Source organism: Anoplophora glabripennis, unplaced genomic scaffold, assembly GCF_000390285.2.
Source record: "Anoplophora glabripennis isolate ALB-LARVAE unplaced genomic scaffold, Agla_2.0 scaffold18, whole genome shotgun sequence".
In the NCBI taxonomy this organism is placed as follows: Eukaryota; Metazoa; Arthropoda; class Insecta; order Coleoptera; family Cerambycidae; genus Anoplophora; species Anoplophora glabripennis.
Genome location: NW_019416221.1, coordinates 523,465 through 594,858, shown reverse-complemented (window position 1 = coordinate 594,858; position 71,394 = coordinate 523,465). Strand labels below are relative to the sequence as shown.

Sequence of the window (71,394 nt, the reverse complement as noted above, 5' to 3'; positions counted from 1 at the left end):
AAAACGAGAGAACAGTAAATGATTATATACAAATAAATAGCGAGTAAATAATGCATGGGAATATTTTCTGTAACTTTTAGACGCTCCAGAGTTGAGATCTCTTTAAAGTAGAATATCACAATCTTTGTAAAGATTTGCAAAATTTTACTCCTATTTTTATTATTTAGCGGGTCTTTTACAAGGTTCCTTCGAGGACGGGCAAAGCTCCTTTTCCGGTTCACACGAGCCCCCTTCCAAAATGAGTATATATAATAATTAATTGATAAAAATTGTATTTGTATATTTAGCTTCTTACAGTTACTACAACTATTAATTGTTTACTAAACTTTACACTTTTCTCGATACAAAAATTAAATCGTTAAATATATATTATAAAAGGCCAGTATGTATACAGTATTAAATAAATGATATAACGATACCATTGTGTGCCACTTTTCTCTAATTAAATAATTTACCTACTTTTGCTAGTACTCGGAGTGCTATTTCTGGAATTGTTTGACCCTGTAGAAGAGGGGCTGCCTTCCTTGCTAGCCCCGTTAGTGGATTTCGCCGGCTGGGGAATTATTGTGATTTCGTCATTTATTTTAAGCGGTTTCATCTGATCACTTTTATTGGCCGCCGCTGGCGACGACGAGGCACTCTTTTTATCCATCACGCGCTTGGCCACCACGCTGTGGGCCGAGTAGACGTGGTTCTCGAACTGCTTGTACATTCCAAACGTCGCGGTGCACACCGTACATTTATAGGACAGATGGGCGGGCTTCAACGTCATGTTGTGGTCCCGAGCCACATGGTTCAGCAGTTTCCACTGATATACCTGAAATCGAGTATTTCTTTATCGTACTGATTTCGCTCTAAAGCTGTTTGAGAAAATAATATTTCCAGGGCACTTTTTTTATATAAAATGTTTCTAAATATACAGGGTCGCAACTTTTAAATTGTCCGATACAGGTATCTTTCTTATTTTAAGAGACACAGAAATGGTCAAATCAGCGAAAATGTCACAGAAAATTCCGAAGGTATGCAAAGGGAACTGATGCTATTTCTCTTTTCAGTCAAATTTCACCCATTTAAAAAAATTTTAGGACAAAAATGATATCTGATATAAAATAATGTGACGCCATATTGAATTTTTGCCTCATTACAAGAGATAGATCAGGGTTGATCTGTCAAAATATCCCACTTCTTGGATATAAGAGGTGGCAAGCTAATTTTTGTTGGAATACCTTCAGTAGAACTCACATAATGAAAGTGTAGATCCCTAGATCTGAGCGAGGACCGGAACATTTTCAAAATTGCAAATGTTTAAAAAATTTTAAAAAATACCTATTTTCTTTGAGTCTTTTACTTATATCTTGGAACCTATGCATTTTGGAAGAATATTGAAGAGGAAAAAAGTTTTAGAATTGAATTTTGCACAATTTACTGTATGTTAAAAATGTTTAATTTATTACCGATGTTATAAAATAGCAGTAATTGACAAAAAAAAGGCAAAATAATCAAGTTTTTTGGATATTTTTTTAAATAATTTTAATTGCTCTGAGGGCATTCTAATTTTGGTAAAAAAAAAACTTTAGAGAGTATAATGAAACAACACACCAAATTTCATTAATATCGTTTCGATAGTTTTCGCAAAATAATTTTCTAATTTTGAAAATATATTTTCAAATTTTCAAATTGTTACACAGCCTCAAATAAAGCAACTAGATACTTGAAAATTTTTTCACATAGAAAAGACCACTCAACCTTTCCACAGTAAATTTTTAAAGTTAACTCTTTTTTTATTTTAAACAATTAGATTACATTTATCAATTTGCAATTTAGTTTTCTCAAAAATTATAGTTTTAAAGTACTCTGAAAGACGCTTATTTTTTTAAAAAAATGTTAAATTCCGATTATTGGTTCTCAAGATATAAGCGGTCAAAGTTTATCGGCATTTACCGTTCATCTATAAACAATTTAGCAATAATCTTTGATCCAGTGGCTTCATTTTTCCGAGTTCTAAGCTGCAAAAATTTTCATATCTATAAGTTATCAGCAACATAGATAAATCAGCATAAAAGCTGTCGCTCGCACAAGCGAAAAATGACTCAAAACACGAAAAGTGGGGGAGGGGGTTTTTCGTTCCGAGACTGAATTGGGAGATTCAAAATGTGAAGGTACGAAAAAAATTGCATTATCTCCGCTTCTAATGGACCAATTTCGATCTTTTGTTTTTAATCCGATGTCTCGGGAACCAAGGAATTCGAATATCGTTAATGACAACTGTCTAATTTGCACATATTTTGTTATAAACAAAGTTTATTATTTATGCATTAAATATACTGTATATTTTACCATATGCTATTGCATTTTTTTCAATGAAAAAATTTGTTTATGTATATATTTCAACACTCTGAATATGAATATATTTAGTTATAATTATTACATTTAAATAATTTTTGTTTAAACAAATTAAATTTTTTTTTAATTTGGAAATTTATTTTTTTGTTAAATACAGATAAAATTAAGAAAAAATAGTACTTTAAAATTATAATTTTTGAAAAAACTAAATTACAAATTGATAAATGTAATCTAATTATTTAAAAACAAAAAAAGTGTAAACTAAAATTTACTGTGGTCGTCCTAATCAACCAATTTCAATTTTTCAAAAACAATATGAAAGGTTGAGCGGTCTTTTCTATGTGAAAAAATTTTCAAGTATCTAGATGCTTTATCTGAGGCTCTGCAACATTTTGAAAATTCAAAAATTTTTTATAAAAACTTATTTTGTGAAAACTATTGTACCGATTTTAATGAAATTTGGTGTGTTGCTTTATTATACTCTAAAGCAGGGGTCGGCAAGCAATTTTAGGTGGGGTCCGGATACTTTTAAAAATTTTTAACGAGGTCCAGAAAAAAAATTAATATTTCTTACAGATTTTCATTCGGACTCAAATTTAATCTGCTTACTAACCATTAAGAACTCAAAACACTCACACAATTGTAAAATACTAGAAAAAATGATAAGGTTGGCACTCAAACGTAAAAAAACATTTTTTAAATAATTTATTTGAGTAATTTATGGCGGTCCAGTATTTTACCTTCCGTGGTCCGGACCTGGACCGCAGTCCGCCAGTTGCCGACCCTTGCTCTAAAGTTTCTTTTATCAAAATTAGAATGCACTCGGAGCAATTAAAATATTTTTAAAAAATTATCCACAAAACTTGATTATTTTGCCTTTTTTTTCATCAATTATTGCTATTTTGCAACAATAAATTTAAACATTTTTAACGTACGTATCGTACGTACGTAACGTATTGTGCAAAATTCAATTCTAATACTTTTTTCCTCTTCAATATTCTTCTAAAATGCATAGGTTCCAAGATATAAGTAAAAAACTCAAATAAAATAGGCATTTTTTATATTTTTTTAAACATTTTTGCAATTTTGAAAATGTTCCGGACCTCGCCCAGATCTAAGAATATACACTTTTATTATGCGAGTTGTGCTGAATGTAATGCAGAAAAAATTTTTATTGCCTCCTCTCCACTTAGATCCGCCCTAGTCTAAGAAGGGAAATTCTCTTTATAACGATGTATAATTTATGGAGTTTTCGTAAATAAATAAATTAATTTAATATTTCTCTGGACATTTTTCTGTAATAAAGGCATACCACTTTGAAGCCTGAAAAAAGAACTGTTCGGGAGAAAATAATACTTAGATTAAAAAAAAAATTGTGGAGCATAACAAAAAAACCTTTTGTTGTTGTCGTTCTTCCTTTGAAATCTAGAGAAAAATTAAAATATTACAAAGTTCCAAAAGTCACCATATCACTTGACGTTTTTCATCAATTTCCGTATATCAGACTATTTTAAAATAAAAAGTACCTTTTTTTTATTTCAACGTGCCAGTACTTTTAGACTTTTGGCCTGAAATGATACCTCTGGAATTATTTATCTCCCTTTCAAAATCATATTAATTGAATATGGACGTATATCGCTTACCCTTCCGCAAACAGGACACCGCCCAGAGTCCTTGCTCTTATTCGCCGCATCTTGCATACTAGAAGTGACAAGTCCGTGTGACCCTAATAAATGCCTCTCCAAACCTTGATCAGTAAAGAACCTAAACTGACACTTCTGGCAATTAAGAGGTGGTCTATTATATATCATCTTTGGATGAATTTTAATCTTGTGTATCCACTGCATGTGATTCCGTAATTGTTCCAGATCCTTGATGTATCCGTCGCAAATTTCACAAATAACGAAAGAGTTCTTTGAGGTAGTGTCGCCGGGCTTGGCGGGAGCCACAGGAGATGCGGTAGCTGTCGTTACCCGGGGCAAGGGCGTAATAGAGATGCTCGGCTGTTGGGTAGGTTTCTTACCCTGGTTGGCAGTCTGTAAGATATAAGCCGTTTTTGAAACAATTACAAAACGATTTAATCCAAAAACTACGTATTTTGCACATAAATATTAACACTGGAATGTTTCAGGGTAACATACCATCAATTCTAGGTACAATGAAATTTTTTTTATAAACTACAGGTCCTGTTTTCAAGATGCCGGGTGTTAAAGTTTCAAAAAAAATTTGAGTATACGTTTTGAGGGGCCATAAGACCAATCGATCAAAAGAAATTTGACTATAATTCCATTGAATCGAATTTGGTTGCTAAAGTGTAGGACATTCGATTGACAATTACTAAAGGATGTGGTTAAAAATCCTCTTTAAACTTCCTTTGATAAACCGTCAACTATTCACAAATTTGTATGTATTATTCAATCAATTATCAGTTAACAATAAACAAAGAATAATACCTAATACAACAGAGGTTCAAAATGATTATCATTTTCGCCAATGCATAAATTAATTTCGAAATTAAAAATAAATAAAACATTGTTTCCATTAGCGGTGGAAAATCTTTTAAGTTCGTTAAAAATGCTACCTATTCCTTCTCCTGAGCCTTCCGCAGTATTTACTTCATGTATATTGAATTAATAAGTACATTGCAATTAGAAACATTGACAAATATCATTAAAAAAAATAAATAATAACTTTAACTCTCCTGAAAATAAATGATGATGCCCTTATAATATGAATAATCTGAGCCAATTTTTTTTAATATTTCTATTACCCTTAGAATTTATGGTACGCTATTCGGAAACACCCTGCATACATATTGTTAAAAATACGTAGTTTTTAATAACTTTGTAAAGAAATTAGCAAGGTTAAACCTTAAGGCTTCTAAGTTTGCGTCCTCCATATGGCCAAAGAAAAAATTGCTATGGAAAATGGTTAAATAATACATAATACAGCGACTAGAGTTAATGTAAATATTCAAACTATTAAAAAAAAGCGTAATGTAGTAAAACTGCTTCACAAAAGTTACAGACACATTTACGGGATATTTGAAATATTTGCAAAATCACGAAGAACTGTGAAACCGACATTCAAGTACACCAACCTCAAGATTTTATCATAGCGGTTCTAATATAAAAATGTGTTTGAGAAATTTATAAGGCTAAATTGTTTTGCAACACTGGCGAAAGTTTCACCTAGCGTTTATTGTCTAACTGTTGTGGAGCAATTTAACGAGTTTAGGGACACTGAAAGAAAAGTGGATACACAGGCAAATCTGTCGTACCTGTATGGCCATAGTGCTAGAGGCGGAAGGCATGTTGGGGAGAAACATGTGGCCAGGATTACCAAGCCGGCCGCTTATATCTTGTCCTCCCACCACCTAACACATATCCTACTTTACTTTTCACTCTCGACACTAGCAATAAACTTATAAGGCATGTACTAAAAACTCGCAAGTACCGTGAAAAGTATAAACTGGTACCAAAGAAAAGATCACAAGGTATCGGAAAATGTTCAATTCGCCCATTTGAAATTAATAGGGAAGTATTAAGGTGATTCAAACGTATTCTGACAACTTTCCTAAAATTTTCACTAAATGAAGAGTATTTTGCTCTGTAATACCAATATTTAAGTATCCGAAGAAAAAAATCCGGTGTCAGAATTGAGCTATTACATCACAGGAATTTCCTAACCTTACAAAACAAGTCAAAAATTTACGAAAAAGTGCTAGGAAAAATACAAAAAAGTTTTTTTCTATATTCAAATGTTCATTTATTTTGTTATTAAGACCCCGCCCAACGTGAATCCGCTGTCAGAATTGATGGTTCTTTTTCTAACCTCAAAAAAACAGGTCAATTAAGGTCAAGATGGCCGAACAAATTTTCAAAAAATAACATTCGCGTCAAATTTGGTATGCGAGGGTTTTAGGGGTCAGTGAACACAGATCCAAGGTAAATTTTGCAAAATTCAAGATGGCGGATCCAAGATGGCCGCCCAAATTTTCAAAAAATGAGTACCCAATCATGTTTTAACCTTCTTTATGGCTATATCTTGTTCCTTTTTTTTTGTAAAAGATCTATTAACGAGTTTTCCCCCTAATCTCAGGTAATAAAGTACATAGGTAATTGATTAAATTTTTAAAAACGAATTTAGTAAAACTGACCTAGAATCTGTGATCAGCGACCCCGAAAACCTCCATATACCAAATTTGGCGTGAATGTGTTATTCTTTTTGGAAATTCCTGATATCTGACCCATATTTTTGAGGTTAGAAAAAGAACCATCAATTCTGACTGCAGATTCAGGTTCGGAGAGGTCCTAACCATATAAATGAACATTACAATATAGAAAAAAAAAAATTGTATTTTTCCTACCACTTTTTTATTAATTTTTGCTATTTTTGACCTGTTTTTTGAGGTTAGGAAATTCCTGTGATGTGATAGCTCAATCTGACGCCGGATTCGTGATCAGGAGGCAAAAATACTGCGGATAACATAGGTCGCATGAAAAGTACCAACTACTTTTTTTTTGTGTGGCTGTGGAGTAATTTTTTTGATACACCCAGATATTAGTATTACAAGACATCATTTGATAAAAATTTAAAAACGATATTTAAAGTTATTTAAATTAGCTTGATACCTTTTAAAGTAAAGGAAAAAGCACAAGAGCTAACACAAAAGTGTATAATCAGAGATAAATTATTGCTTTTTTTTAAATTTAGAAAACTAGAAACACTTTTTAGTGACAAATAAGTACGTACAGAGAATAATCTGAAACAATTTAAAATAATAGTATATTATTACCTGAAACACTTGATTTCCGCTAAGTTGATAATTTGTGGGCACCAAAACAGAGCCCCCGGCCATCGCTTGTTGCTTAAATACCATGCCCGATGGTCTAAGTACAGTCTGAGGTTTAACGTTTCCTAGCGATGGCCGTCCCCTACCCCTCTGCATCGCCTGTTGCGTGCTCTGCAACTGCATCTTCGATAGGAACTGGTACTGAGACGTCTTCGACATTGCCTGATATGCCGCCGCCGTAGCATTAAGGCCTTGCTGTCTCATCTTAGGCACTCTTGGTATTTTCGCGGGGGGTTCCCAGTCCACTGGGGGCTCGAGATTCCGTTCGGGCTTAAATTTCCGCATACAAGCCACCAAGTGTCGAGACAATTTACCCTTCTGATTGTCTTCGAATGGACAGTTGGGACACTGATGGAATGCGGGCGCCCTTTCGAGGTGACCTCTGACGGCGTGTTCCGCCTCCATGTGGAATAATATGTCGTGAGGACTTCGCACCTCGTACGGGCAAAAGTTGCACTTGTATACGAAGTTCTTCATGTGTGGCGTCTCCAAGTGATATGCCATCGCCAATGCAGATTCAGTTTTGAAGTTACAGAATTCACATTTTTTAATAGGATTTTTGAACGGTTCATTATTTTCCTTACTGTATTCTAAATTCTTAGCTAATGATTTTATTGTTTTTTCTGTCTCAGGGTTGGTTCCTCCTTCCCTGTCGCGTTTCCGTTTCTGTTGCTTTAATAAATCAGACTGTACGAACTCCTGAACCATATTAAAACCTATGTTGATAAAGAATTTCCCAAGAGGGCTCTCGAAATACGAGTAAGGTTTTTTACTGTCATCAAATTCTTTCTTTGGTTCCTCTTTCTTGGTGTCTTCCTTATCTACTGCATCTTGCTTTTCATCATCATCTTTTTTGGATTTGCTTCCATCCTCACTTTTGGATTTGCTTCCATCCTCACTTTTCTCTCCATCTCCATCTTCGTTTTCCGCATCCTCTGATTTTTTTTGGTTAACCTTTACAGCCTCAAGTCCCTTTATAAAATCCCTCAAGTCTTTAACGGGAGGTTTCTCGTAAACATAAGGTACGATAAACGATGGCGCTTCAACCACAAACATATCGTCGGTGAGTGTGGGAAGTAACGGTGTGGCCAATGTTGGTGTAATAGTAGCGGGAGAAGTTTTCGGAGGAGGAGTCGATGTAATGTTTGGAGTGTTCATAGGAATAGGTGTTATAGTAGCTCTCATGTTGGGAGGGTACATTCCTTGGGCAGGAAGAGCCATGGGGAGCATGGAGGGATAAGTGGAGGTAGATATTGCCGAGGAAGGAGTCTTGTTGCTTACGGGAACAGGACCTCGGCCTGATAATATTGAATTAGTATCGATAATTACGAGGGTAGGTTCTTTCTTACCCTGAGAAGTGTTATTTGACTTTGAAGCTATTTCTACCAATCTTTTAGTGTCTTTTACAACTATCGTTGAAGGCTTTGCCACTGATTTTGATTTGTCAGCAGGTACTTTCTCCACGGTTATAGCATCGCTGCAAGCAAGGGGATCTTGAGGAAGAACTTCCTCAATGTCGGATTCTTCAGAGGAATGAGCCGATGCCTCTTCCTCTTCTTTATCACTTTCTGCATAACTTCTATTTTTGTTTAAGTTTCTCGTACTCCGCCTAGGAGTTATTGATTCCAACAAAGACTTTATTTTCTTTTCGGGGGTTGCATCTAAATCTATAACTTCACCATTTTCTTTAGGCGGGTCAACAATCATAACATCGCCGTCACCCTCACCACCCGAATCATTTAATTCTATTGGTTCATCAGTACAATTAATTTTATTACCTTTACTATTATCATCATCGTCAGATTCTATCTCGTGAACTTCATCTTCTTCATTAATTTCTACAATTTTATTTTCACAGTCCACATCTTTTTCTATTTCATCATGTTTCTCATCTTGCTTCTCAGAAGTTGCTATGGAATCACAAGTTTCATCTTTACTGTCTTGGTCTTCGATTGGAGATGCTGAATTTTCATTATTTTCTCTTTGTGGTTCCTCATCCGGGTGCTCAACACACTCTTCAATCTCTTCTGGACCTTCTTCAATTTGATCTTCACTCATTTTTGTTTCTTGGCTACTTTCATCTTCATTAATATCTGATAAATTTTCGGTGGCCACAGAACTTTCTTCTGCGGTGTTTTCTTCAGTGCTCTCTTCAGTTGTGCTCACAGCTTCGTGCGTCGTCTCTTTCGCTTCGATATTCTCATTTTCACTCTCATCAACTTCCATTGAATCTGGCAGGCTGCTTTTCTTAATACTATCTTGACTATCTTGATTGTCCATATCAACATCATTTGATAACTCGCCATTCACAACACTACCTAGAAAAGCAAAAAAAAATTATACCAAGGATTTTACTATTTAAATGTACATACCTTCTTCCTTAGAATGCACTTCATCAACCTCCCCCATGTCAGCAACAGCTGCCATAGCCAGTATAAGTCAATTCTGTCAAAGGAAAAAACAAACCATAAACAAATACAAATAGCAGGCTCTGAATTAGGTATATATTTTTATAATAGTAGGCTTTTATTTAGGTATTCACGTTTGTAAAAAGATTAAATAGTATTGGTAAGCCCAAAGTAAATTTACATTCCATCACTTGAATATAAATTAAATCTAGCAAAATATGTGAGTATACTTTTATTATTTATATCTACGAGTAAGTATTTCTTGAAATTAAAACAAAATCAAGTTAAAAAATTAGTAAACATATCTTTAAAGTTCATAGGACATATTTCATTTTAATAAATTAGAGAAGAGGAAGTTTAAAAATCAGTTCTTTTCAGTATAAAAAAAGGGTTTACAAATTACCATAGGATGAGAATAATTTTTCTCAATTAAATCTCTAGCATAAAATTTCAGTAAAATATTTCTGAAAAATTCCCTTAATTGCAAATTGAATTTGCATGATTCATACAGTGTTTTGTTTTGCTCACATAGGTATGAGACTACCTATTTCCAAATTCAGCAAATAAATTAAAAACTTCTAACACTTTTGATGACAGACTTTTAGAAAGTCGTCATGTTACTAGTAAAGTTTTCTTATAAAATTTACTCAAAAGAAACTAAATCAAGTTACAGAATTTTCCGATCTATGTGTATCTTTCGGAAATAAAACAAATTGTTTTCCATTTAATAAATAAAAGAACTTTATATACATTTTCTTTACTATCTATAAAATTACATGATATATGTATTTATCAAATCTAACGTGTTTATTCTCCTAAAGTTTCTACTAAAATATTTACAATTACATATATGTATATTTATGTTTTATAGTAATCCACAATTATTTTCACTAATATCTTATGTTCTTATTAAAATTTTCTACAGCTAAAATTTTGGTTTCACCTAAAAAAAACTGTTGCAAGTGAAACTTAAGCTAAAGAAAATTATACATTGTTTATCAACATTCATTGTCGTTATGGCAACATAAACTTATAAAGAAAAAATAGTGTTTCATAAAAATAGCACAGTATTTTATTCGACTTTAACCAGTAACTTATTTTAATTTCTTTAAAAAACAAAGCAAGAAATTTACTTCAATAATTTTGTACACTCCAGTTTAGTCGTTATACTTCATAAAGTAAACGTGGAAACAATGTGCAATGCATATGTATAAAAAAAAATATTTATTAACTAATATACCACAAAGCAACAATTTTGAAAGGTAAAATTTAAACCCCACTCTAAAGAAAATGATAACACATTCAGTGTTGCCAACGACGGTGCGGGACAGAAAACTTTTGTTTAGCTTTTACAATTTTTTATATGTCGCACACTCTCCAATTTTTCACAAAATTTTACACTGCACGAGATATTTACCATAAACGCTTTAATTCATCTTTATTCCCGCCATAGCACATGGGATTTCACTTGAAAGAAACAGAGAACATCTGCACCGCCAATAGAACTCTGTGACAATTGTCGTAAATACCCGAACTAATGCTTAACCCGCGATATTCAAAACTGTTGACACTTGAACTCTACATAACAACATAAATACCGATCTTCAATAAACGTCTTATTGATAATTATTATTTTTAATAATTAGAAAACCTTTAAGAAACGCCAACACACGTCGCTAACCCCTCGTATCGCACTAAACTGCCAATATGGCGTCTAACGGTACGTCACGTGATCAAAAATAGTGACGTAGCTCTCCATCCCGAGATGTCTTAAAATTTTTTCATTACGTAAGCACGGGCACAAATTTACAACAATTGAGAAAATATATTGATTAAATATCACATATCTAGCTCATTTTCATCCAGAGAGTGCCTAAGAGTCTAAATATAAATCAATGAATACCGGGCGAATATTATTTTTTTACATTTTCATCTTACACTTTTGTAAACTGAAGATGTTAAGATACAGACGTTTTCTTTAAATTTATTAATGAAAGGCAACTTGGATTTACCGATTTCACAAGCTCGGGAAAAATATTTATCCTCAAATAAACCTGATTATATCTCAATGATAAAAGAAATAAACCGGCAATTGTAATTTAAATTTAGCGCGACATATTTCTTACAATTAATTTTCTAAATAAGTAATTCATTAGGAAGTAATGGTCGCAAAAATGAATGTAGGGCGTCATTCCTACTAAAGCAACGTGTATAATTTCTTTAGGAAGATTACCGCACCCGGCAAAAAAGCATAGCGGACACCCCTCATACGAGGAATGGTTGCGCCCAAACCTCATTTTGTTCATGTATACTGTGTATCTAATAACTTTTTCTCAACGCCTACCAGAGGTCTTCGTCATATACCGCTTTCCAATAAATTATTATAACAAATTTATTTTTAGCCAAAAAAGTTTATAACTTCTTTTGGATACTTGATTTTGGTAAAAAAAGACTCAATAGTTGAGATGGGCTTGATTTGTTTGCCAAGTTTATCTGATTTGAAAGTAATTGTATATACCTCTATCTAGGTAGTTGTACTAATTTTGTTTTGCTTCTGTGTTTGTCTGGAGTTAGTTGTTTTTAAAAGGTCCCCAAATCAACCCGTTAGATTTGCTAAAAATACCTACTTTAGGTACCTCCTCTTTTACCCAACTGAAAATTAAAATGTACTTATTCCTCAAATTAAAAACTACTTTCGTATAGTTCTAAACGAGTTACAAATTCATTATCTTATTTTTAGTCTCAAGCAATATCAGTTTTGGAGCAGATATAATATAATAGATGCACTAATTTTCTTTCCATACTGTAAACAGAGGCACCTTACCAACATTTATTAAATTACCAATTAAAAATCTGGACCAAAGTAATATGTTAATAAGAAACAAAAATAATCGATATACTTAAAAACTATCTGCCACCTACATAAATTAATTAAAAAACAAACAGGAAATTTGGTTTAAATTAACTATAAAGACTAATTCTACCCACTTTTTAATTATTTGTATATGTAATTATTAATTCAAGCTAAAAATAAATGACTGATTAAGCGCTTGTAATTTATTTTTGTAAATAGTCTACGAAAAAAATTACGACTAACTTATTTAAATCACAGACAGTAAGTTTAAAAAAAAAACTCACTGTATAATTTTTCAAATCGTATGTACATAAGTTAAATATAGAAAACCTAATAATAATTATTTTATAAATATTAATTACGAAAGCTTATTAGTTTTCATTATACCTACTATATTTTGAAGTATTTAAAATGATAAGACTGATAAGTTTTTCGAGCATTAAATATTCTACTTACGAATTTCGCGTACATTACATTGTACTGGGTACTACAGCAGATATCGATTTTTGTTGCTAACTAGAGAACAAATCATGTCACTTACCACAGATCTCCCAGGAAAAAAATTAATAGTCCTCGTCCTCTTCTTCGTCAAATGACAACAATTTCTTGTTTTTTAATTTTTTTGAATCTTTATCCTTCGAATCCTTTTTTCTCTTGGAGGATTTTTCTTCGGGCTTTTCTAAAGATTTGGATTTACCAGGGGCTTTAAACACTATTCGGGAACTTAGATCAGCCGGGGCTTCCTCTGTTTCTATTTAATATACCAGAAAAAATAATAAAATTAAGGAAACAGACCAATATAAAGCCCCAACTTTTAAGGCATACTTATTCCATGCAAACCGTAATATCTAAACTGTGTTTCTTTCATTTTCTTGTCAAATTGAATTCTTTAATTAAAATACAATAATTACGTATATAGTAATATTCTTTATCTTTATAGGAATAACTCCGATCTACGAAAATTCAAAAATTAAAATACAAATTCCAGGTTTATATCACTGCAATTTTTTTTTCATTTGCACGGTATTAAATTTTTGAGATTTGAATTGTAACATTTTACAAGAGATGAAAATGCCAATTTTTTACGTGGTGCACAAACTTGAGTTGAAAATTTTTTCCCATATTTAATTTTATATTCAATTTAATTAAATTTGACATTTTCATTTTCGTCTTATGACAATTGTATTTTTCGCATGTGTGTGTAAAAAAATATTAATTTCTTTATAAAACCAAATAAAACTATGTATTATACTCGTAATATAATGAGTATAGTACCTACTCTGGCGATTTCAATTCCACAATTCGAGGCAATATGAAAGTACCTACCTATATTTATTTAAAATTTAACTGTAACGTTAACCAGGTTTTGTTACGATTTACGTTTTAAACATTAAGAAAATAATAATAATAACCAGGAAAATAATAGTTCAGTTTTCAGAACTATTATTTTCCTGGTTATTAACAAATGCTGGGCATATTTGGAGATCCGACAAGTTTGTCAAAGAATGGATCCACATTTTTGTAAGATCACATCTCGTATCACATACATTACAGATTAAATTTGATAAAAAAAACATGTTAATGGGTAAACCTTGATATTTTCAAACATTTCATATATATCAGATACCTAGGTACTTATACAAATTGGATTTGTATCCATTTTTTATATAGAAATGAGAAATCTTCATCATTAAAATATATTATTTTGTTTTTCAATTATTTTAGTTAGAAAAATGTATAAAAATTAAAAAGATTCCAAAACGATTTAAAAAAATTCGTACATTTTCTTCTATAAAATTATACCAATTAACATTTATCATTATTTTGCTTTACTGCAACATTTATTGTTATTACCTACACGTGTGTTAGGAATAAATATTTTTAATATCTGATGAATATATTAAAACATGACGAAATGTCTATGATTTCTATTGCGCCATGCACGTATTTGGTAAAATAAAAATAAGTACATTATTATTTTCATAGTCCTATACTGTAATTTATAGATTACAATATGTGAGCTGCCCCTAATTATCATATAAAAAGGGAAAATTCTTCTGGACTTAACTTAAAAACACCCAGTATATACATTTTAAAAGTGATTATTGAATAATATGAGTAGAAAGCCCATTATTTACAGGACAAACGAAAAGAAGGAGGTACAATCGTTATTCATTTAAAATATTACACTATCTAGGTAATTTAATTTGCATAATGCAAAAGTTGTTAAAAAGTCTAGTTTACAAACAACCGCCAAAAATATTTTCAGTAAATTTGGTGGTTAATAAAGATGATAGCCCAGTATTTCTAACAGGAAGGTGTCATAATTAAATTTAATTCATAACGGTTTCTCAATTTTTTTGTGAAAGAAACCGGAAGAAATAGTGGGCCCGCCAAATCAAATTGCGAAAAAGCGCCCGAGATAGTTTTATTAATAATGGCCGACCAAGAAAATTTTATCTGGTAGTCAGGCTGGAGCAAAATACCGTTTCGTATAATAGACCAAACCATTTTCGTGAAAAGGGGAGTAAGCAACCTTTCCAAAGTCTTAATACGAGCTAAAATGATCACGTGTCCAGAAAATTATGTTCTTCTCTGTCGCACAGTAGCTAGCATAAGTGCGGCTCTGTCTAAATAGCACAATAACGTGGTGAAAAATAAAATACAAAATGCGGGGTCTGTAACTTTATTCCTATTTCTGTTTCTGTTAGTGATGCATATATATTACCAGTTTGCATAGAATTTCCATCATATAATCCTCTTTACATTTTTAAATTTAAAATTTAAAAGTTTGTGCGCTCTTTGCAGAAAATTAAATTTCAGGACTTCGCGGGTTTAAGTTCGCGCCAAGCAACTGATCTTGCGCAAACCGGAACTACACGAGCTGGTACGATCCCTGTTCTGAGACGCCGCCTGCTTTTATTAATTTTCACAATAATTATTACAAATATTTTCTAAAAAAACATGATATGTTTGTTACGGTGATTGGTGCAAACAGGCAACGACTCCAGCACGCATGCAAAAAGGTATCTACTAATATATTCTTACCCTTCCTCAACTTCTCTGCTTCTTGAGCAGCTTCTTCGGCAGTTAAATCTCCTGATTTTAAAACAACTACTGTTGGTTGTTCCTCCTCTGTGTCCTGCAAATCCTCGTCAGCAACAGCATCCAAACCTTCACGCTAAATAAAAATAAACCATAATAAAAAAAATATATAAATGTATAACCTAACCTACTTTAGTGTCTACCGTTGGACCCTCTGTAAAACCAGCTTGCTGTTTCAGTTTCTTTAAAAAACTTGGTTCGTCCGGTTTTATATATGCAACGTGCCTTTTTGACATTTCTTCATCGATAGAGGATTATTAATTTTTAAACTATCCGAGATTAATCACGAAACACCTTTTACACAGTGGGGCCACAACACCAACTAACTGCGAGTGCAGTTATATGAATTTGAAACACTTTTTCTCTACGGCATATACTGATGCTGGTTTTGCCCTTCTCGGTTTATTTTCTACTTCTATCCCGCTTTACTTTTCCTACTATGTCGCCTGAAAATAAAATGGGTTCTATGACGCTTAAAAAATAATTACCTACTGGGAGTTTATACATCTCGTTACTTTAGCCACTTTTCTCAAACTTAATTTTTATTTATTATGTGATTTTTTTGTGTAAAAAATTTTGAAAGCATTTTCTAATTGATGCAAGTAAAAATATACTTTTATAGAATTACGATACTTATCTGCTTAAGTATTAAGTAATCACTTGGTATCTACCTAGCTACCTATTTAGATATTTCAGTTTCCCTCCTATTATTTTTTTCAACTGATAGATAGGTATTAAGAATTTCAATTTTCTATGTACATTTTTTTTAGCTAGGTAGGTAGTACCTATAGTATTAATATATAGGCCCATAGCTACCCAATTAGGCATTATTGTTTCTGATTTACCCGTTACATATTTTTTTGTCTCAAACAGATATACAGGGTGTTTGTAAATAAGTGCTAAATATTTTAGGGAGTGGTTGCCGAAGTTATTTTGAGAAAAAAAGTTCATATAAATGTAGGTCGAAATATGCTTGTTTTCCAAGATACAGTGTGTTCAAATTTAAATTTTTACTAATTTTACCAGAGTTTCAAAGATTGACTCGAAATTTGAAAAACGCTTTGGAGGGATAAATGTGCATTTTTTGGGATGAACCGAATATTTTTACTTGCACCAGTGGCGTTCGTGCGAGAATGCCACAAACTTTTTAATAAAAAAAATGGTACGCCACTTATTTTTTCCATTTTTTGATATTTTTTTAGAAATCCGCCATCAATTCTGAATGAAATTAGTCTCTTCAATTTTTTTCGTCGAACGCACCGTTTTTCAGGAAAAAAATGTTTTATCGCAAGTTGTGTATTTTTAATTTTTCTTGATACATTATCTAGTAGGTTGCTGTCAATATTTCTAAATAAAATACAACCATCAAATTTCGATAATAATTAAAACTCTAATATTATATTATATATTATTACCAAATGCCGTTATTCTTCAAATTCGTCAAATTTTAGAAAATCTAAAATGCTCTTTAATATCTTTTTAGATATGGTAAAAATTTTGCTCATTCAACACAATATATTCTATTATATTATTCTAATACGAAATTAGAACCATCTTGTTTTAATAAAGTCCATTCAAATTTTTTTAGTATATAACTGTTATACGTACATTTCTAAAAATTGTTATGGATGTAATAAACATTGTTTTCTAGCCATATTATGAAATTCCGATAAAGATATCCCAAGTCTAAGATTTTTTACTTTAATTTTATATTTTTTGGAAATGTATCCTACCTACCTAAGTAATTATTAATTAAGTAAGTAACTAAGTAAGTATTAATTGTAAGTATAAGTACCTTTTACATTCTGGGAAGTTTTAAAAAAAAGAATATATTTTTTTGTACTTATAATCTTTCATCTAAAGGTCGTGAGTTCAAATTTTACAATGCAATCAATATATGAAGAGATATAGCATATTATTAATATACTCAGTCGGAACATGGCTGCCCTCTTTGTAAGAATTCCAAAAAACGTAATAAATTATTACAAGTACCTAAATCATAAGTGTGGGTACTCTTATCATAAAAATAGCTATCCTCGTTTTAGTGTGCACAAATTATTTAATATTCTACAGGGTGTAATTCTAGTACCTACGACAAGCTTCCTATATTTTAAACAGGATTACTTATCTATGTCTACAAATATATAGCGATCAACAAAAAAATTAAATAGGTATATCAAAAGTTCATTTATATGTTTGTCAATATATTTTTCCTAAACTTAAATTATCTAACGAGATTATCACCGTTGAAGAAAAAAACGGTGTGGTTGTTAAGAAAGCGAATCCCACTAATGATGTTACAGGTACATAATCAAAGTAATGGAGGATTTCAGAAATTTTTGCTTAAACATGCAAAATATTCAAAAACTAGTCCACTCTTTATAATTTTGAGAAAAACGCCAGAAACTAATTTCGCTATGAAAGATTAAAATTTTTACTATAGTCATATATATTAATAGAAATATTCGTATATCAGTACTGATGGAAAAATCTTACGTTCAAGGAAATATACTATACGTTGTATTTTTTATGGATTTAAATAGAGATAAGATAAATTATTTGGAATTTCTAAAAAAAAAATAATTTTGTATTTAAATGTAACTGTCTTCGCCACATCGATCTTATCCTGAGAAATTTAAGCACGTTGCTTCTAAAACCACTTCCGTACGGGGATTTTTTTAAAAATTATAATTAATTTGAATTAGTTTAATATCTTAAGTAATACGCAATTTTCGGAATTTTGCACAATTGGTTCAATATCAGTGGATTCAAATTCATACCCACCTGCAATACATCCGACATCAGATGCGACTGACATAGCTTCACATTCACACAGAACGGCACTATCTTTCAGGTTTGATCTTATTTCAATGTACACATTTATCTTTTCTTCTCAGATTTGTCTTCATCTATGCTTTATTGGAGTTACGATCATTGGAACATCTTGGAACAATAATATTCATGCAATTACACTTAATACTCCCTTAATGATATGTAATTAATTAATTACTAATTGAAGATTAATTTAATTCCAGGAAATAACAGCAAATTGTCTGGACTGAACAAATAGTTATCTTAAAATCTGTAAATATCATTAATTAAAGGGTTTTAGACTCAATCTAATTTTGAAATAAAAGAAGTAATCTCAAATAAGTATAGTATAAAATTAAATATATGTACGATTACAGACCAATTGCTCTTTTATCAGAAGGGGCGTCATAATAAATACAGAGAAAGTTGTAATATTTGTTTGTTAGCACCATTTCTTGATAAAAAGAGCGACCATCACAAACGCCAGATCTCAATCCCACTGACATTTTTAACGATCGAAGTTATCAAGACACAAGTAATCTCTAATCTTACGTTGGCTACGCATTTTAAAGACACCCTATAAGATCTAAATTATTATTTTACTTTTGAATGAAGATGTGGGTATGGCGCCTCGCAACAACAACTTTTCGAAAATAAGTTGTTTTGCGCAGGTCAGAAAGGCGCGCCTATTGCATCGAGACCGCCAAGTTGGTTTCCTATCCACTATAACGTAGAGAGAAAAATCAATATTTTTTTATAATAATAGGTACAGTCTCAAGTATAATTATTAGATCCTGGCGAAGGATACAGTCATATTTTATTCACGACGTCGATAGTGGCACAATGTTATGGCACTGTTTATTCGTATTGTTCTTCCAGTAAACAGTAATGCAAGTGAACATTTTAAAAAGCTATAAAAATTAGGAATTATGCGGTCTAATCTGGCTAAAATTGAAGAAGAAATGTAAAATTATATGGAAAAGCCCTATTAAATAAACTTCTAAAATATTAACTATGCTTTATTATGCTCAATTAACGATCATTGGATATATTGGACTAAATCGACACAGAAATATTATGTATTGGTCCAGTGGTATACAACCTTTTGTTTGGCCTCTTAAAAAAATACATTCAAGTAGCCCCTACCTTATAGCTTAAGTACAATTTGAATTGTAGTTAAGTGTACTTTAATTTTAGTTAGAGTTTGTAGAGAGTTAGAGGTTAGGGTTCGACGTCAAGTAAATATGATATTTTTTATTTATTTTTTTTAGCGTCTAAGTGCCTATATTACCATTAGCACAATATTTACATTTAGACAAATTAATAAATAGTAAATGAAAAATTTGAGCTTGCTTATTGCATGCAGATCTTTGTAGTTACATGGTAAGTGTGAGAAGAAGAAAGATTCTGGATTAAACTTGACGTTTTTATTTTTTTAAATAGAAATATTTGATGAACGTTACATTTTATTAATTATTATGAATGAATATTTATAGTAATTGTACAGTTATTACATTTCTGCAATTGTGGATGATTCCCACCCACCATGTCTCTTGATTGCTAATACATCAACTCCTGTATTAGCCAGTAACGTTGCCGATGTTCTTCGGAATGAATGGCCTGTATATATTTCAGGACGTTCTAGTTTCAAAAGCTGTGCACTACCTTCATTAGCAAATATGTGTTATCGGGTGCCTGAACGAGAAAATCGTTGACTTGTTCTCTTGTAAAATCGTTTGACTTTTTAGGTGTATAATCGTCATTCTTGCGTTCCAAAAATGCTCTCAGCTTGGGGTATCTATGAAAATAGTTGACTTAATCATTGACTATTCACTCCACAAACTCACCGGTGACTTTAATGTTTTGTCTTTTCCATAAAATATGCTAGTAGTGACATTTCAGAAACACCAGTACTTTTGTTCTGAGACCATTCTTTGAAATTTCTATATGCTTGTCCGTAGCGCACTTTCGACTTCACGGGCAATAAAAATTAGCAGGCAGCATTTGCTGCCCTTTCTATTTGAAAATCACTCATTTATTAATAATAATTCAAAACCAGCAAAATTACAACTTTTATGTAGCTTTGTTTATAAACACTTTAGAAACGACAAAATCCAAACAACCTAGGCGAATTTGCAAGATTTTGAATAATGAAATGATTAAGAAATGTCAAAAAATAAAACCTAATCTTTATTTCATGAACCATAAAGAATTGTGGGAGCAGATAAAATGCTATACACCACGCAGCAGTTAAGTATAATTTACCAGTCTCGGACTCTATTGCCAGCCAATTTTGATTCCAATTTTGAGATATTCTTTTGTCAAGGTTTTCATGGATTTACCTGCTTAAGTCCTTAATAAATGCTTCAATGCCGAAATAATTACTATATTTTACTAAATTCCCTTCTACAAACACATGAAAAACAACTAACAGGGCATTATGTTTCTTGTTTTTATCAAAAAGTCCATCCTGTTAAAATTGTCGCACTGTGTGTGATCGACTTGTCGAAGCAGATTTATTTCTCGATTGTGTTTTTAAAATGTCACCGTCGAGACATATTTGAGATGGGAATAGACAAGATAACATATTTGAGGACATTTTTATGGAATTACTAACAAAAAATTGAATATGTCGTATTTTATTGGAAATTAATAAACTGTCTTCATATAGTTGCATTGTTAGTCGTATTTAGATATTGATATGAAAGGGAAGATAAAAGTGGAAATAAAAACAGTTCATATTTGATTTGCTACTTATTTTAAGAAACATATTTATATCTACCATAGTTACTGATTATACAGATGTTCAATCCATCCATTTAGTTAGCTGAATTGCATTCAAATAATAACAAATTTTTGCGAAATGTTTAAGTCATGTGACTCATAGTTGAAGTGATTAATACTGTTGTTGTTTTTATGCTTCTAATCGCAAAAGACTAAGGGAAAAAATTAAAAACACAGACATATTTAATTAATTTAAAAAATTTGTAAAAAAATTCGTTTCAGATTGAAACTTGGTTTAATCGTTAGTTTAGGCAAAAAGAAATAATATTTTCCAAAAAGTATCGGTTTAAAGCAACAAGATCATTGTTTAAACAATGATTATGATGTAAACATTACCAAAAATGGAGTTTTTTAGCTGTATTTTGTTGGGCTTAAGAAACCCTGAATATTTGGTAAAAAAATATTAATTTATTTACGAGTTTTTGTATTTATTTATTAGAAATAGCATTTTTTCAATTGCAAAAACGCGGCTGTTAGCGTTATAAAGGGCCTCATTTGTTTCGTCTTGACTTATATTAGTGTAAGTGTAAGTGTAGTGTAATTTGTTTATAAGGTTTTTCGTTAATAACTTTGCGAATAATGAATATTTTTTAAAGACGCTCTGATATTCGTAATCCTGGTAATTTTTCACGAATTTAAAAAAAAATTGTTCTAGGACCATTTTTAGCCGAGATAGCGTTTTTTTTAAAATTCGTAACTTGTTTACTTATAAACATTAAGACTTGAAATTTCGAGAATAAATTATTCAACCCTTAAACTTCATAATAACGGTTAAAGATATCGAAAAAAATGCTCATTTTATTATAACGCTTTTTGCAATTGAAAAAATGCTATTTCTAATAAACAAATGCAAAAACTCGTAAACAAATTAATATTTTTTTACTAAATTTTCAGGGTTTCTTAAGCGTAAAAAAATACAACTTTTACAGCAGGTTAGAGACGATTTATGCTATTTTCTTCTATTTATAGCAAATTCAAATTTGGCTGGCTTTTTGCAATTATTTAAACAAATTGTTAATGGATTTTAATTTAGCAGGTATCAAATGAAACTCCATTTTTGGTAATTTTTACATTATAATCATTGTTTAAACAATGATTTGTTGATTTAAACCGATACTTTTTGGGAAATATTATTTCTTTTTGCCTAAACTAACGATTAAACCAAGTTTCAATCTGAAACGAATTACCTTTTGATTTACATGTATTACAAATTTCATTTACTGGGCTATAAGTAGGATGTGCTATGATAGGACTGTGCTGTACTAAATTCAATTATCATTAACAATTATCAGTAATTATCAAAATTAATTGTATCTTCAATAACTGACGAAAAACTCTTTTTTAAATCACTTATCTGTAGGATCGTTTTAGAAAACTTGTTCTAAAATTGAGGAAGGGATAATGATTATCCAATATGATTTATATTTTAGTATTTATTCAACAATTTCTATTTCCATGGATAAGGCCAAAAAGGCGAGAAACTATCTTACAGGAAATTAAAACAAGGAAATTGATCTTTAGTTTATTAGGACACTTGGAAAATAATCTATGATACTCCAAACATAAACTGGATATATTAGTAAAATGATATTATTACAGAAGTGATACTTTGTATTAAAATTAATATTAGTTTTAAAACTGATACCACTGATACTTATCATGGTTTTGCTTCTTAAGGAATAAGGGAAAATAAAAGGCTGCCTTCGTAAGGTTCAACATATTTTATTTAATTTTTTTAAATATGACATGCATGAGACAATTTTTGGTAATAAAACACCTAGGTACTGTAATAAATAATAGAAACAATATACTTACATAGTTGTATATAATAAGCATTATAAACGTAACTTATTGTCTATGTCATTTCTACCAATTATGTTTCCAAAGTTTCATGATATTTAAAATTCTATAAATTAATTACTAGTAAATAATTACGAAATGCGTAATATTCTCCAATTCGATACTATGTTTATGATACAAAACAATCAAAACATAAATAATATTGTTATGCTTGGTAACTTCTCTTGTTTCTACGTTTTAAAAACTTTAAATAAAACACAAACTACGAAAAATCAGTATGTAATAGTAAACATTTCTATTATAGAAATCATACATGGATTCTGTATTAAACAGTTTTCCCTAGTCACACATCAACGCAGTTAGATAGCATCAAAAGTACATGTTTACAATTTTAATTCGTTTGAGTAATGGAAATAATACTAGACGAAAATCTGACTAGACTTTACGCAAATAGTAAACTAATGGAAAAATTACTTGAAAATATTTACTTGGTACAGTAGAAGACCCTAAGGCATCTGCAATATTGAAAGGGGATATGCATCAGGTCATCAGGTTCTAAGAAAAAAACACTTTAAAAATCCTAAATGTACGGAGATCTTCGTTTTTAATTATGTCCCAAAAATTAATTAAATAGTGCTTTCCTCGTAAATTACTATTTAATAGGAATAAAAAAACCTTATATCTGTTGTCCTGAAAGGAGATTACAAAAATTCAAACACATTTAAGACAAAGCAATCAACATGGGGTGCATCGAAAAAAATTAAAATTTTTAGCGCATTTTAGAACCTGAGTAATCACTCCCTTCAATAGTTTCACTAGGAAACACTTTCTACATCCAAAAGGATAATGAGATAGAAAATGGCCACGTAACTTTCTAATTCAACCTCTTATTTAGCAACCGTGCTCGGACTGATAAGATAAAAAGAGGTAGAAAGTATTACGCATTCGATTATCACATTTATAGTCCCTGGTGCTTGTAGTGCCGTAAACTAATAAAAATTTCTCTCAAAAATTACAAAATATCACCCATATGGACATACGAAATAATAAGTTACAGCCTGGTAGCTTCCTTGCTCGTAGAAACGACATTCTTCTGATACTCGGTCCTGGAAGTTCGCTTCGCGCTGTAGTATCCGAAATTCGGATCCGTCGGGCTGACGACGCTCTGCCTGGGACTCTGAAAGAAGCGACTTTCTGCAGTTTCTGGTCCCGGGGACACTTCCAGACACTCACAAGACAGACTAGAATCGGACAACGCCTCGTTTGAGTATTTCGGCACGGTGAGTAGGCTTTCTGTAGATTTGGTCGGCTGGAAATATCTGGAACGAAAAAGTTACAAGTAGCTTTAATCACGCCCCTTAAATTTATATAAATTTAACGCTTACCTTCTATGAGTATGTGGCGTGTACTGTGGGGGATTAGAACAATTGTTGGATGCGTGTTTTTCCACTCTAACGCACTGCGTAGCTTGTGCTTTGGTATGGGGTCGACTGCCACTACTATTAACACCAACACTACCAACACCAGGAGCAACAGCAGCAGCAGCAGCTTTCTGGTTACACTTCAGTGAAGTGTCCAGATAACCGTAACCGAAACCGTATCCACCAAAGGCCTTCGTGGCCAGGTTATCCCACGACTTTGGCTTGACTTGGCTGTATTGCACGTAGATGGGCTCGTGGGACGTCTGGGGTTGTTGAGAGTACCTCTGGTGGTCGTGTTTCGAGGATTTTATGCTTAACTGTCTAGATGTATCACAGGATCCGTCCCAGTAAAGGGTGTCGGTGCTCAGGGAGGTGGTGTAACTGTTGGCAGAGCTCTCTCCAGCCGTTGTAGGCACGACGTTGCTGATTTCGCTGGAGGTGCACGAATGAAGGCTGCACTGACTGACTAGGCCGGCACCGATGTGGAAATATCTGAAATATACATATTTTGAAATCACAAAGCACCATTCCGCACAAGTTTTTCTAAATACGAAAGATAAAGAGATAAGGGAAGTAAAAAAAATAAATACAAAGGTACCTTCTCGGTGCAGAATAACTCTGAGCGGTAGGAGTCGTCTGCGACGACTGGGAATGTGGTCGAGATCGAACTTGTTGCTGTTGAGGGTCAGTTTGTGTTTCCTCAGTCTTTGAATCTCTTTTCCTGTGCTGCTCCCTCTGACTCCTCGACCGCCTCCTGTTCGACGGCACGCAACGAGGGTCGCAGCAGGGACTCGCTAAGTCATAAGCGTCCAAGCTAGTGTTATCGCCGTTGCTGGTCTGCACCTGCATGCAGGGGTTGCACAATTGGCCCGCATAGCTCTGACAGGGCGCGTGGGTTTTCTTGGGCTTCTCCAAGGTACCCAAATTAGTTTGGTTGCCTCGCGACTGCTTCTGATCGCAAGGAGTCTTCACGATGAAGCTGGTCTGCTGCTCCTTGTACCGAGGGGGTTCGAAGGTTAAGAGGTATTCCCCACTGGAACTTGTCGAGGGGTGCAGCATGTATCTGGAAAAAAAACCGTTCGTCTTGACGTGGAAAACGTTCGTCTATCTTATTTTAATCATGAAATATTACCTGTAGTGAGAATCTAGATACTGGTAAGCAAAAACGAGAGGAGGTGTTGGCTGTTTCTGTTGTTGAGCGACTTTCGCGACATCCTCTGTCGATACCGTCGGTCTGCAATACATGTACGAGGTTTGCGTGGGTGTTGCTGGTCCTCCATTGTTGGTATGCGATGCTTTTTTCCTAGCTGGGAGGCTGTGAGTCTTCCACTTTCCTTCCAACAATTGCTTTTCTCTCACGCATAGTCTCTCTAACTCCTCCATTTTATTCTGTAAGATCCTTTGAAGCTGAATGTATCTCATGTGCAGTTCAACCTAAAAACAATCATAAATTATCAATCGTTGCGTTTAATATTTGCTTTCCAAGGACCAACCTTTCTCACACAGTCTTCAAACAGTACCACCATCCTCATCCTGCTGTCGCAGTTCTTAATGTAGTTGACGAGCGTCTTATGATCGGCCTTCTCCATATCTGTTCCATTTATGGATAGAATCACGTCTCCCTCTCTCATTCCAGCTCTATAAGCTGGGCCATCATAGTCGACATAGTCCACGTAAGTGATCATCTCGATCTCCTTCTCCTTCTTGTAGTGGATGCCGTAGCTCTGGAGGGTGAATCCAAAAGAACCATTTTTCTTCTCCACGATTATAGTTCTCCTCCTTCGGTCTTCTTCAGGCTTGGTGACTGTCACACGATCAGACTGGACGCGTTCCAATATTTGCGACTGAAAGGACAATGCACATTACGTATTGAAAACGGCACAAATAACCTATAAAGTCAGAACAAAGGGGGAGAATAAAGTTTGCATGGAAATTACGTGCCAGACATTTAAAAACTGTTATGAAAAAAAAACAATGTACAAATGCATAGAATAAAACAAACTTCTCATAGCAAATTAGCAAATAGTCCAGTCGATATCTGTTTTAAAAGTAGATTGTATGGATGTTTCATACAGTAACGCTAATTTTTGTTGGAAATAGTTCTAAATATTATGTAAAATGATGATTGCGATAAGTGCCAGCTGAAAAAGTTGTGCATAATTGTTAGCGCAAGAAAATGTAAAATAATTTAAGAAGGCGCATTTTTCTCCCTTCTTCCATGTAGAACTCGGAGAATATTGACATTAGAGAACATAATCAAAGGAAAAACAGTTTCGTTTTGAGATTCTCTTCACAACAAAAGTGGTTCGAAATTTTTTATGTGCATGATTGTTGCTGCAATACAGTATAGATCGAAAAAAATGTTTTTTTCATGAATTTATTTCGGACCTTGACTTTAGAGCAAGGGTCGGCAACTGGCGGACCGCGGTCCAGGTCCGGACCGCGGAAGGTAAAATACTGGACCGCCAAAAATTGTTTGAAAGTATAAATTACTCAAATAAATTATTTAAAAAATGTTTTTTACGTTTAAGTGCCAATGTTATCATTTTTTCTAGTATTTTACAATTGTGTGAGTGTTTTGAGTTCTTAATGGTTAGTAAGCAGATTAAATTTGAGTCCAAATTAAAATAAAAAATAAGAAATATTAATTTTTTTCTGGACCTCGTTAAAAATTTTCAAAAGTATCCGGACCCCACCTAAAATTACTTGCCGACCCCTGCTTTAGAGTAACAATAAAAAGTATGGTTCTGAGTACTTTATGTTTGGTAGTATTGCAGAAATGTTTTCATCGAAATTTGAAGAATATGCAAAGACGGTAGTTCCAGCTCTAACTGTTTATAATTATTTTTTCGAAGAAATTTTGAAAAATTCTATTGGTAAAAATTGATAAAATCGAAAATTATTAAACGGGGATTGATAGTTGAGACTCCAAAAGGTACGTATAAAAATTGGGAGCTCAAAATAATCATTGGTTTTACCGTGAGAGAGTATTGAAAATAAAAGGATAATTCTGTATTTTCTTAATTAACAATTCAATTGTGCGATATCTACCTGGCCGATTTCGATGAAAAAATTTCTGCAATACTACCATATCATGAAGTACTCAGAACCATATTTTTTATATGGCTGCTCTAAAGTCAAGGTCCAAGGTAAATTCATGAAAAAACAATCATTTTTTACGAATACCTTTTCGGTCTATACCTACTGTATTGCAGCAACAATCATGCTCATAAAAAATTTATTTTTTCAAAACGAAACTTTTTTCCTTCGACTATTTTCTTTTACATAATATTTAGAACTATTTCCAACAAATATTAGCGTTACTATATACCTGAAACATCCATCCCGAAACAGATACCGACTGGACTAAAAATATTTTGAAGGAATGCTGATATTCAGAGTTAGCTAATTTAAAACTGAATCTTCAAGATATTCGTTATGGTTGTTAATTTATGTTTATTTATTTTTTAGTAGGTAATGTATAAGCCAATGTAGGGACAATATAACAAACTGGTTATTACAAGCAAAGGACGATTGAAGTTAGAGTAACAACAACAGTATAATCGGACATATATCAGTTAATATATTTTCAAAACAGAGTACCTACCTAACTAAATGTTCCAACGCGTTATATAAAAGTGTATAATTAAACTAGGTCAAATGTATAATCAAAAATAACAATGGATTAGCACTTGTTTATTTGCTAATTGTGTTGTTAATTTATTATGAATCGTTTTTGTCAATAAAATCTAATGTTGCTGGAGACAAACCAGACTGTAACGGTAACATATTTTAGTTATTTGTCATATTTATCTTAAAAATTAGAAAGGGGTACATCTTCCTTGGTTGTTTCATAGAAATTGTTGTTTATATAAGTATCAATTCAAAACAAATGCCATGAATTCAACAAGAGTACAGTTTTTTTTAATTACAGAGAACGATATTTTGAATAGTTCAAAGACAAAAAATATGTTGGAGTTGAAATGGTGACGGTCATTCATTATTAAGTACTTAATTCTTAATACGAGTATATCTGAAAATAACTAGACTGATGAGAACTTTTAAATGTATTACTATAAACTGATATGCTACCTATCCTCATGAAGGGAATAAAAATAAATATCTAAAAATGTGAGTATTAACTATAGAGCCCATACAAAGGAAATTGACTTTTGTCAACCAGATCTAGGATTTAGAAAAAATCTGTTATATCTTCAGTCAACGTATGATATTAGTTTATGTAATAATCGAAAAATCACAGCTCCAAATATTCGAAAAATAATAATTTTTACAAAATTGACAAAAAAAAATAAACCCATCATTCGAATTTCCGAGATTTCTATAATGAACATGCTTAAACGTCATCCTCTATAAAGAATAATCTTCATTTATTTTCTGTATTTAAAATATAGTCGAGTTCTTAGCTTTCCAGTTAGTCTGCTGCATTATTTTCTTCAGATATTATTTATTGTTATTTCGCCATTTTCGAGGCAACCATTAGATTAGATTTCGAAATTGAACTGTAAACATAGAAATTGAAGGAATAGGAGATTATTATTGAAATATGTTCTTAAAGTTTGCGCAACGTCTATTCTTGGAAGTAAAAACTGAGAAAAATTATATTATAATTACTTCATTAAATAAAGTCAGTTAGCGATCATATTATAATGAGTTAGGAAAATTACAGAATGACTCAGATTCAAGGAAATTGTAAAAACCAGAGTGGGTACTGGGAATATCAAAAACATTCTGCATACACATTACAAATACCTATACAAATTATAAAATTGTGTAGTCATTTATAATGCTCATGTTATCGTTTTGAATTTGCTTTAAGTGCTATTAGATAAAAAATCAAGTTTGAAAATAAATATGCAAAAATTTTTATTGAATCTACATAAGAAGCCTGTTTAAAAATGACATATGATCCAGTAAAATTGCTTGAGTTCTTTAACTTTAATATTGGTAGAAACAGAATTTAACTCTTACTGGTATTTTCAACATTAACAACAGTTATATTCTAAAATTTTAACAATCCAGTGACTGACAGTTTCAAATATTTTCTGTATTTATCGTCCATACAGTTTGATACTTTCATCCGTTAATAGTAGGTATATCTGTATATCTGCAGTCACAAGGAAGTATCAATTTTAGCTTTGCAATTAAAATATTGTTGCATTTTTTTCGGTAACATGGTGTTTCATCTACAACTTTTAGATTATAAGTAATATACTTTAATAAAGAAGTTTGTTAACTGTATTGTTTCAAAAACTACTAATTCCTACTTACATGTCTAGGCTAGGTACTAAAATTTGGTTAATCAGCAGAGTAGGGTTTTTATTACACTTACGTTTATTAAAAACGTAGACACAATACAGAAACCTTAAACCATGATATAGTCATTTCACTTTCCTCCTATGACTTTATTATCTACAATGACAAAGTTTTCTTACCTATGAAGATATAATGTATGTATAAGCATATAAAGAAGGTGACGGTGCTTGTGTTTACGTAGGTACTTGTTACACGAATACAAGTAATATGAACGTAGATTTGCCTGAAATCGATTAATTATTGTCTTATCAAAACCTTGTACATTTACACAAACTCTGATATATTTATATTATAAATGTAGCAATGCGGTTCCATTTGCATTATATTCTAATAATTAAGGAAACATGAATGTTAAAGTGCTAGTTAGTCGTCAGTCACGTTATTTTTTCAATGTAAACGTTTATTGAATAATAATATGCAGGGTGGTTAAGTGTAAACAATTTAGTCAAAGAAAGTGTTTAGTTAAACAGTTATTTAATTTTCTTCCAAGTTTTTAAGTCTTTATATCTATATTTATTTTCTAATACTTATGAAAATTTCCCTGCAAAGTCGGTGCAGCAAATAAACGTGTAGACGTCTCAAAGTTATATGCCTATGTCCTATTTAGAAATTTAAACTTTTCGTTTTGGTTGTTTTGTTTGTATTTAATACCTTGTCATTAACTTGTCTCCGTTTATAGTAAACTAATGAACTGTGGGTGTGATGGTATTTTAATAATGCGTAAAGAATTATTCATCAGAGTATGTAACAATTATAAATTACTGTGCTTTAAGCATACAATTCGCATATCTTTTTATTATAAATTAATTATTGTAGTTTATTGCGAAGGGATTGTAATAATAAACACGTATATTTTTATAAAAAGTTATGGGAACAGTTACTATATTAAAAAGAAATCACCAATAAACTGTAGAAATATAATCTTGAACTTAATTCTGTAATCTACAGATATGTCAAGTGATTAACAGTCACAGAAATAAATAGAACAGTATAGCGAGTAATAACTAATAAATTAACCAACACTGGATATAGCAAATGTTATATGAAGACATGTACAAACTATGTACAAGATTACTAGGAATTCTTTAATAAAGTAATATTTATCTGCTATTTTAATCAATTTAATGTTAGACAAGAAAACAATTCATTCTAAAATCTCTGGAACCAAAAGATGTGGTAAAAATGTCCGTTTTGTGATCGATTCAATATCACCGAGTAGATTTATTTGATTATTATACTTTTCTAGAAAATGATAGTCATACCGAATTGATGTTGCCTATGTCGTAGAGGTTTCAAATGGTGCAGGTCTCCGAAAGCAGATTTTAACATATTCAGAGGAAATCAATGTTTCTATGACCTGCATGTATGGGTCATGAACTTATTAAGAGATAGTACATTTATTCCGTTTGATTAAATTTAATTCGCAATTAAATTACATGAATTTTTCTTTGATGGCAACCGACAAATCAAAAAACCTAATTTCAAATATGTATTTAGAAATATGAGAACCCATTCTATAATTATTATTTTTGATCTTATGTTTTTCGCATAGAAAACGGTATACGTAAGTGCTGATATGTAATATTAACAAACACATTTTAAATATTTATACTGTACCCGGATATACATAATTTTTAACAACTTAATGTTATTTTTAGTAAGAGCTGCTCTAGTCTGTAGGCAATAAAGTAATTTTTACCGGATACAGACGAAAATGTTAACAAGCTAAAACAAACAAGTTATGTTTCAACACATTTTCAGCTCATCTTTTTTATCTCTGCCGACTAACCACAGAAAAATTAAAATCTATAGAAACGCAAACAAAATGAAATAGGAACTCGTAAAATCATAGAACTTGATTTATTCGCTAAAAGGTATTTCATTTTGTTCACTCGGTGTTTGATTTTCATTTCTATTATCTTTTGTAAATTATATTTCATAATTACGTTTTCACAAAAAACTATTAAAAACGTCGGTTGTCAAAAAATTCAATATATTTTTCTTTTTTGAACATTCAAATGTAATATTTATTGAGCACCTGAAGTAATCACATAAAAATAAAACTTAATAACTTTTTCTAAATATTTTTGTAATATTATTTAGGTAAACAATTTCTGAATTAAATACGTTTAAAATCATGTTTAATTATCATGTTTACATGAAGCAAATATCTCTTAGCATTTACCTACGTTTAATTAATGTGTAAATATTTTACTTATAAACATATAGTAAAAATTACAATAATAAAAAACCAACCGGAACGTGATATATCTAAATCTTCACGGTTGCCAATGATCTGATAATAATTTTTTAGGATCCTCATTGAACATCTGTTCTTGATATAAAATATCTTCTTTTCTGTGAAATCCAAACACTTTCACTTATAATGTGCTCAACCTTTATTGTGTGAAATTATTTATTTGTTGCATAAATTAAGCTCTTTCTCTGCTTATTTTTTGCTATATAGGTAACTATATAAAATAAATTTAGAAATTAGTGAAATTAAAACATTTCATCCCTGTTGTCTGAAAATACTCACAATCAGTTGTATTTTTTTGGTCCAACCTATACATAATAAGGAAATATTTAATAGCAAACTCGAAACTGAATTTATATTTGTTTGTTTGTTTGTTTGTGTGTTTAATTCCAGAGATCAAGACATTGTACATCATACAATTACAATATAGGATACGTCACAGAAAATAATTAAATACAAACATTATAATGTTAAAATATTCATCAACCGAGTAGAAGGCCCAAGGGAAGAGAAATTTTTTTAATTCTTGTTTGAATTTATTTTGTGAATTTATATTTTTTAAATATTTTCGTAGCTTATTAAATATACGAATAGACATAGACTGAATACCTTTAAAACACTTATCTGTCCTACACTGTGACATTCGCAGATCGTCTTTGTACCTTGTGTTATGTATATGGATATTTTCTTGTTTTATAAATTCATTTATGTTGTTCTTTACGTATAATGCACTGAAGTATATGTATATAGAAGGGAATGTTAATAAATTATATTTAAGAAATAGTTTTTTGCATGTACCTAGATCTTCTCGGGACCTGTGCCATTATACGAATGATATTTTTTTGCGCTATCAAGACCAAATTTACAGTTACAGCGTTTCCCCAATAAAGTACCCCAAAAGATAGTAAGGAATTTTCTGTAAAAGCAGGACATTGTCCTCAAAACTCCTATCGTCGTATTCCTGATGTCTTCCATGTCATCAGAATGCCTTTCTTTTGTTGTTTTTCCTTATTTAATTTTATATATAAGATAGATTTTATGAACAGAGAGGAGGTTTGCATATAATTATTTGCTAACTAGGTACCTTAAACACAGTGTTGTATAATCAACCGCATTATTCTAATGAAAAACCAATAATTTGTTGGCAAAAAGTCAGTTCTTCTTCGGTTAACTTTTTCAAGAATCCTTTTTATTTCAGTACTCACTGAAAATAGAAATTTCGAAATGTATATTAAGTACTTTGATGACCATTTCAGAAAAACTACTCCAAAATCGTTTGGAATAAGGAAGATGGACCAGTTGCAGTATATCGGTTCAAGAGAAGGTGCTTTCTCCACAACGATGTTCAACACTGACGTATGTAATAATAATAATAACAATTTTAATTTCCGACACATGTAAATGTCTTTGTTTACACTACCATAGAAGTCTATCTGTCTTCTACTATATGAATGCCATATTGAAAGAGTGAAATGGATATCCTTATTATTTACATCGAAGCTTATTCAAACAAACCACAACGATTGTGCATTGTTAATAATTATATTTTTTTTCTATATACTTCCTTTTTTATATTACGCGGTCATCAAATCACAAGGAGACATACGCTGTACATAAATAAGTAATTTTTTAAAGATCCTCTTATTTTTATAGTTTTTTTTTGTATGTAGGACATTATCAGAGAAAAATGAGGGGCAATTTTTGCATGACCACACCACCCCATATCTTTCCTCAGTTGAAAGTGACTCTCAGTTATATTTTGATTGCCTCATTCCTGACTTTACTAACTTCATACTTACAAAAGCAAATTCGCCTTACTTAAAAACTCATATGGCATAAATATGATAAGGAAAAAAGACAACATTAATAGAAATTCAAATCGACTACATACTAAATCTTTATCAACATGAGTAAACGTAAAAAAATGTCATATAAGTGGAGCAGCGATAGTTCGAATCTGGTTTATATGTAAACGAAAGCATTAGAGATACGCCTGACATATAAAATTACTTAAAAAGTATACATTGAACACCAATTCCAACTTGGACTGACATTGGCAATCGTCACAATCGCACTAAAAGAGAAATTTTCTTACAACACACATCTCTGAATGCCAAATGTGAAAATGTGGATATCAAATTGATTGCTGTGTTAAATGTACCTAGACAACTTTTTTTTCTGTTTAGATATACATAGTATACATACACGGTCAATTCTGTATGTTTTATACAGGGTTGATATATGATATGTAACGTTTGGCATTTTTAAATAAAAATGTGTATTTTGTAACTTCGATATTGACAATTTTTTTAGCTAAAGTTCCCTTTGCCATTTAAATTGTAATTATAGATATTAGATTAAATTAAAATAAGTAAATATAATATAAGTAAAATGTAAACATACAGTGGATTTACTAGTAAAATTATTTGTGGCTTCATCAGTACCTTTAAATTAAACTATTAAAGCAATAAGGAAACCTATTACTCTCGCCCAAAAAATCTGTGCTTAACATTTTCTGTAACACCCTATACATATACTACATTCATTGATTCCTTCGTGGTTCAGTTGCCACATTATTATTTTATAGCAACCACCAAAAATGTATCAGCAAAAAAATATGTATAATATATTTTTAAAGGTATAGGACAATTCTATTCATTTTTTTTTATTTTCAAGAGACACCATATAGTCAGACCTTTGGCATGCACTTCGAGGCTATAGCCATTGTCCACAATGCGACAGTAATCGTGAGAATTAAGAGGTTAAATATTTCTTTTTATTCGCTATATTCGGGGTTAGTGACCCTATAGATGTATTTTTGATTTAACATTTTATTGGCAAACAGAGGTATATTATCTAAACGTTAAAATTAACTATCTAACTCGCCTGCTGCTATGAAAAAAAATTCCTGGCTGATTGATACACAAAAGTGTACAAGCATGCTGGTATATACAGGGTGAACAAAATTGATATCTCTACGTTAGCTCGGGATTTTTTTGAAAAGTTACTAATTTTGGGTGGTTTTTTATTTTATTTAAACAGATTTTGAATTTATAATTTACGATCGCTTTTCTATAGCAATTTTTCACTGCAATTTATTTTAAATTCTACTTCAATATTGGATAGGTAATTATAAATAAAAGTGCTCCAATTCAAAAGTCCAATAGTTTACGAGATATTTGAAATAAAATTAAATAAATTTGTCTTTTTTTAATTTTGCTATACTCCTTTTTAACGCATTTAAAAAATTATATTAATGCTTACAAAGTTTGTTACAGTATTTTGTGGACACCCTATATATTTATATGTATTCTTGACCTCGAGGAACATACCTAGTTATTGCTTATTTATTTGTCCTTATTTATTATGTTTTAAATTTTAAATTAAATAAATAAATACTATTTATGAAAATTGAGGCGGTTGAAGAGAAACCTGATAAGTACATGCTAACTGCTACTATAAGCATAAGTTTTTCCATTACCATTATGTGCAATAATTAATGCTATAAACGAGCCTCTCAAAGCGAACACATATAAACAATTAGCATTAAATGACGCAACTTTATTGAAAAAATGACATTGAACTTATTAATAACGAAAATCCGAAAAGGAAAACAAAGGCCTATATAAAATTTATGCGCGACTGGCTCCAAATCGGTTCCCTGTGTCCAATTCCGTATTAAAAGCCTCACCGAAAATAGAACTGTGGATTAGTTAGTATGCAGGTAAGAAACCAAGCGATTTCTTGGAATGCACACCAAACAAACTAAAATGAATCAGAAAAATTTCGCTAGACCCACCGGTGAAGACGTGCAATCGTCATCGCTGTGTTCGATCTGCAGCTGCGATTGACTCTGCTGGTTCCTCCTCATCGTTTGTCCCCGAATTTCTCAGAAATAGCCACATCACAATCACACGCACACACCACAACAGGGGAACGTCACAAGAGCCAGCTCCATTTTACGAACAGCTGTTCAATAACGTGTGCACCCGCGCTCAAGACGCCGACGTCGCGACGCCGGCCATTTTATGCGTGCGCGTCACTGCGCGTATTCGACGGGGCCGGTGGTTCTTGATGATGACAGCTCCGCCGAGTGCCAAAACGTGTTCGCCGTTCTGTTTACAAATTGTTAATGGTATACCTATATAGCATTGGATTGCCTCGACTTCGTTCTCGCGAAACATGTGACTACGACGGACAGGAACGCGATTGTAAGTGGGGTATTTATTTGAATTCGTTTAGCCGGTCCGCTGTTAAATATGAAATCATAAAATCCGTAGGGAAGTTCTTGGATCTCGTGTGTTAAAACGATCGTAGGTACACAGATGTAACTAAAATGCTCGTCCACATTTAATTTATTTAAAACAATAACTCGAAAATGGTTTATTTTTCTAATAAAATGGAGGGTTTATTTTTTCTTTGAAATGAAATTGGGAATTAAATGAGCTTCTCGCATACTCTGTGGCGTCGTAATTCTGAAGTTCTTAATAACGGCGCCTCCCAGTACCTACGCCACTGGTTCCCCAAAATCTTGATACTGCAATATTTAACTAACTTGACCTGATATTACGTACACCAAATTTAGTTTAAATATTTCCATTATTTCAAAAGATATTTACAGTAAATAAAATTTTTTGGGAACTTCAACATCCTGTATCTAGAAAACGGTGGAGATCTAGAAATAAGTTTATAAGAGAATATGTACCTACAACTATTTTTCGTTGTTCTATCCGATTCCGTCCGATAGATTGATAATGAATGGGAAAATTACGGAAAATAAATTTTCTTATTTCCATGATCGAAAAATGACATTGCATAACGATAATACCTAAAGGTATAAAGATAAAAAAATATTTATATGCAAAATTGTACCCTTTGCTAACTGTGTTTGGCTTATGGCTAGTACAAATTTAAAATATATGTTAGCGATATATACGATTAATTGCTTTAAGATTTGAGGAACCTTTGGTTAAATTTCTACATCTGGTTGTGACTCAAATATTATAAAAAACACAATTCCAAAAACAAATATTTTAATTTACAAAGCTGGAAACCCCTTTGGTTTTTTTATTTACATGTACACAACCCACAATAATGCACACTGGTGAGGTGTGTTGCCTATCCACTCGGTAAACCATTGATCTATATTATAACATGGACTGTTATTCTTGCTTTAAAGAGAATAACCATAGATCTTATATTTACTATATTCAGCAACGCTTATTTCAAAACGCATCTATTGTTTTTTATGTTTAGGGTACTGATTTAGACCTCTGCAGGATGGCGAAAAATGGTATGGAAATTATAAACCAGTAGCTCATCTAGAAAATAAGTTTGAAGGGAACCGATTCAAGAATAATTTGGTGTATTTACGTTTACTAAATAGTACCTACTTTTTACATAGATTAGGCAAGGACGCAAGGACCCACTATAATCAAAATATAATGACAGCTAATCTGACATGTTGACCCTTGTACTTTGTACACAGAGGACCTATTTTATTATATTTTGATTTTGTGCAGAGGACCCAATATCCCTGCCCTGTGCTTTATACCCGCACGAAACGATCTCTGTTTGTACCCTTGTAAACTAAACATTTTAAGAACTGCTGAATTGATCCAAACATAACCGTTAATTGTTACTGTGACCCTAATAACTTCTATTTTTGATCATGTTAACTTAGACACTGCTTTACTCCAAAATTCGTATTTTCGTATTTGTTGGTTATATTTACAACAGAAATTGTCAAATAATTTTACGAACAAATTTGATATGGCTGGTGGTTTTACGGAAACTGCTTTTATCAAAAAATTGGGTGAATTAAACAATTCTTCACAAAGTATTCAAACATTATCATTATGGCTAATTCATCACAGAAAACACTATAGCACTGTGGTCAAGATTTGGATTAGAGAACTGATAAAAGGTAAAAAAACTGAATTATTTCATTAATTCTGAAGTATTACTATCGATTTGCTTCTTTAATTTCAGCAAAAGAAAATAAAAAATTGACTTTTATGTATCTTGCAAATGACGTTATTCAGAACAGTAGGAAAAAAGGACCTGAATATGGACAAGAATATGGTTTACATTTAAAAAAAGCTTTCGAACACATGTCCAGAAGCGATGAGAAAACAAAAAATAGTTTAGACAGATTGCTCACGATTTGGAATGATCGTGGTATTTACGATGGAATTTTAATAAGCGAATTTAAGAGAGCGCTCGGTAAATTGTTAAATTTAACTGAAAGTATAACCATTTATTTATTAATTTATAGTTTTAGGAAAGGATGAACCACCACAAAAAAGGTCTAAACCAAATGACAAAAAAAGCAGGAGCCCTACTAGAGAAAGGAGAAAGTCCGAGACTGAAAAAATTGTTGAGGTAAAAATTTAATTAACCATACTCAAAACAAATTATGTTTATGTTAAAGTATAAACATCACAATATTTTTGTGTAAATTAATCATTTGATAAAACGTAATTAGTGTATACATTCCAGAATTCAGATGGATCTATAGAAACACATGTCCACTTAAGTCCTCATACTCCTCCCGGAGATCCTCCAGAACCTGAGGAATTAATAAGGGCAATACAAGAGTTGGAGTTAAATATTGCGTCTTCAGATGAAATTGTTAGAGAAAGAATCGCCCAACTCCCTAGGGAAGTATCTGAAGTGTCCCTAATTTCAAAAATAGAAGGTAATTCAGTAATTATATTTTATAAACTGTAAAAGCCACAGAAATATTATAATTGGTAGAAATATGTTTACCATAAAGTTTTAGATTTTGTCATAATTATGTAATAACCAACTTGCTCATTATTACCGAGCGCACTGTATCATATTTAAATTTTAGATAAAGAGGCAGCCGAGAAACTTAGTGTACAAGTTGGGGACGCAGTTCATTTGCTGAGCCAGTACAATATGAGGTTGGCTGCCGAGATGGAGCATCGAAAAAAAGTTGCAATTATGATGAGGGAGTACCTGCATGTACAAGAAGAACTATTGGCTCAAGCCGAACGAAATTTAGAGGTAAGTGGAATAAATAATAAAGTTGCTATTTTTTTTTTGGTAGACAAAAATACACAAGTATAAAACGAATCTTGTATGGAAGTAGTTTTATTTTTGCTTAGAAAATTCATTTCTTTGTGTCGCTAACTGTATTTCATGTTTCCTTTCAGGAATACCAAGAGAAACTACTAAAAGTATTTAGCGTTCGTTCCGAACTCAACAATCATATCCGAAATTTACCGGATTTGACGCAACTACCAAACGTAACCGATGGATTAGCCCCCCTTCCCTCGGCCGAACATTTATTTATGCAATAAGATAACCACTGGTTTAAACGTTTATATTGTTGTTTGGCGTCGTACATTGTTCAATTCCTTAGTAATACGAAGCAGGGGAAGGCAAGAATGTAGACTAATTAGAGGTAGCCCGTTATTATTTTTGTATGAATTTAGGTATCCTAAAACTTTTTATTGTTGAAACAGTGGTTGGCATCTAACTAATGTTTAAAATGAATATTTTTCTTTGAAGGATCTGAAAAATCCTACTTATCGTGAACTGTAAAAATAGGATTTATAGTTAACTTTTAGTGATATGAAACCTATTCGCAGAATAAAAAGGTTATGTTGATTTCTTGTCCTTTTTTTATATAAATTTTGTATATTACGACGTTATCACTTCGTGGTTCGTTGGCGTCGAAGTGCGTCGGTCACTATGACACCTGAGAAGCGACAACCTGACTAAACTTTTTACTCGCTATAATATGAATTTAATGAAGAAAAATTCCTCGAAATTTCACGATAATATCGATAACACTAAAATAATTATTTCAATCCATATGTGCAATTTTTATTATAAACTAGACACCACAGCAATGCTTGTAACAATAGTGCTTAATTCACAATAAATTCGTGATAAATAAACTTATGAAAACGGTGCCTAATTGGGTGTGCCGCACCATTTAGTGATAAAGGAAATAACACCAGCCACGTTGGAATCGGGTGACATTTTCGCTCCCATGTTCAGTTTGGCCCAGGCGTCTTTATTAGCCTGGAGATTGGTTTTCGAAAATGAAACCGACTGCTTTCGTACAGGGTAACCAGTTACGATGCAAGGGTTGTCGCCGTGTTGTAACGAAGCTTCATATAGCTGTCTATCGTCCAGTGGAAGTGTCTGAAAATGTTGGATTTAGTTACAGTTTCCATGAAATAAATCAGGATGTGAAGTAATTGTGGCCGTGAAGTAATTGCATCCTTAAAATAAATTTTAAAAAAATGACACTAGACCTATTTATTAACAAGGTCAAATTATTAAAGACAGGCATTTCGGCCAAAACTTATGCATTTTTATGACTTCGCCAGCTTGTTGACCTTGATTAATGCAACACGAGGAAAATTGTCTCATCCATAAAAATTAAACTTTTTACAAAATGACGAATAGAATCTTTAAAACGGCCAATTTTTCCCTACATTTCAATAATTCCATTAAAATCATTAATTATAGTGTGTGCAGTAATTACCTGGTCGATTTTTTGGTCCATACTAATTGCCAACACCCATTCTCTGATATTCTCGTGTTCTTTCGTGTCTTCGGAGAGATACAATCGGGACGGTAAAGGAATGTTCGAAGGAAAATCTGTTTGAGTTAAATCGGAATGGTCCACAAGTTGACCCTCGCCTTCCTCGATAGCCTCGCACAAGTCTAGGTAATGATTGAGAAAGACGAAAGCTTCGGACAGTCTTCCCTCTTCTTTCAAGTCCTTTCCTTTTTTTACAAATATAAATGTTAGGCTTTAAGAAACTTTAAACTACAAACTTTATCTACCTGCTTCGTAAAAGGCCTTGTCCGCTGGGATTATGTCGGTGTATCTCAGAAGCGCAGTGCTGATTTTTACACCGATAGGTTTGAGCGATGTCACCTGTCTGCATGCCGTCCTTAGGGCGTAGTAATGCGCTATTAGTAAGAGGTTTCTAAAGTGCAGTTTTGTGTCCGTGGTAACGTTGGGTGCCACCTCCAACCCATCGTTCTGTATAAGAAATAGGATTTTTTTATTTTCGAGTAAAAGGCGATGAAATTTGGAAAAGAATTCACATTTTCTTAAATATTTTTGAAGATACGTATATTTGACACAAGTTAGTGAGATTTCTTTACTTCAACAAGAATTTTTACCTCAAATTAGTTTAATTATTAGTCTATAACCATTTTTTTTAAACTTCTTCAGAAATATTTTTGCAAATCGACATTTTTTTTTAATTTCAGCACCCGGTTATTTGAAATGATTTAATTTTACGAGGTATTATTTTTCCTATTGAAATATATTTTCTCATCAATTTGTAATTAATACCCTATACTAACGATTTCTTGAAGCATCTGCCGAAGTTGCTCCCAGACAACGTAACTGTCCGGTCCGGATAGATCATTTGACCCAAAAATCTCCGTCGCTATGTGATTGTAAATATTAAAATTCTGGGGCATAGCGGGAGCTCCGTGAGCGGAGTACAAGTTTAAAGCTTCCACGACGAATCCGTCTTTCAGTAGCTTCGCGGCGTACAAAGCGACGTACTTATGTAATATCGGGGTGTTGTGGGCTTTGGCTTTCTCGATGCATCTCGCCCATTGGCCTTGTTCGGCTAACAAGTCCAGTGCTCCGATGATGTCTGTAATAAATTTATTATTTTTCAATGCCAAGTATAAAAAATTTTTGGTAAACCTACCAACGTCTGCAAGTTGCTCAACGTCGCCTTTTTTAAGAAGCCGATCTTTGTATTTGCTCTCGACGTAGCTCTCGTAGGCCGGTTCTAGTTCTTTGGCGACTTTCCGGGCCTTATTCCACTCTTCGGCGATTATAAAAGTATCGATAGCTTCTTTCATCATCTCCATGCTGACGTACAGCTGTGCAGCTACCCCATACTCTCCTATTTCGATCAGCCTGTAACGAAATATATTTCTCAGCAACTTAAACTGAAGATATTATTTCGGTCACTTTAATTACCTCGGAGATAAAATTTTTATAATATCTAAGGCTTCCTGCCCGAATAGAAACTTGTTTACCATGTCGGCGGCCCTCAGAAGAGCTCTCTTCACAATTGATGGTTCTGTAATGTTTGTGTTGACTTGCAAGAGGCAATCTATGGCTTGCCTATGTTGACCGGCCAAAGCCCATTCGTTCGCCCTGGATAATAATGTCTCGATGTTAACGTCTGTCATTTTATTGTGGTGAGAATTACTATATTCGGCTTGAAGCGTTGGATATAGATGAGGTAGGTAATCTTTGCATACCCTCAGTGCATCTATCCACATATCTTTAAAAGAAAGGGCAAATTTTAATTAAAGGTTAATTACATAAAAAAGTGGTCTGTTCTCTTGATTAAACCCTTATTGTTGTTTTTGAGCCCGCAGAAGAAGGATCTGAAGTCAGTTTGGTGCCAACCACTTTTTTTATGTGTATTTGTGTTACTATGCAATACCTTCACTTTTATATTTCTGCACGATTAATTCCGGAACCTGCGCACGAAGCAGCAAGACTTCAAATTCCGAAAACTGTTTGTCTTTAAAGCACTGCGCCGCCTGAGCCTGCAGCACTTCTGGAACAGAGGCGGGTTCATGCGTCTCCGCAATTCGTAGTGCGCCAATCCAGTTTTGGGCGTGAACGTACATCAAAACCGCTTCTTTAGGTTTACCCGCTTGAATAAACTCCGTCTCTGCCTCGGGAAACTTCCCGTCATCTTCCAAAGCCATCGCGTATTTCAAATGCACCTCGTTTACCTTTAAAAATACAAATTAGCTGCGCTTCGTGTTTAACGAAACAATTACCTTATTCGGCAAGTTCTTACAAAGCTGAAACGCAAATTCAAACTGGTACGTCTCGCAGGCGTAGTTGACGCAAGGTTCGAGGATCCCGTATTTATTTAGCAGTTTAATAGCGGAATCGATGGGTAGGGTCCTGGCCCAAAGAAATGCGACTTGATTGGCAGCAGTTGGACCTCCGTTTTGTTTTGCCACTCTGTACGCTTCTTCCCACATGCCCAATGTTCGATACATGTTCATTGCAGCTTTCCACTCGTTGACTGCCAAATAGTGGATCTCGGCAGCTCTGTATTTCCCTTGGCTCTCTAACTGCTGCCCCAGGTGTAAGTGGGTCGTTTGTAAGAGATTGGGGTGATATTTTTCAACCAGTCTTACCTAAAATTAGAGATCATAAATTATTTAACATCATGAAAACATTTTTACAAATCTATTATTACTGTGAGACAATATACATACCATATTATCATACTGTTCGATTTTTTTGTACATAGCAATCGCCAAATCTGGGGAATTAACGGATAAATACAATTTTTCTGCGTCCCGGAACCTTCCCGATTCCTCAAGCTGTTCGGCATGCTTTATGTACATGTCTGATACTTCTTCTTGATCTAAGTACTTAGAAGCCAATGAATGAGCCTTTTCCCATTGACCGCACTCATTATACATGTCGACGGCTTCCTTGTACATACCACAGGCGGCATATAATTTTTCGGCTGTCGAAAATTCCTAACAGGAAAAAAATTGTGCAAAATAAAACACGATTGGTACTATTTTATAATTATTTTATGTATAAATGCAAGGTGTTACAATTTATAGGTAATTCTCCGATTAAAAATAAAAAAGTAAAAATCTGCAAACATTTTGTTGTTGAGATACAGTGATTAAATTATTTTTTTTAATTCTTAGTTATTTTACGTGTTCTGGAGGATAATTCACTTGAATTCAGTATGTACGTATTATATATGAGATAATCCAAAAGACGTGAAACTAATAACATGATTTCAAATCTGGTAATCTGACCAGTTAGAAAATCAATTCACCTTACAACAAATGTGGAAAAATAAATGGAAATAACTAAAAACAGTCAGTCACCCCAGAAAGCCCGGTGCCCAACCCAAAAAAAAAGATCTAATATTATCGTCTATCATATCAGCATATCGGTAAGTCGCTAACTGCGTGATCTTTTTTTTAGAACATTCATATAAATTAGATTTTGTGGAATTAATACTTTTTACATTTAATAAAAAGTGGCAAAATGTTATTAGCTGTTAGGGGTAAAAGTCAGGGAAAAGAGTCCAGGAAAAAACTCTGGGGGAAATCTCGGGTACTTGGTAGCTGACTTAATATAAGTTAAGTTTTTAGAAAAAAAATAGGATTTTTTTTCTTAGAATCACCACAATGAGATACGAGCAGTGATTTTATATCAAATTTAGTAAATGTTTAATTTTAATCAGAAAAATGGTTAAATATAGTTTCATCAAACTCGGAAATATTTTATAAAATAAGTGTTTTCAAATATCAACACTAAAAAATCCCATGAAGGGATAATCGAAACATAAACCGAAACATCCTGTATAAAGGCTATAAAACACTCTGCAGAAAGATAGTATAATGGCTATAAAGCATTTAAATTCATATGAATTAGATTTTATGGAATTAATACTTTTTGCATTTGACCCTATACTGATTATAATCATGGGCGTAGCTAAGAGAGAGCAAGAGTGTGTACGTCCCACCCCAGAAAAAAGATCTAATATTACCGTCTATCATATCGGCAGTCGCTGACTTCGTGATCTTTTTTTTAGAAAGAAATCAAACGTGTTCAGGTTTTTGCAATTATATTCGACAAGTTGCCGATTGCGAAAGCTTTTTTTTTTTCAGGCTCCAAAGAACTTGCTTGGGCCCACCGCAAGCAAACATTCTAGCCCATGCACCCTATATGTCAAAAACGAAGCTTATTGCGGACTCCTGTAAATAAGAACTTTTTTTCTTTAGTTTTGGTCATGAAATGAAGAGATAATAATAGGTAATAGTAGATATTATTTATTACACGGTACACGGTACACAATGTGCTGTTCCGTATAAGTGCAATTTTGTGCCAGAGTGATAGATTTTGATGATAATATATAATGAATAGAAGGTAGGCCGTTTGTCCTTAATTCTTTTAATTTAATGATACAATAAACTTGTCAAATGCCACTTTTTGTTATATACAGGGTCCGGTAAATAATGGGGGACCCTAAGGTTGTTCGGAAAATCGACTTTTGTCTTGTACAAAGTCTCTTTGTTTTTCAGTTATTTCGATTTTTTATTGAAATTTCCGCCATAGGTTACTTTATTGGTCACTACGGCCACAAAAAACGTATTATCTCTCAGTTATTTTGCGTAATATTCTTGAATTGTGTTATTATCAGATGCTTATCAGAATTTTTAACTAGCAATAATAGTTCTTGTTTAAAAAAAGTTTAACTTAAATTTTATGTTGGTCAGCGAAGATACAAACGAAAGCTCCGAAGAGCATTCATAAGAAGGTGCAAAGCCTGCAGGGAAGGCGGCAGACAATTTGAACATTTACTGTAATTTTTAAATAAAATTAAATAATAACTGAAAGATAATAGGTTCTCTTGTGGCCGCAGTGACCAATTAAGTAACCTATGGCGGAAATTTTGAAAAAAAAAACAAAATAACTGAAAAACTAAGAGACTTTGTACTAAGACAAAAGTCTTATCTCTATTTTCTGAACGACCTTAGGGTCCCCCTTCTACAGTTAAAAGGTTATCCGTTATTTACCGGACACCAGATGTAAGTGTTTTTTTCACTTCTGGTTGCAATTTTCGATACTTAAATTGATATTGATCAATGATAGTCTGTTTTTCATTTTCTTTTAACTTGTAAACATGTTTAGATTCTACAAATATACAGGATGTTTTGGAAAAAGTACCGTCCATTCAAGGGTTGATAAATAAGAATATTATTTTTTATGTACCATACTCGTATCATCTTTTATTTTTTTTTAAATCAAGCGTTACCCTTTTCTCCCAAAAAAAAACAATTTAGTGCAAAAAAAAATTCTACAGATAAGTTTTTGGGGGTGCTGAAAGCAGGTAGCTAACTACGATTTTTCCCAACAAATTAAATTGCATTTTTCTCAAAATACTATTGATTTTTATGAAAATGACTAAATATAAAAAAACATTGTTTGAGTGCTGCTTTTGAAATGGAAAATTCCGAAAGTTTATCTTATAGAATCGTGTCAAATTTTATCAGTAAGTTAATCTATGCGTAATATAAAAACAACTAATAATAATTTATAAAAATATTCACCTTAATACCCGCAAAATAATTAGCGATAAGTTCATAATATTTCTTGACGGTATCAGGATCGTCGATAACTTTAACAATGTGGACGGCTTTCTTCCACTGACGGGCCGCCACGGCTGCATCGAGAGCTTTAAGTGTGCAACCTGCCTCTATGTAGTGACTTATAGCAGCGTCCATTTGCTTGCTTTCCACCAAACTGTCGCCCCATTCTTCCTCGAGGTGTACCACCTGATCAGGGCTTAGATTTCGTGCCAAATCAACAGCTTTATTCCAAAGTTTGCCTAGAAGTAAATTGTACTTGGATTTTTTTAACGGTGTACTGTTTTAAATTCACCTTTTCTGTAACATTCCATGGCCAAATCGGGTTTTTCTAATTTTTCGTATATTTCCGCGGCAGGTTCATATAGTTCTTGTTTCACTAATCGTTTTAATACATTAGCAATTATCGTGTGATCGTTTAGCAATTCGGTATGTTTTGATAGCAAGTTAGGTACGCGTATTAGTTTATTTGACTTCAAGTACATACTTAATGCCTCTTCGTATTTTCCTTCTTTCTCTAGAACCTGTCCAACCTTCTCATATTGACCGCTTTGTAGGAGTAATGACATGTGCTCCTCTTTTAGTTCTCTCAAATTTTCGTATCCTCTTTGTTCAGCAAGTCTGAAATAGTCAATATTATTATAAAGCGAGTAACTCCGCAGCGTGTTAAACTGTACCTTATCGCGTCATCCCATTTGTGTAGTCTCTTGTACATATCCAAGGCCCCTTCGACGTTACCTTGTTCCAAATAAATGTTTTCAGCGGTTCCTAATTCGCCGTACAAAACTGAAAGTCGGGCCCACACTTCTGGCGAATTTGCAGAGATCTCATTATATTCGTTAGCAAATTTTTCAGCTTCACTCGATGTCTCCTGCAGAAAATGTGCTGTGGCGACGTCTCCCAATGCGGCGCTACACCTCTCTGCCAAAGTTAAATTTTGCTGTTTCATGGCAATCAAATACAGGGTGTGCCACATTGCCTCTGCCTCGGACGAAGTTCCCATACTCTCGAGGAACAATATTGCTCGACTGTAATCGTTGTCATTTATCGCAGTTCCTACAAATAATTACTGCATTGCAATTGCACCAAAATTGATACCGGACATTGAGAAATAGGTTTATAATTACCAAATTCAACAAGGCCTTCATCCAGTTCCACATTTATTGTATTGTTGCCTTCGACACAGACAGCCTCAGTTTTACCATTGTTCCTTACTACATCTGCGACATCGCCTTTCACTGTCATAATAGTGGGGCTTTCTGGCAGTTCTATATTGTACCAAATAGCCAAGTTATTGCCAGCCTGGGCTACCACAACATCACTGCCCTCCACCCACTGAACGAAGCTAACACCAGTAAAAATTGTTTGTTTCGACTGAGTGGCCGTATCTACGAGAAGTAATCTGAAAAGCAAGAAATTTTAATTAAAAAATAATTGTCTATAAATCAGAATGTACTTAAGGACCTCCACAAAACATCTTACCTTTGTTTTTTATCTCGGAAGAGGAGTTTATGTCCCGTTTCGCTAAGCTCCAACCAATCTATCTTCGAGTCGTGATTTATTTGGCCAATCATAAAACTACTTATTAGGTCCACAACACAAATCGTCTTCAGATCGAGTAAATAAGCCAACTTTTTATTTTCCACTACCTGATTTCTTTCATTGAGACGAACACTGATTAAATGCGGGTTCACAAACTCTGTCCTAACAGAGCACAAAACGTCGTTGTCCCCATATTCTATCAATGTTAATTCACCTGCGTTAAAAACTAAACATACGTTTTGATTTTCAAAGTAGAATTTTTCATGACGACCGGAATTGTTCCAAGGTATCTAAAATAAGAAGGAAGTATAATTCTTTAAATTAATAGTAAAAATAATCACTTATTACTTCGCTTAATAAATTTCTAGTTAAATCGGCAATTAGTAAAGTATCTTCCGTTCGCGCCACTAGATAACAATTTTTACCCATTATTTTAACATCGTCTATTTCTCCCCCATGTTGAGATTTCAAAATAATACCTCTTTCGATTTTGTCCAGAGGCTTGACAAGGACTTGACTGGGTCCTACATAAGTTATTTCAAACTTATCCTTCCACACAGTTCTCCTCAAAACTAGAAGCAACTCAAGTAATAACATGGGCTATTTTAACAATTACAAATAATCGAATTTACCTGATTCAAACATTAAAACTGCACCACACAAACCTCCACAGGTTACTTTAGAACCGTCTCTTTTCCAAGCCAATGCAGTAATGGTATAAAAATTGGTAATTTCTTTGGGAGGAGTTTCTTCCCATATGGATTTACGGGTGTTCCAAATGTAAACACGTAAACGATCAAAACTTCCTATTGCCACGGCCTAAAAAAATTTATTTACTGCAACTAAAGATTACTTAATATAATTTTAATTCACCTGTCCACTTGGACTACAAGCAGCCACTGTGAAGTCATGTTCACTTTTATCTTTAACATAATCAAAATTTTTTACTAGCTTGCCGTGGTTATTGTAAACAGAGACCCTTTTGTCACAGCCAGCAACAAATATGTGGCCCTGGGGCCAGGCTAGTGCAAAAGGGGGAACTGAATGTAATGCTATTCTGCCTTGTGCCTCATCTTCGTTGTGATCGTTTGTGATGTAAAACCGAATTACATTCCCATCTACATGCCCCGATAGAAAACCTGTACCTTTTTTTAAGGAAAAAATATCTGTTACTAATTTTTTTAGTAAGATTTAGTACACAACAAACCTTTCGAATTCGATGTTAATGAAACCACTAAACTGTCTGATGCAAAGAGACTTTGCGATTTATTAGATTTTATTTGCAGACCCCTTACTTTTCCATCTACCAAACCACAAATAATTGGGCCTGTCAACAACCATATTATACATGTAACTGGTGACGGCTGCGGAAATTTGTTACATATTGCCTGAAATTACATAAACAGAAAAAACTATTTCGAACTATTACAGTTTAATCATAATGTAAACCTTTTTGTCACCCCATTTTTCTCCTATTTTATAAACATACACAATACAGTCACTTTGCGCTACAGCTATTTTGGTTGAATCAGGACTAAAAGCAATTCCTGTTATTACATAAGATTTTTTCCCAGCTTCGGGATCATAAGGCTTTGTAGAGAATTTATCTCTTTTCTCCCCTTTCTCATCATACAATAATACTTGTCGATCACACGTAGCTACAGCTAATTTCTGATTGTTAGGAGACCAACATAGTGCTAATATTTTATAATCAAACTCCTAAAAAAAATATGTTACTTTATGAATTTAAAATTTAGTTTTTATATTTGCCTGCGCTTCCAATATAGTTTGTAAATATTTCAGTTGCATTGTTGATGAAAGTCAGAAATGTCTAGGTTTGCGATTGTAGTTAAAATGTCTATTTTGCATTGTTTACAGTGGTTACATGCCGTTGCCATAGAAATCTCAGATCTATACAGAGCGTTCTCGAATTAATTGACCAAATTTAAAATTATGTGACCAAAATAAGTAAAAGAAAAAGGTATGGATCCTATGACCTGAAAGCTTCATTTTCAATGTAGAGAAAATTTTTGAAAATTTTCACATTTTCTAAAATATCTGGATGTTTGACGAAAAGTCATGAAGCTTGAGTTAATCAACCAATGGCAGAGACACCGGGGACCACTAACATTACATATAGAACGACAAATTTAATAACACCGGACATTTTAAAAATTAAATCATTGCCATCGAGTTTCTAAAAAAAAATCTCGTTTAGACCAATTTCGAGTTAATACCCTTTTTTAACTTACATTCGCTTATCATGAACTTACTTCAATAAACAAATAACTTTAGAACTACTCGTATTAGAAGGAAAATATAGAATTTTCTCCATATTACTAGAATATAAGGTGTTTGTTTATACAACAAATTTCACAAACCTACAGTTCAACTATAGTAATCATCAAAGTTTTACATATACCTACAATTTTAAGTTAGGTAGGTACTTGTGATGAGACCAAACATTTTATTAATTATTTATACTATAAATATGACGATTTAAAGCTTAAATGTTATATACAGGGTGTCTCATAAGTAGCGTCCAGTAATTTACCACTTGATTCTATTGTCAAATATTATTATGTAAAAGACAATTTAGTTCTTATAATTTATTAACATCATTTAATTGATGTATTAGGTATTACAAATAATCAAATTATAATTACGAAACTTAATTATAAACAGTACAAAATAGTAGGTATATAAATACTATACATAAATTCCAACAGATAAAAGTAAGAACAATATTCCAAAGCCTGCAAATCCAGACGCTACTAGTGCCAAAAGAAGTTCTTTTTTAATGTCTCTTGTCCTCTTAGTACTGGTAACTTCATATACAAAAAACCAAGCAGTGAAAAATATTCCGATTCCCAGTAGAACAAATGTTAGATGTGGAAAAACTGCAGGGTTTACCGGGGAAACATAACGGGTTAATTTTGCAGAATCCACCTACAAATTGAAAGTTGATTAATACTTAACCTAAAAAAATTATTAACTATGAGATGATCACTTTCATTAATATAGTTTTATTTAGTATTTTCTTACCATTTTTTATTTTAATTGATTATTGACTCACGAACGTGGCAAAATACAAGTTGAAAATTGATAAAAAACAAGAAATGTATGATCATAGCACAACAGTAAAATAGATTGATAGAATCATGGAAAGATAAGAAATGAGATAGAATCATAGAACATAAACAATTAATATTTAAGCTATACTTCTTTAATCTAGGATTTAAGTTAAATGAACAAAAGGTAATAAAGTCTCAAATGCGAAATTTTCAAATAGATGGTTCAAAGTAGTTCAGTCATAGTGATTCCGAAAATTTCATGTATGGTGCCGTGCGAAGAATTTAAACATTTAGTTAAACTTGTTAAATCGAACACGCTTCAATTCAAAACGTCGAATGTCAAATAAATATCACTGATAAATGTCATATATTATTGCTGTCAAGCTGTCAAGTTGTCAGCAGTCCTAGCGGGTTTTGATGGATGTTGGTGCAAGTAAATTTGATTTTTTATGAGTAAACATGAAGGTAAACAAACTTTCATAAAACACATTTTCAAATAAATTTGATTATAGAAATTAATTTGCGACCGTACATTGTCAAACCAAAGTTTGTTTTTATCTCACGGGTGGTTTTAGGCGAGGGCTTTTGACATGTGTCATTGCAAAATTTTAAAATCACTAATAATTATACACTCGCCCATTTTAATTTTTCATTTAATATGTTTTTAGATGTACTAAAACTCAATGAGGCAGTCATCAAGTTTTAGTTATAAATAGCGGAATGCTGGGGTATAGTGTGTATAAATCGTTTAAAAACTGGTACATGGGATGAATGAAGAAGATCTCATAAAAAGATCTGCCGAAGAGCGAGAAAAAATTTTTAAACGTTATGAACAAGGGCGGGAGGGAGCAGAAATTGATCCTTGGGAGGACCCTGGGTTTGAGGTCTACCATGCCACAGATAGATATGGTTTTATCCATGATAAACGATTACCATCCAAAGTGGACCCGCAGGAAGCAAAGAAGTTGCAAATTGAAGTAGAACGTCAAAAGAAATGGATCAAAATGTTGAAGAATTGGGAAAGCTCGGCTGTTAAAGAAAAACTACATTCTAGAGTATATAAGGGCATTCCAAATTCTTTAAGACCTGAAGCTTGGTGTAAATTGTTGCAAGTAGAGAAAATAAAAAGCGAAAACAAAGATGTGTATACTGAAATGATGCGATTAGCTAGGAAGTATTCAACTGATGCTAGACAAATAGATTCTGATGTAAATAGACAGTTTAGAGAACATTTATATTATCGAGAAAGATATAGTATCAAACAACAATCTCTGTTTAAAGTTCTAACTGCGTATGCTATATATAACTCAGAAGTTGGATATTGTCAAGGTATGTCTGGACTAGCTGGGGTGCTTCTTATGTATATGAATGAAGAAGATGCTTTTTGGGCAGTGCATATTTTATTGAGTAATCCGAAATATGCAATGCATGGACTTTATAAAGAAGGTTTTCCCAAGTTAACAAGATTTCTGGCACATCACGATCGTATACTAACAAAGTTATTACCTAAGGTTAAAAAACACTTTGATAAACACGGACTAGATGCTATTTTGTACTCATTGAAGTGGTTTTTTGTGTGCTTCATTGAAAGGGTGAGTGGAAAATACAATTTTGCAAATTTATTACATATTTTATAACCTAGAATAGTTTAGTGGGTCAAAAGGTTAAGGCTTCATTTAAGATATGTTGCTGTCCTCGGTTGCCAGCAAATACTTTTACACCATACTGAGCATTCCACATCTTTCCAATGGGTGACCTTGTTCCCAAAAAGAGAGTGGGGGGGGGAACAAGTATTTTGTTTAATTTACGCAAGTTCCATAGTTAAATGGCGTGATATTCAAATTTATACTGAATAAATTGTACAAATATAGGTAAAATTTAAGTTGATGTACATTACCGTAACTTTTCTATTTCAATTTACTTTGCAAATTTTTAGTATGATGTAAAAGTTTATGGTTACCAGTCATTTGGTTGGTACCTCGGTTGGTACTTAAAATAAAATTATACGATATACGGTGTAATCGTCAGATGGACTCTTATAAACTTTTTGTATTCTAGAATTTTTGATAAAATTGATTATTGATAAGAGGTTTTGCTTATTTTGGGATTTCAGGAACTTGTTACGCTTTATTGCCCATTTTGTAAATATTAAAAAAACATTTTTCCTACTTAAATATATTTACAAAAGGCTTTGTGTGATTTTTCTGTTTCTTAACACAAAAATAATGAATGTCGAATTTATAACTCTATTGATTAAAACATTGAAATAACTAAATTTACATGTAACTTCTTACACTTAACTTAATTTCAACGGCACATATTTTGTACATACTTCAGTATATTTGAAAAACAAATAAAAGGTGAAAATATTTTTTTTATAATTGGCAAAGAATATTTTTTCATGAAATTTGACAAACTCAATTGGATGGTTGGAATTTTACCTGGAATTCTAATAGGACCTTAAGATGTAAAAAGATTTCAGTTTTTATATTTAAACAACTCAATAAATAGCTGGCGAATTAATTAGTGCCAGCGATGTAAAAAAAATAGTTTTATTTCAGACATATTGTTTCATTTGAAAAAAAAAAACGTTTTCCTAAACTGTTGAAGTTTAAAATAAGAAATTTGATGTGTTTCTTGTAGAACTGGAAGTGCTTCAAAATTGAAGAAATGTTTAGCTAATGTTTTTTTTTTCTAAATAAAGATAAAAAGTTTTTTGAGCTAGGCATGAAGCTTTTGAATCTATGTTGCAACAACTTATTCGTTTGTACTTTTTTGGATTATTAAAGTACGAAAATCAAATCGTTGCTGCTTTATTCAGAAATTAGATTATAAAAGGTGCATTTTATAATTTACGTTTTAGGTGCCATTCAATCTGTGCCTGCGCATATGGGATATATATTTATTAGACGGAGAACGAGTTGTTACTGCTATGGCCTACACAATACTCAAATTACATAAAAGATCATTATTAAAACTCAACGATATGGACTCAATTGTTCATTACATTCAAGTACGTTTTTTTAATTTAGCAAATGGTAATGTCTCCTAAACACAAAAAATTTCAGGTTAAATTGTACAAAGATTTTGTATACGATGAGGACACAGTCGTACGTCACTTGGAGCAATCAATGGACGAGCTAAAGAGGCATAAGTTAGATCTGCCTGGTCCCCCCACAAAAGAAGAATTACCGAGCAGACCGTTTGGGCTCTTCAAAGAGCCCACATTTGAGGAAATCGTCGGTATAAGGAAGGAAACGTTTACGGAAAAAGAGAAAAAGACGAACGAGATTATAACTCTGACCAGTGAGGCTGCGAAGGAAGCTGTCGAAAGAGATAGGGAGTGCCAGTTGTCTGTCGGTGACTCGGTCGGATTCACAGGTACTGATACTGAAAATAATTCTACTCTCGGTAGTTGCACAACATTAGCTAGTAAAAGCAGTATATGTGATAGTATTAGCAGCAGTGTCGAGGAATGCACAAGGCTTTAACTTTTTTTTTATTAATATGTGCTGTAGGTTTCTTACGTATGGCTTAGTCGACTTACAAAGCTATTCCAGTGATTTGGTTTTGTTTGTAGGCTTGCGTAGCTGTCGTTAATGGTTGAATGATTTCTGGGCTGGTTGTCACGTCGTCGGTTTACAACACTTGACGTTTCGAGAGACATATCGCTCTCTTCTTCAGAAGTTACTCTGGAACTGAGTAACTTCTGAAAAAGAGAGCGATATGTTTCTCGAAATGTCAAGTGTTGTAAACCGACCACGTGGCAACCAGCCCGGAAATCATTCAACTATTCCAGTGATTGTTTCGACAACTTAGTTTCCTACTATATGTGTCTTGCAAGAAAGCCGCTAGTTAAAGCTCTGCTATTTTCGGTCAGATTTTAAAAAACAAAAGATTAATAATTTTTTCTTTAATAAGACGCTATATATATTTTTATTTAATTTGATAGACTTTTTCTACCAACGAAGTGTTTCTTAACACTACTGTGTGCTGTTCCTTAAAAAATGTAAAAATTACACTCATTAAGGTGGTTGTTGATAAAAAAATAATAGTAAGTGTCAGTTTATAGTATTTTTGGAGCCAACAACACTTTTCTTTTTAAAATAAGACCAAAAACTGTGCAGTCATAGCTTACGGCATTTCTTACAAAAGTCGGTGAAGTTGCCAAATGACTGTTATTTTGATGGTTTATGTATTTTTAGATATGATTATATCTACATTTATTATTTTTTTTTCATTAATGGGAATTTGACTAAGCTATATTTATAAAATAAGAACAAATTTTGCTGACAAGGCAGTGAATCACATTTAGTGTTTTTTGGTAATGTAAGATTTATTTATAATATTTCTAATATTTATTAGAAACTTCCAAGTCAATGTAAAAGTAATTTATCTTTACCATCGTCTTCCGGTTAAATCACTTCTCGTCTCGAATGTTTTTAAAAGCAGTAAAAGTTAATAGAAATTTTATTTAAGTATTGCCAAACAACATAATTTTGGAAAGTTTTATTATCATTTCATTTTATTACATCCGGTCTCTGGGTTTTCGAATGTTCTAACAATAAAATGATCCATTCCCTTTCGATAAATATTGTAATCAGTTATTGTAAATATACTTTTTTTTAAGTTGTAATAGTTTCAGTACCGTTTTGCAATATTAAATAGTATTTATGAAGTAAAATTTTTGAATGCCATCGATGTTACTTTTTTTTATGTGCAATAAACTACTCTTACTGTTAATATGTATCTGTTAAAATAAGTTTGGGATGTTTTCAGCATTTTGTAAATGTTTTTTCTTTATTCCTATTTTAAAAAAATGGCTTGTTAATTATAAATGTAATTTGTACTTAAGTGTATGTACAGATTTTTATTTCCCGTTTTGTATATATTTGAATTTAATTAAGAAATTTATGTAATATATTTTTTTATTTTGGTATGTAAACTTATTCTAATATATAATTTACCACATTTTAAAGGGTTTTGGTGTCATGTCGTGCCCTATTTCAAAATAACCTAATTTCGTTTTTGAATTCTTCCTGTCTTCAAGATCTTTGCTAACTGCGTTTAATAACTAAAAATTCATTTGTTAAATTTTTCATTATAACATTTTTCCTTTTCATCAAATATATACTAACTATCCTGTCACGGTTACTTTAAACACTGCCGGGCACTTTTACTAATACAAATAATGCGATATAGGTACAATTTAAATTCTAGATATTAATAGCAAGCTAATGTATCAAATATGTAGACCATACTAGACTTCTTATTAAGGCATAACGTTACTCTAGAGGTTGGAAAAAAATTGATTTTCTGGAATTTTAAAGGAAAAATCCATGCAAAATATAGTTTCGGGAACAAAACGATGTTATTATTCATGTCGTCAGGTAGTATTGGGAATTTTTTAACAATTTGGATTCAAAATGGCGGCTGTAGGTGGTGGAAAGCAAAAACACCTTTTTAGAGGGCTAAATGGCCGAAATGGTTTCTTAGTAACGGGTGGCCTTGGAACAAAAACAAAAATTTTTCTGATATTGTACTAACCCTAAAACTCCTATGATGTTCCCTGAATTATGTTATTGCGAACCTTTCTATAAAATTTCCAAGTCCATTGATTGAGAACTTTTTAAAAAAGTGATTTCTTGAAAAACGCTTTTATGTTTTTTGCTGTTCAGCATAAGAAATTCGTTATATGTATACCTTCAATCAGTGACGCCTGCACCATATAATTAAGCTTTCTATATTGATATTTTCTTCATCCTTTCTTTTCGGCTTGATCCGAGACTCGATCTGGTGTCCATAATAGCTTACTATCGTGCTTGTTAAGACCAGATACAATAAACACTTCCGCAGAGCACTGCGAGTGGTTGCGCTCCACCTTGAAGAAACTTGTGCTCCTGATTTTTCCCCCACCTAAAACTTTTTCCTATATTCTTCACATAATAAAGCATTGTTAAACCATTTATCCAAAAATCTATTTTCAAAATTCTAGAGTGGCTTTACCCCTTAAAAGAAGTGTTACAATAGAGTTGAAATTTGTTCATAAAAAAAATTCAATGGGTAGTTTTTTCGTTAGTAATTGGTAGAACAATTTTAATTTTTGTCACTTGGTTATTACTGCAACTCCTAAAAACAAAAATGTTTTCTTAGACTTTTATACAAGATGTTTTTTAAGTTTACGTCATAAATATAAAGGGTTGCTCCTTGGGTAAAAAGCAAGCGTCTAAAACTACTCATTTTTGAGACACAAGATATTGAATTTAAAAAAATATATCACGTTTATTTAAATATCTGTGAAGATGATTGAGCTAATGACATAACTAATTAAATACACTGTCACAATGTAATAATCAAAAAGATAAAAAAATTCCCGATTTATTTAAATCCTTTTAGTCTAAAATATCCCAAGGAACAAGTTCCTGAAGTTATGGCATCGACTTCAAAAACACCCTGTATACATAAAGCATTTAATGATCTTTGTTATTTAAATTTTCGGATTTCTTGATCAGTTTCATGTAAAATGTGTAAGATGTGTAACTTATTTTTGTGATTGTTTTCAAAATAAATTTTTGGTTTTTGAAGGCATCAAACTCTATTAAAAATTTTGTTAATGCTTCAAGCTGTTCAGTGCAATTAACAAAATGGTTTGTTAATGAAATTAATCAAGGAATATTCCGATTTTTTATGAGTCTCATCAAAATTTTATCCGTAGCGTAGCAAAAGCAATATAAAACAGTTTAGAAACAATACAACTCGCTTCCTGCTTTGCATTGTATTAGAATAGTACGTTAATTCTATAAAATGTGTTTTAGGCCCGCAATTTTTCACCGTTCACTATTAAAAAATAGTTTAAATATTTTTTTTACTGTATACTTTTTTATCAAATGGCTTAGTTTGGTAAAACAGCTCTATTATTCTAGTTTTGCCTACAATCAGCATTTGAATAACGTCTCCAGGAGTCCTTCAAAGTTTTTTGGTAGGTGTGCATGGTACTCGCATGAAATAAAACATTTTCTCTTGATTAGATGTAGGTAATTCTTTGATCTCCTGGTCCCACCCTAGTCTGGGCTGAAAACGGCACATGAAGACAATGAAGAAAAAGTTTCAAATGATTTTTACAAACTACATGGTAATAAATGTATGAGCTTTTCTTGTGTCACATTTTGTGGAATCTTACTAACTTCACATTGCTTTCTGTGGCATTTTGCAAAGGTGACGTGTGTACAGTGAATTTGTTAACAAAATGGTAAGGAGAAAAATAATTTTCATATTTATTCTTTGACTAATACCGTGTAAATTTTGAATGCATTTTCCGTAAAAATCTAACGGAGATGACAGGGGGAGATCTAAATATAAGTTTGTAAATATATCTAAAGATAGTTTTGTCCATAACTTTATTAAGTTTATCGAACAAAACGCTACATAATTACTAGTAAGCTATTTTTATGTAAAGTTTGCTTTTTTTAAGCTAAGTAGTAAAGTTTCGTGCAAAAAGTTTGTTAAACATATGTTTTTATTTGAAGAGGACTATAACTTCGACATATCCAATCCGTTCCTAGAATGTATCGGAGAAGGTTTTAAGATTATGAAGAACTGTGATATTTGGGAAGAATTAAATTACAGTCCAGGTATCTATTTGCATTGTAGGAAGCTAAAAACTCCCGTCCAACATATGCTTTTGTATAAGTTGTTAGCTTAATTTTTTTTTAGTTATCTTTCATTTTCATATTTCTTATATCTAGTAAGTCAGAGTCCATAAAAGGAAAAGTATTATAATTTTTGATTTTATGGAAAAGTTATGCTTGATAAAAAAACGTATAAAGCAAATGTTCAACAAAACGTCTTCACTTTGTGAATTTTTTTTATTTGCATAAAGAAGTTTGTCCGTTGGCGAATAGTGAAAATTAAAGTGATCATATTGGGACTCGTGCCGTGTTTGGGGTATTCGGACATAAATTTTCTTCGCTTAAAATTTATTAACGCTATTAAATTCAGACCTGTCATGTAATCGTGAATGGGAGCATGCCTGCATGCACTGAAAATGCATTCATCATTTACTCTTCACTGCATTGCGATTTACCACATAGAACCACAGAGCTAACCGTTACATAAAATCTTCCCGAGTCCTTACCTTTAACGGGCATATTACATGTTTTACGTCGTTTTTTATTGCAGGTTCAAAATTTTCTTTTGATCCCAGCATCGACGACGCCAGTTCCCTCCTCGAATGCGAACACACGGGTTCAAGACGTTCCCTAGCAGACACCAGCGTAACGTCAACTGCGGACCTTTCGGTATTCTCCACGATTACCCGATCGCAGGCGCACGAAAACAGCCTGGATACACACAGTAACATGTCTGACAACTCTGTGGGAGGCGCCAGCTCCGTAGGCTCTGGCATAGGTGCTACTAGCAGCCTCCAAAGAGCGGTAAGTAGTCACTCTACGCCTAGAGCTACACCACACAATCCTAGTCCCGATATTCTGAGAATATATGTACCGTATTCACCTTTAGATACGCCAATTGCTAGTCCTCATAACGGCGACATACAGAAAGTGCCGTGTTCTTTTCTGGACACAAATAAAATTCGTATTAGGATAGATAATGATGAACTACCAACTCCTCTTGTAGAACATGGACAAATAAAAAATTTTAGAATAGATAGCCCTGTTGATCTAAATTGATAAAATAACTGTAAATGTTCAGATTCATCTATTTGTATCAAGTTGTTGTTCTTAATTGGGTTGTCCAGATAAATATCCAATATATTTTCACCGTTTTCCTATAATTTGAACGATTAGGTAGATTTATTATAAAAAACAATTTTACTTGTTTTATTTGTCTTAATTGTCAAGAGAAAAGTTCTATATAGCAGTATGTTTACTCGTAATGAATAGTATTTATTAGAAATGATATTTTTTTTATTTATTATATTGTACATAGCCTGTTTATTTTATCTTTAAATGGTACAATTTATGTGGGATTCATACTACTTTATTCTACTAATACTATTAAGTTTTGGGGCCTAAGTTGTGGGAAAATCCAAGTATTTAAAGTATTATTTTAGCATGAGCAAAGGGATTTTCAATAGTTTTATATAATTCGTAAAAGATATAGTATTTTTTCTAAATATATAAAATATGTTCTATAACAGATTTCTTGTCATAAATCTTGCCTGCTTTAAAAATGTATCTATTTTCAAACAATTTTCTTGCGAATAAAATTATTTTCAAAAATAAGTAGTTTTTACAAAAAATTCAAAATCCATAGATTTTATTTAAAAAAAACACTTACTTCACTCCCCTGTGTCTTGCTGTAATATATATTTTATGAGAAAAGCTGTTCCTGTATAAAACACAGACTGTTCAAATTTTGCTTATACAGGGTGTCCCACCGGGAAATCTGTCGATCGATATCTAGGAAACTACTGCTCCGAAGAATTTGAAAATTTGGCAACATGGCAATGTCCCTGGGGCGAACACAATTAAAATATCTAGCACTTCCGGTTATACCGAAAGTCGACACCAACTTTGTTATTTTAAATGGGTCACCCTATATATTATTGCATTTTCGTATTCTACGTGAAATTTGAGGGTCACTTTATTAAACATTCCCTATACCTAGGAGTTATAGATTTTGAGATATTTATTTTTAAATAAAAAATTTGGCAAATGCAAGAGTCCGCGGATATGCTAGTAACTATTTTCAGGAGTCTGATATCAAGCGGATTTTTGGTACCTGTAAAGAGAATAGGTAACGCTAAATTATGGTATACCAACAAATTAAAACATTTAATACTAGGTGTTTCATTTTTGCTGTTACATTTTGAAAACTCAAACAGCTATAACTTTGTTAACTTAAATGGAACACCCTGTATTTTTTTATTCTGTCATATGCAGATTGAAATTTCCTTTCAAGCTATATCAGCATTTTTATGGTTGCCGTTACTACTTTTAGAGATATTTGCAATTTTCTATTCTTTTGAACAGTTTTCCTCATATCAAAACTGTTGTCAAATTGCCCGTGACCAAAAACACCTCAAAAACGATTGAAATAATATGACATCTGCCAAGTTAGTTGTCAAGTTATTGTTGTGTCTGAATAGTTTTTGCCGAAAATTTAAATAAAAATGCCTGGGGATCGTTTAAATTATACTAATAAGGATTATTCTAATTTGTTTGTTATTTATGGAAAAAAACAGCAGATTCTCTACATGTTCTTGAAATTACTATATTACATTTTCCGTAAATAACAAACAAATTAGAATAATCCTCATTAGTATAATTTAAACGAACCCCAGGGATTTTTATTTAAATTTTCGGCAAAAACTATTCAGACAACAATAATTTGACAAATGTCATGTTACTTCAATTGTTTATGGAGTGTTTCTGGTCATGGCTAATTTGACAACAGGTTTGATACGAGAAAAACTGTTGAAAGAATAGATAATTGCAAATATATCTTAAAGTAGTAACGACAACCCATATCAATGCTTATATGGCTAGAAAGGAAATTTCAATCTGCATACGACCGAGTAAGAAAGTACAGGGTGTTCAATTTATAGGTATCGAAAATCCGATTGATTTAATAAAGTGACCCTCAAATTTAACGTAGAATACGAAAATGCAAAAATGAAGTTGGTGTCGACTTCCGGTATAACCGGAAGTACTGGAGAGTTTTAGATATTTTAGTTGTGCTCGCACCAGGCACATTGCTATGTTGCTAAATTTTTCGGAGCAGTACTTTCCTAGATATCGATCGACGCAGTTCTCCGTGGGCCACCCTGTATACTTATTACGAGGCTGGCAGTCAAAACTTGCCTTAAGGTTTTATACGTTCTAATCCAAGTTATGTCTCAAGATAAAACAAAATCATATTTTTTGGTGTACCAAAATTAGCTTCAGTGCTTTTTCTCAATAACAATTTTTTTTTGATACATTTTAATTAAAATCATCTACGACAGTGGTGTAAATCACATTTTGTTGAAACATGTTCATTTTAAATACTACTAAGTTCAGCTTGAATCTTGAGTCGTAGGATGATCTGGTATATACGGTTCTAAACAGTAGCACTTAAATAATTTATATAAACATTTATGTATTATATGTACAAGCCCTATTTTACGTTTATTTATATAATATTTTTCTCTACACGATATCAAGAAACATTCCAGTATGTGTTTTTATTTTAGTCTGTGACAAATACAGTAAACACATAATTCCAGAATTAATTTTTCCTTCTAATGTTTTTAGAATTAGGTTTTTTTATATTAATATACATATAGAAAGATTAATTAGTAATATTTTTCATTAATAAGATTATCGAATCTTAGGTATTAAGTAATTTTCGTAATTTTCAATTACTTTATTCCTTTTTGCGCCGGAATTGATTAAAATAATTTTAGATTATTGGACCTACACCGTGTTTCATTTTTCATGGACCTTTATATCTTGATTATTTGAAAATGGAAGGTTTTGAAATTTTAGTACAAAATAGTTACCTGCAACATAATTTTTACGCTGAATTTTTATTGCCGGCTAGATAAAAAAAATGCTCGAGTATTATAACGTTATAAACAACAAACAGTAAAAACAAGTTTTTGGGTATATCTTGAAGACTTCTAAAGTTGTTTAATTGAAATTTGATTGCAACAAGTTTCTGGAGGTGGTAAATTATAATCGTATTAACTTTTCGGGAAAAAAATTGCTAACATAATTTTTTTGGAAGTTTGCCTCTTTTTCAATTTTAGGACTGGATGCCTGTGGATAAAGTCAAATTAGTTATGTCAAAATATTCTCTTTGAAAGTAATTATTTCGTATTAAAATGTTAAAACGTTTAAATTCCAAATAATCGAGATATAAGGGTAGCGAAAAAACTGAACTGTGTTAAAAACACTCATTTTTTTAATTAAATATTAATTTCAAATACTCAATTACTGTTAGAAATCTTATATTGAATAACATTTATAGTTTTTAAAGAAATGTGCCATAGAAAAACAATTTTGTCAATACAATACTCGAATCAAATTTCAATATTGCTATAGTGTTAGAGTAATTTATTTCAAATTTATAATTAATATATAACATTTGGTTCTGGTTATTAACTAAGCAAGCAATAACTTTTTTAAGAACAAAAAAAATTGTAGCGTAATTATTTCCTGTAAGAAATTAAAATTTTAATAAGTGTTGCATCTTGTAAATAATTGTATCGAAATTTTTATAAATTAGTTTTATTGGTATATGTTGTAATAATATGAGATTAATTTTTGTAGAGTTCATGATACAATAGTGAAAAGATACTAGGTAATAAATTTCTCAAAAGAAGCTGTTATTTGAGATACGTTTGTCAAATATCGATTCTTATGTTAGATAAGTTCTTTGTTAAGTGACCATGTCAGAACAATATTTTTTTAGGTCAGGATAAGTCTGCGAGTAAATGAATATCTGAGCCAATATGAAGACTAATAAAGCTAGATTGAATCACTTTTAATTTATATTCATCTCGTTATATTTTTTTTGCAAATATCTTGTGCTTTTCTTATCTTTAGTCTCTTTCGAGTAATTTCCGTGTCAATTGTAGTTTTCTAATTCCAAGTAGAGGGAGCAGTTGGTTTTCATTTGGACTAGATAACTTAAGTTAGCACACAAGTGTCAGCTTGAACGCAGGTTTGTAGAAAAGTGATACTTGCAATAAAATGTACTCTACACATTTAAATTGTAAAATGTTAATAAGTCATAGAATGACTTTTAAATTTCTTAATAAAATTATGTTCAAAATGTATTATTTATTTATTCCAATTCATCTACTTTATATTGTCACATGTTTGTACTTGACACAAATTTAGGGTAAACCATATAGTCGGTGCAATTAACGATGGACAATAGAAAATGCATAAAGAAGAATGCTTAATTTTTAATAAGTTAATGTTTAACAAATTGGGATGCTTACGTGCTCTCTTAATTTTTTTGAAAACTTTGTTATACTTTTTGTAGTTAAATTTCTATGAGAGAAACCTATTATGCCAGCATGTTCATCGACCTCAATTGTATACGGAACTGGCTTTAGAAAAGCACAAAATTTTTTGAACTCGCAAAGTTCTGAAAAAGTTGCGATAGACTGTAACGGCGCTAACCCATCTAAAACTGCATTCACTTCCTTTCTAGCTCTACTAGTTTACGAGATATTCGATTTTTTTCTTATTATATAGTTGTATTCAAGTTCCTATTTGGTAGGCAACATATACAAACAGTTGTATATTTGGTTGCATAAGAATTCTAAAAATTTTATATATAGATTATGGGTAAATGCATAAAAAATGAACAACATAATTATAAATAAGTCTTCCCTTATCTATAGAACAGTAATATAATTACTGTTTTTTCTATTGTAACCCAACGGTTCACAAAAAAAAGACATAGGAACAATACATCTCACCTACACAGAAAAAATTTGGTTCATTAGATTTTTTTCCTCCATCAACAAAAAAACGGACCTTCACAGCGTGTTTTGCTATCTCAGTTGCCTACGGAATCGCCTTTAGAAACGCACTTTAAATTTTTGCCAATTTTCGTGGACCTTCGATTTTCTCAAAAATTTTTAGGACTCAGAAAATTCTGAAAAATTCCGGTAGCTAATCAATCCAAAACTGAATTCAATTCTTTTCTAGCTCTACTAGTTCTTTAGATATTCGAGTTTTTTCATAGTAGTTGTATTCAAGCTCCTATTTGATAGGCAACATATACAATACATGTGTATACCTGGTTGCATAAAAATTCTAAAAATTTTATATGCTATAGATTATGGGTAAATGCGCAAGAAATGAACAACGCAATTATAAAAAAGTCTTTCTTTATTTATGGAACAGTAATATAAGTTATGTTTTTTCTAATGTAACCTAACGGTTCACAAAAAAAAACCATGGAAACAATACATCTCACCTACACAGAAAAAAGTCGGTTCTTCCTTTCGATTTTTTTCCTCAATTATAAAAAAAACTGATCCTACAGCGTGTTTTGCTATCCCAGTTGCGTACAGAACCGCCTTTGGAAAAACACTTTAATTTTTTGCCAATATTCGTGGACCTTCGATTTTCTTAAAACTTTTTAGAAAAAAAAATCTAAAAATATTCCGGTGAACTATAATGGCGCTAACCAATCCAAAAATGCATTCAGTTCCTCTCTAGCTCTACCAGTTTTCGAGATTTTCATTCTTTTCTTATTAGTTATATTCGAGTTCCTATTTGGTAGGCAACATACACAATACATGTGTATACCTGGTTGCTTAAGAATTCTAAAAATTTTATATACTATAGATTATGGGTAAATGCATAAAAAATGAACAACATAATTATAAATAAGTCTTCCCTTATCTATAGAACTGTAATATAATTTGTGTTTTTTCTAATGTAACCTAACGGTTCACAAAAAAGAGACATGAGAACAATACATCTTACCTACACAGAAAAAAGTCGGCTCTTCCATTCGATTTTTCCTCAACCGACAAAAAAAACCGACCTTCACAGCGTGTTTTGCTATCCCAGTTGCGTACGAAACCGCCTTTAGAAAAACACTTTAATTTTTTGCCAATTTTCGTGGACCATTGATTTTGTCAAATATTTTTAGGACTTTAGAAAATTCTGAAAAATTCCGGTAGACTATAACGGCGCTAACCAATCCAAAACTGCATTCAGTTCCTCTCTAGTTCTACCAATTTCCGAGATTTTACATTTCTTTCCTATCGATTTAATTTAAGTTTTTGTTTGATAGGCAACACACAATACAATATATATGTATACTTGGCTGAATAAGAACAACAATTATTATTAATAAATCTTTCTTCATTTATAAAACGGTAATTTTTCTAATGTAGCTTAACAATTCACAATAATATGACATGGGAACAAAACATTTTACTTACGAAGAAAAAAGACGGTTCATCCTCGATACAGCCAATGCGATCACATTAGTGCAACTTTTCATTTTTCTCCATACAACAATATATTCTCAAAGAACCGAATTTAGAAAAGCACTTTAATTTTTTCACAATTTTCATGAAAATTCTCAAAAAATTAGAATGCCGTCTAAAGACGGCACCCTGTATCTAGTTTGGGCCACACAATACGCCGATGTAGTACGCATTTTTCGTAAGTTGCTTTCCTGAAGAAAAAATTGAATATCTCGAAAATTACGCGAACTAGAGAGAAATTCGTTTTAGTTTTGAATTTGCCAGTACCGTTATAGTCTGCAGGAATTTTTTCAGATTTTTCCGAGATCCTAAAATTTTTTGTCCGAAAAATCAATGACCTCCATCGATTTTCTCAAGAATTTTTAGGAGTCTGAAAATTCTGAAAAAATTCTAGTAGACAATAACGGCCCTGACTAATCGAAAACTGCCGTCAGTTCCTCTCTAGCTCTGTCACAATTTTCGAAATTTTTTTATATTTTCATTCCAATTCCAAAGTTTTTGTTATTTAGGCAACATACAATACAAACTTTTGTATACTTGGCTGCATAACAATTCCTAAAACCTCCTTTAGACAGGCACTTTAATTTTTTGACGATAATCTTCATAAAAATTCTCAAAAAATTAGAATGCCGTCTAAAGACGGCATCCTCTATCTAATTTAGGCCGCAGAAAACGCCGATGTAGGCCGATTTTCTGTAAGTTGCTTTCCTGAAGAAAAAAAATAAATATCTCGAAAATTACGAGAGCTAGAGAGAAATTCGTTTTACTTTTGGATTTACCAGTACCGTTATAGTTTGCAGGAATTTTTTAAGATTTGTCCGAGATCCTAAAATTTTTTGTCCGAAAAATCAATCCATCCATCGATTTTCTCAAACATTTTTAGGAGTCTAAAAATCCTGAAAAAATTCAGGTAGACAATAACGACCCTGACCAATCCAAAACTGCTGTCAGTTCCTTTGTAGCTCCACCAATTTTCGAGATATATTATTTTTCCAGTTCTATTTAAGTTTCTGTTAGCAACAGGCAACAGAGAATACAATACATGTGTATACTTGGCTGCATAAGAGTTCCTAAAATTAATAAGTATTATAAGATTATGAGTAAATGGATTAAAAATGAACAACACAAATATAAATAAATCTTCGTTTATCCACGGAACAGTAATAGAATTTCCGTATTTTCTATTATGGGTTAACAGTTCACACAAAAAAAGACATAGGAACAATACATCTCACCTACGCGGAAAAACGTCGGTTCTTCATCGATCCAGCCAGTGCGATCACGTTAAGGAAGCAACTTTTCATTGTGTTCCGTACAAATATATTCTCAAAGTTGAGTCAAAACGGCTTTAAAATGAGCACTTTAATTTTTTGATAATTTTTCGATTTTCTCAAAAAGTTTTATTATTCAGAATCTACGATTATAGGAAGTGTTTTTCTTGTTTTGAGGAATTCCATGCCAAGTTTGGTCTATACAATTCGGCACTAAAAGTTTGGTTATGGGATTCTGAAGACACTGTATAATCAATCATTGGTAACAGCAGTAACATCCACAACAATTTTTTTTTATCAAAAAGTAACTAAAATTAGAGATTAGAGAAGATAGAGATTATTTTTATTTGTTGAAAAACAGAAGAACAAAGGTACAGAAAGAAAATAAAGATCAAAAATATTTTAGTATGTAATAAAAATGCAACGTATTGTGTTCAGTTGTTTAATTTATCAACTCCACTCTGTAGGAAATCCTGCCACTGTTATTTTTGTGACAGTCCGTCAACGTAAAAATGTTTACCCCATCACCAAACCAGCCAAAAGATTACATATTAAAGGATGTGAACAATAGTCTGCGGTCGTCTCCACAGTTCACACCTGATGCACTGCCTAGAGTGACCCAGTCAAACATTGGGAAATTCTGCTTTCCCATACATTACGGAGACGACGAAGTTCCGGAAAAGAGACCCCCAGTCAAATTGGATCCCGTGATTAGGGAAAAAATGACAAACGCAGCTAGGGCCTCGTGGGTTGTAGAGCCGGGAAAAGATGATTTTCTTATCCATGACGTCTACAGGAAGTACACTTTATTGGAAAATTCCATTAATTATGATCCGAGATACAAACATAAAGGTAAGACTGCGGTGGAGCCAACTTCAGCTTTAAAACAAAGAAAATAAAGATAGTAGTAAAGAAATAGAACTTATTTTTATGGTAATTTAAAAAGAAAGAGACATCACCTCATCATCTACGCCTCTTTGTTGCCAAGATAGCTTTTCTTTTATAACGTTAATTGTCAATTAACTATTGGACGTATCGGACCGGGATTTTGGAGACAATTAAAAAAGGGTTACACTTTTATCTTCAGAAAGTTTTACATTGATAGATCATGTAATAAACGCGCTCGCAGCAGTAAAAGTTAATGTTAATGAACGGCCTACACGCAGGAGAAGGAACGCCTGGCCCGCGCATGCGCATGCCCTCGTCGCGCGCGAGATTTTTGACTTGAACGTTTCAAATTCGGTTCTACTACGATACTAACTTATTACGATATTGACTTCTAACGTATACTAATTAAACAATTAGTTGCAAAAAAACAACGAAATTAATTAACAAATAGCTGGAGCAACAATTTCACGGTCCACTGAATCGGTGTTTGGCACACATCACATGCTGGTCATTAGATTGGCCGTTTTTTCCATAAATTTCATCAACATCCATTGCTTTTTGCAATAATAATGCGCAATTTTCGAAAACTTATATTCCGCGTTCGACCTTTGTTTTACAGTTAACAAAGTAGTGAAAAAGACTCTAGGTACCTTAAATTGTAGGTAATTTAATTGCCTACAACATAAAATAACTAATATTCCGATAGGTCGTCTAGATTTTTGTGGGCAGTAAAAGAAGTGAAAAAAAAACACGTAAATTTGCCACTTACTTGCAATTTGCCAACTTACCGTCACTTATTTCGAGTTTTTTTGTGCAATAAAATGTTTACTATTTAGTAATTTTATCAAGTTTTCAGGTTTTATGATCTATTTCGAATGGAGTAGCGGTCAAAGTTGGATTTTTAATTTTAAATTTCTCAATAATTTTGGAATTTTTAGCAGTACCAACTCGAAAATTGGTAGCTTTATGTTTTTTGGTATAAGAATTACGAATTTGATGCTGAATTTGGCACAATCTGTACAGGGCGTTAGTGAGTTAGTTTTTTGTCTAATGAACTATGGCCAAGTGAGTCAACTCTTGTTTAATTCATCTAACTCTATCGATTTTATAGTTCTTACGTACTTTACGGGACACCCTGTGTAGCGTAGCTCATGTAACCCGTGCCTACTATGTACAGCTACCATTTAGAACCTCTTTTTTTAGAAAAAGTCTTTAACCGATCGTACAAATACGAGTTGGACTGTACGGAGGCGGTGAGGTTGGAGAAGCTCCGCCAGAAGTGCCAAAAGGAGCACGAGGCGTTCGAGGGTGCCTTCGACAAACTCGTCTACAAACAAATGGAGAAGGAGAAGCCCAAGATAAAAGTGGCGCCCTGCAAGGCCGAAGCGCCATTCTGGTGGAAGGCTGAAGGTAAGAAAACGGATTCTGTGTCTTCGGAACCAGTATTGCACGGAGAGAGACTCGAAGCACCGCCTGATGCCGACAAGACCTGCATCGGGAGGTGGATGGAGGAGCCGAATTTGGCGGGTTTCGTTATCGACGACCCTTGCAGGAGGAAATACGAAATTAATCTGTAAGTCTTGAGGTCATTTCCCTCAAAAATTAGCCCAGTTTTGGAAACTGATAACGTGCATTCTAAATGTCTCGCGCTTGCAAAATCTTTGATATCCCGGCTTCTGGACCACATAGAAATTTTTTTTTGTATTTAATTTGGGGTAGCTTGACGAGATAAACAAGATTATTAGTCATTTTCGCCTTAGAAGCAAAATAGTCCAGGAAATATTTAATTTACATTTTTTTACATTTACTTATGGTCATTTTAATATAATTATTTATTAGTACAACAGTATTTTTCGTGCAATACCTTAATTTTTTGGCTAATTACTAATTACTACAATTAAACTAAAAATCATTGAAACATATGCTATTATTATTTTCTTAAAAATATTCAATATTAACCTCCAACAAGCGCATCGCTGTAAAATGTTAATTGCGCATTCTACATTTTTTATAAATATAAAAAAGTTACCTCAGTTCCAGGAGGTCATAGAAAAACACTTTTTTTATTTCTTGAAAAAAATGACAGCAATTTCTTTCTATAAAAGTCGTCGTCATAAAGTAAAAACTGAAATAGTTATAGCTAACCGCCGTAAGTCATTTTTTGATCCTTAAAATTAATAAAATCGTCGAAATTTTTTAACAGCATAGTAATAATATACGAAGAAAATAAACCGAAAATTGTTACTGTATGGCCATCCGCTGAGAAGACCTAGCCAATTTTCGAAAACGTCTTTTTTTTTAAATCGATTATTCCGAAAAATAGGTACCTAATTAATATTTTAAATTTTTCAAAAATGCACTTTTTTGGTTTACCGCGGACTATGTTTATAGTCAATGACAAGTATGGAAACGTAAATGTAATCGAGTTATAACGAGCGTTCAAATAAAAACGTGGTCGAAGTTGGCTCTGACACATTGGACGTAGGGAGTAGCTTATAGCGACCAACTTAACCTCATTTCTCAACGAGCTGTATAGCAGCTGTCAGTTTCAATAACGTTAATGACTATATAACTTTATTTTAAAGAATAATCGTGATAACAATAACAAACAATTAAAGGAGCTGCGGAAAGTGTCCCCCTCCTTGTTATAACAATAAATTAAAGCAGCTGCTGAAAGTGTCCCCCTCCTTGTTCCAAGCACTTTTCACACCTGTTCCTCAAAGAATTAAAGACATTTTCTAAGATGCTCGGGGTATTGTTAATTTCACGAATCTTGTCTATAAGTCGAGCCTGCAGATGGTTTAAATCAGGAATAGGCAGTTCAAAAATAGTGTTTTTAAGGTAAGGCCACAAAAAGAAATCACACGGCGTAATATCACATGACCTCGGTGGAAATTCATGTTCAGCATTGAGACTTATTAGTCGATTTTGGAAAACTTCCCTCAACATATTCATCGTCTCGCCTGCCGTATGTGCCCTTGCGCCATCTTGTTGAAAGTAAAAGTTTGTAATTTCGTTTTCTTCCAGCTGGTTAACAAAAGGAGCGATAATTTCTTCTCTATACCTTTGCGCAGTAAGAGTACCATTAAAAAAAATAGGTCCATAAATCCTCCTTCGATTGAGAGCACACCAAACTCCAATTTTTTGAGCGTGTAGAGGGCCCTCGACAAAAAAGTTATCTGGTTTTTCAGAAGACCACATTCTCATATTCTGTGAGTTTACGTAACCACTTAAATGAAACCAGGCTTCATCAGAAAAAAAGGTGATATTATGAAGTTCACCGTAGTTGTTTAAAAACCATTCACAAAATACAGCCCGTCGCGGAAAATCAACTTCATGAAGTTCTTGCTGACAAGTTAAACGATAGGAGAACAAACGCAAATCTTTTTTTAACACTGTGTGGCAGGTACCGACTGATACTCCCACCATTTGTGATAAAACACGTACAGAAGTTCTTGGCGCATTTTCCATTATTTGTTGGACATTTTCTTTTAATTCTTCAGT

General features: G+C 32.5%; 7 protein-coding genes across 9 annotated transcripts in view; 2 read left to right on the top strand and 5 right to left on the bottom strand.

The window, feature by feature from the left end:
* LOC108908288 (MOG interacting and ectopic P-granules protein 1) overlaps positions 1–13,089 on the bottom strand; it is a 13,520-nt gene extending 431 nt beyond the window's left edge. Inside the window, exons 1-6 of one of the 3 annotated variants that reach the window (XM_018712292.1) lie at positions 13,002–13,089; positions 9,571–9,643; positions 7,142–9,516; positions 5,624–5,719; positions 3,987–4,379; positions 1–817 (exon numbers count right to left, since the gene is read on the bottom strand). The exon at positions 1–817 is cut by the window's left edge and continues 431 nt beyond it. In XM_018712292.1, the coding sequence (XP_018567808.1) occupies positions 452–817; positions 3,987–4,379; positions 5,624–5,719; positions 7,142–9,516; positions 9,571–9,625 (3,285 nt within the window). In that variant the 5' untranslated portion in view covers positions 9,626–9,643; positions 13,002–13,089 and the 3' untranslated portion in view covers positions 1–451. Of the gene's footprint in view, positions 818–3,986; positions 4,380–5,623; positions 5,720–7,141; positions 9,517–9,570; positions 9,644–11,023; positions 11,318–13,001 lie in introns of those variants that run through there. The other 2 variants (XM_018712291.2, XM_018712293.2) reach the window with 2 other exon arrangements.
* Positions 13,024–15,801, bottom strand: LOC108908186 (uncharacterized protein KIAA1143 homolog). Its single transcript, XM_018712123.1, has 3 exons — positions 15,697–15,801; positions 15,509–15,641; positions 13,024–13,211 (listed from the first exon to the last, which is right to left on the bottom strand). The coding sequence occupies exons 1-3, from the start codon at positions 15,799–15,801 to the stop codon at positions 13,024–13,026; spliced, it is 426 nt and encodes a 141-aa protein (XP_018567639.1).
* Positions 15,802–22,745: 6,944 nt separating this feature from the next.
* LOC108908308 lies at positions 22,746–36,141 on the bottom strand. The gene is made up of 6 exons (XM_018712332.2): positions 35,772–36,141; positions 25,875–26,225; positions 25,514–25,815; positions 24,980–25,444; positions 24,346–24,873; positions 22,746–24,279 (listed from the first exon to the last, which is right to left on the bottom strand). Exons 1-6 carry the CDS (start codon positions 35,841–35,843, stop codon positions 24,012–24,014), a joined length of 1,986 nt encoding a protein of 661 aa, XP_018567848.1. The 5' UTR covers positions 35,844–36,141; the 3' UTR covers positions 22,746–24,011.
* A 1,497-nt stretch (positions 36,142–37,638) lies between these two features.
* LOC108908224 (regulation of nuclear pre-mRNA domain-containing protein 1B) lies at positions 37,639–39,613 on the top strand. Its single transcript, XM_018712175.1, has 6 exons — positions 37,639–37,898; positions 37,964–38,197; positions 38,250–38,356; positions 38,474–38,672; positions 38,829–39,004; positions 39,154–39,613. Exons 1-6 carry the CDS (start codon positions 37,745–37,747, stop codon positions 39,298–39,300), a joined length of 1,017 nt encoding a protein of 338 aa, XP_018567691.1. The 5' UTR covers positions 37,639–37,744; the 3' UTR covers positions 39,301–39,613.
* Positions 39,614–39,855: 242 nt separating this feature from the next.
* On the bottom strand, positions 39,856–49,498 carry LOC108908237 (intraflagellar transport protein 172 homolog). Its single transcript, XM_018712195.1, has 20 exons — positions 49,460–49,498; positions 49,139–49,408; positions 48,897–49,077; positions 48,563–48,834; positions 48,322–48,508; positions 48,038–48,261; positions 47,630–47,979; positions 47,275–47,549; positions 46,825–47,203; positions 46,443–46,768; positions 46,112–46,389; positions 43,244–43,513; positions 42,794–43,162; positions 42,448–42,745; positions 41,973–42,282; positions 41,695–41,909; positions 41,336–41,637; positions 40,805–41,006; positions 40,500–40,744; positions 39,856–40,153 (listed from the first exon to the last, which is right to left on the bottom strand). Exons 1-20 carry the CDS (start codon positions 49,496–49,498, stop codon positions 39,920–39,922), a joined length of 5,226 nt encoding a protein of 1,741 aa, XP_018567711.1. The 3' UTR covers positions 39,856–39,919.
* Positions 49,499–50,283: 785 nt separating this feature from the next.
* LOC108908185 (transmembrane protein 258) lies at positions 50,284–50,705 on the bottom strand. Its single transcript, XM_018712122.1, has 2 exons — positions 50,700–50,705; positions 50,284–50,638 (listed from the first exon to the last, which is right to left on the bottom strand). Exons 1-2 carry the CDS (start codon positions 50,703–50,705, stop codon positions 50,399–50,401), a joined length of 246 nt encoding a protein of 81 aa, XP_018567638.1. The 3' UTR covers positions 50,284–50,398.
* A 430-nt stretch (positions 50,706–51,135) lies between these two features.
* Positions 51,136–60,196, top strand: LOC108908306 (USP6 N-terminal-like protein). Its single transcript, XM_018712329.1, has 5 exons — positions 51,136–51,228; positions 51,432–52,355; positions 53,627–53,776; positions 53,832–54,144; positions 58,942–60,196. Exons 2-5 carry the CDS (start codon positions 51,531–51,533, stop codon positions 59,448–59,450), a joined length of 1,797 nt encoding a protein of 598 aa, XP_018567845.1. The 5' UTR covers positions 51,136–51,228; positions 51,432–51,530; the 3' UTR covers positions 59,451–60,196.
* Positions 60,197–71,394: the final 11,198 nt, after the last annotated feature.

Coding starts and splice junctions, on each gene's coding strand:
- LOC108908308 (XM_018712332.2), bottom strand. CDS start 35,843: ATGAGGAGGAACCAGCAGAGTCAATCGCAGCTGCAGATCGAACACAGC. Junction 25,816..25,874: donor TTGAAGACTGTGTGAGAAAG/GTTGGTCCTTGG, acceptor GATTGTTTTTAG/GTTGAACTGCACATGAGATA. Junction 24,874..24,979: donor AGTTATTCTGCACCGAGAAG/GTACCTTTGTAT, acceptor TGTATATTTCAG/ATATTTCCACATCGGTGCCG.
- LOC108908306 (XM_018712329.1), top strand. CDS start 51,531: ATGAATGAAGAAGATCTCATAAAAAGATCTGCCGAAGAGCGAGAAAAA. Junction 52,356..53,626: donor TTGTGTGCTTCATTGAAAGG/GTGAGTGGAAAA, acceptor TTTACGTTTTAG/GTGCCATTCAATCTGTGCCT. Junction 54,145..58,941: donor TGACTCGGTCGGATTCACAG/GTACTGATACTG, acceptor TTTTTATTGCAG/GTTCAAAATTTTCTTTTGAT.
- LOC108908237 (XM_018712195.1), bottom strand. CDS start 49,498: ATGCAACTGAAATATTTACAAACTATATTGGAAGCGCAG. Junction 48,262..48,321: donor AGTTTTAATGTTTGAATCAG/GTAAATTCGATT, acceptor AGTTGCTTCTAG/TTTTGAGGAGAACTGTGTGG. Junction 43,163..43,243: donor TCGAACAGTATGATAATATG/GTATGTATATTG, acceptor CTCTAATTTTAG/GTAAGACTGGTTGAAAAATA.
- LOC108908224 (XM_018712175.1), top strand. CDS start 37,745: ATGGCTGGTGGTTTTACGGAAACTGCTTTTATCAAAAAATTGGGTGAA. Junction 38,357..38,473: donor AGACTGAAAAAATTGTTGAG/GTAAAAATTTAA, acceptor TATACATTCCAG/AATTCAGATGGATCTATAGA. Junction 38,673..38,828: donor CCTAATTTCAAAAATAGAAG/GTAATTCAGTAA, acceptor TTTAAATTTTAG/ATAAAGAGGCAGCCGAGAAA.
- LOC108908186 (XM_018712123.1), bottom strand. CDS start 15,801: ATGTCAAAAAGGCACGTTGCATATATAAAACCGGACGAACCAAGTTTT. Junction 15,642..15,696: donor GTCCAACGGTAGACACTAAA/GTAGGTTAGGTT, acceptor ATTTTTATTTAG/CGTGAAGGTTTGGATGCTGT. Junction 13,212..15,508: donor AGCAGAGAAGTTGAGGAAGG/GTAAGAATATAT, acceptor TATATTAAATAG/AAACAGAGGAAGCCCCGGCT.